Here is a 72,089-nt window from a genome sequence, read left to right as displayed (position 1 = left end):
TACAAATCGTGCAGTACTAATTCAAGAGGGGGCGCATTAGCTTAAAGCATATTTAACATTGGGGGTACACCAGCCTAAACTAGAATGCTTGTCTAGCCTTATCCTCTTGATTGCTTGTACTTGCAACCCATACCATTTCTATAGCATGTCTTCTTCGTATGTGTGTCTTTCTCAAGTTTATACGAACAACTTCATACATAAAGTATGGTGGGGATTTGACACAATCTTTCTTGAAATTTAATAAACACAGGAGAAATTGTCCTACCCTCGTTTCCCAAGTAGTACTTTCAATATCAAAAGTGGATCAAAACACCTTTAGTACTTTCAATATCGAAAGTGGATCAAAACACCTTCAATGTTGAAGGTGGCCATTAGTCTTACATATTGATTCATGATACAAAACTCATTTTCAAATGTGGTAAAGAATTTGTAATTTTCTAATTTGTGAGGTACCTTTGAATCCCCATCGAACATAAGAACAGGTTTTAAGCTCATCGCGATTGTGGATGTCAATCTAGCATTGCTTCTAAGTATGCTTTCAAATTCATGTTCATTCGAGCATTTCAAATATGCTATAGACTACATGAAGTATGCCCACCCAAGCATGCACTCACATAAAACACGGTAAAAGAATTAAAAAAACAATCTTCTTTTGCAAGCTTCAGAGCATGGAGTGCACCTAGTTTTGATGATGTGTGTGTGTGAGAGAGAGAGAGAGAGAGAGAGAGAGAGACATGGCATTTATTCACCAAGACATCTTGTGCATGATGTAGTTGGGAATTCTCAAGCATGGTCATAGAGGAAGTGGAGGTCATGAGAAAAGACTCGGAAAGGATCAACAGTCTGGATGAGGGAGACGAGGAAGTAACCACGGGCTCCTCGAAGGTCATGTTGGAGACCTGGACTTGCCCTGGATCTGAATGGTGTCATTGTAGAGGCCGTCGTCGTCGTGCTCGATGAAGGCCACCTCTAGCCCATGTATCTCTGTAGCAATGTAGCCGGCCACCTCTAGCCCATGTGTCTCAGCCAGGCTTGTGTGCATGCAGCTGGAAAGGAGTGATCAAGCGCATCTAGTCTTGCACTATGTACATTGACGTCATCGTGACGAGCGCAACGGCGTAGTACATCCTAACCTTAGACTTCTACAGCAGGGGGTTTGCCCTTCGTGTGCACTATACTATGTATGCCTTGTCCGAGTGCGTTAACCTCCTCCCCCTCTGCAAGCCTGTCGACGTCTCCTACACCATCATTACCAACAACACCAACCAGCCTCCACCATAACACAACCGCTGGCAGGAAGGATAAGGCCAGCAAGCCACCACCCTCCATAACAACACTGGCCCCGGTTTCCCCTGGCCAGCAGACCAACACCATTGCCCCTAGCTTCACCAACAACACCAGCCCCAGAAAGAGAGAGAACTTCCTCAACAACACCAACCGCCGGCCTCCGCCATAACAAAACCGCTGGCACAAAGGATAAGGCTAGGCTCGGAGGCTGGCCAAGCAACAAGCCACCCCGCCTAAGGCTGGCCAAGCAACACTGGGGCAACACCAACAACATCGTCGCCCCTAGCTTCAGGCCCTAGCAAACGAACACGGTGGTCATCACCACTACTGGCCATTCAAGTACTTGGCATGAGTAGTCAACCATACAAACAATGCAGAAGCTGCGTATAATGCTTTGCATCAATAAGCATAGGGGGTATGGAATTGGTGATGAAGCTCGATTTGACACCGCAGAAGTTGCTCCAAACACGTTTAGCAAGCGTGTGGCGTACATGCACACATGCATCACTTGTACGAGTTACACGCACTGGTGTGAATCTTTGTTTATCTTGTGGCTATACACATGCATCACTCGTACAAATTATAAACCTACACTAACACGAGCACACTATGAGTGGAAAAATGAATTCATGAATATTAATAAGTTTCGATTCGTAACTTTTTAATGTTTGATTTGTAACTTTTTAATGTATGTCAAAGACTCAAAAGTGAAGCTATGATCTGTTGTAGCAAGATTAATGAATTATACTGATCCGTTCAATCGTAGTATTGATTAATCATAGTATTTGACTTGTTGACTTCTTTTTCCAACAGGCTCTATGCAATTTCCAACAGGCTCTATGCAAATGCTATTTCCACATAGAGTAATGATGGTCATATAAAGTTTGAATTTGTGAAGGCTTGTGTGATGATATTGGTCAAAACCCCATCCATGCATAACATGCTAATCAATATTCCAATTTATATGTAGATTTATCAATAAGAATATGGCAAGCAAAGATTCAAAAGATGTAGCAAGCGGAGATTAAATAAGTTTTTCATGTGCACAATAGTGTTTTATTGAGTTTTTTAAATTAGGGAAAGCACTACCCTTGTAGAACTCATTGCTTAGATTCCAACATTCACGAAGAATGTCACATATTTTTTTGATTTAATGAGATTGGAACAATGCATCCTCTCAAGAATTGACTAGTCATAGAAAGAGAGAGAGAGAGCGTCAAGCAAAAAACTCTTATAATCAAGGGGAATTCATTGAAGGCTTATGTCCCTTTATTGGGTGTTGCCTTGCATGTATATGGGCAGAGGAGCGATCTCTTGAATGATCCAATACCTCTCTGCTTGGGAATCTTATGTTTGCTTTGTATGAAGGGCTCCTTCAAGTAGGTCTCCTAATCACAAATCAAAGCATCAAGATGAAGGAAACATCCTGTCAAAAAACAAGCTTAGAGATTCAATAGAGTGAGTTGATAACTTTGGGTAAGCAAAGGGCTGTTGTACTAAATTGAACACTGTTTGATTTGCGTACTCTTAGATGTAGCCTTTGGGATGTAAACTGAATATTGTTGATTTGTGTAGTCAATAAATTCCTTCGTCTCCCTCTTGGTAAGTGAATCTACCTCACTTCTTACCTCAAGAGGGGATTCAAATTAAACATTATTCGATTTGGGTGCTCAAGGATACTCTTTCCTCTCGGATCCAAATAGAACGTTGTTTGATTTGGGTGCTACTAGACCTAGCCTCCCTTGTTTGATTTGGGTGCTAACTAGACCTAGCCTCCCTTGTTAAACATTGTTTGATTTGTGTACTCAAGAATATTGAACATTGGACCTAGCCTTTTGGATCCACATTGTTTTATTTGGGCACTCAGGAATATCAAACATTGGACCTTGCCTTTTGGATCCACACTATTTAATTTGGGCACTCAAGGATACTCTATCCTCTTGGATTCAAATTAAACATTGTTCACTCCTCCTTGATTCAAATCAAACATTGTCTACTCCTAGAACTAGCCTCCTAGATCCAATTTAACATTATTACTTATGCATACTCTATCCTTACGGATTCAAATCAAACATTGTGTACTCCTAGATCCATAGAGAACATTATTACTCATGGATAATCTATCCTCCCGGATTCAAATTAAACATTGTGTAGTCAAATCAAACATTATTACACATAGATACTCTGCATTCTCTCAAGTCTTCCTCTTGAATTAAGTGACTCTACCTCCCTCTTGTCTCAAGAGAGGATTCAAATCAAACATTATTTGATTTGTCTACTCAAGGATACTCTGCATTCTCTCAAGTCTTCCTCTTGAATTAAGTGACTCTACCTCCCCTCTTGTCTCAAGAGAGGATTCAAATCAAACATTTTTTGATTTGTCTACTCAAGGATACTCTATTCTCTTGGATCGAAATCAAACATTGTTCAATTTGGGTGCCTAGCCTTGTGGATCCAAATCAAACATTGTTCATTGTGTACTTAAGGATATTGAACACTGGGCCTAGCCACCCGCATATAAATCAAATCAAACATTGGACCTAGCCACCCGGATACAAATCAAGCATTGTTTGATTTGGGTGCTCAAGAATAATTTATCCTCTCGGTGAATATTTTATGATGGATGTGTGTGTGTGTGTGTGTGTGTGTGAGAGAGAGAGAGAGAGAGAGAGAGAGAGAGAGAGAGAGAGAGAGAGAGAGAGAGAGAGAGAGAGAAGCTCCAAAAGAAGCTTATTAGCTCTAAGAGAAGCTTTTATGATTAAGAGTGGATTTTTTTCAAGGTATAAAATGAATGATGAATATATGGACATACTTATTATGAGGATCAACTTGTTCATGCAATTGAAAGTAGACATTAGATGCTTAATATTCCATTTTTAATTGAATTTATGTCATGTAAACTTCCATAGGTTGCTTTAATCATGAAGGTTGATAATTGTGTAACCATAAAAGAGATTTCTTCTTGTAGTGTGAACTTCCACACGTTTCTTTGACTATCAAGGTCGAGAGTTGTGTAACCATAAAAGATATTTCTTCTTATAAGTTATGTATTTTAGTATCCTTAGGTTGCTTTGGCTCAGGAGTTGATATTTGTGTAGCTAAATTCATTGTTTTAGATCAAGAAGATATATATTTTTAATTAAGTTATATGTATGTATGTATATATATATACATATATATATATATACATATATATATATACATATATATATATATACATATATATATATACATATATATATATATATATATATATATATATATATAGAGAGAGAGAGAGAGAGAGAGAGAGAGAGAGAGAGAGAGAGAGAGAGAGAGAGAGAGAGAGAGAGAGAGAGAGAGAGAGAGAGATTTTAGGTTGCAGTGTAATAGTGAGTTCTTCAACTAAGATACTATAACTAATATGTTAGTTAGAGAAGTCAATTAAGGTGGGCACTCCATGTCATTCAATGGATAGAGGTGTGCTGGACATGTTGGCTAAAGTAGGGGTAATTGAGGATAAAAATAAAATTTTGGATCAAGAGCTAGTAAATTAGCTTTTAAAGAGTGATTGCTTTTTTGAGAGTTAGATATTAAATTTGAGATCTCTAGACTTTTTGCAATGTATAAAATATCGTTAATTATGGTTTTTTACAACTTAAATATTACATAGGTTTTAGTGATTAGATTAATTAGTCATGATTAGATACTTAATAAATAATTAAGATTATTAATCATTATTTTCCCAAATTTCATGGATTGTTCCTAAAATTTTATGATAGTCCCAAAATTTAAGGATTGTTCCTAAAATTCATGGATGGTTTCTCATCTTGTTTATATGCACCTTTTTTACTTGTATAGTTAATTACTAAATTATTAAGATTACTAATCTTCATGGTTTAACATTTGGATAGTCTCAAAATTCATGAACTATCCTGAATTTCCTATTATCCATGAATTCATGGACTGTCTTGAATTTCCTAAAATTGTATTTCTTTCTAGACACATTTTGCAATGAGACTCCAAATCTTTGCGATGTTATATCTTACCTTATCCCCTTTTTCTCTATTTATTGCAATTGGAGACTTGATTGGTTTGAAAATCTTACAAAAGTTGGAACCTATGAATGATGTGTGCAAGTTATCCCATGTCGTGACTTCTGTTAGATCCACATACCAGTCGCTTGCATTACTTGTAAGCACAATAGGAATGCTCTTTGCATAAAATCCCTCCTTTGTGTGACATTGAGAACATTGCTAAATACATTAACTAGGCAATTTCAAAGTGTTGTACATCCTTCAATGCATTGTCTTGAGCCTAGTATACCTTTGCAAATGCTGCTTGGTGATGGCCAAGGGTTTTAGTGATGTTGTGAACTTTTTGAATTTGGCTTTAATGGGACTACTTACTCTTTTTCACCTACTAAGGTTACTCTAAGTCTGCTTTGGGATTACTTGTGGAGCTAGTTGTAGCACCAAATCCCAACTTTGAAACGTTTTTATAAAAAAATTGCTATATCTTACTTGTCCTCCTATTATTTCACATTTTGCATGTTTTATGTTGTGTATGTGAGGATTCTCCTCTAGCTAGAGGATTCTCCTCTAGCTAGTTTCTTTTCCTCCCTTTTATGCTATAACCTAGTATAATGACACACTGATCCATGTCATCAATGGTGCCAAATTTTTATTATACCGATCTCTACGGTGTGGTTGGATAAGGGCTAAGGTGTTCTACTGGGTGCTAAGATGGGTGCTAAGATGGTGATAGTTTCCCGCTCTCTATTTCTAGGTTACGGTTTTGTGACGACACAACACCACGAAGCTACTTACTTTTGCTTCTAATTGTTCACACACATTCTTCATCTTCCTAAACTATCTACTTTGAGAGATTTCAATGCGAAGCTTGAGGGGTCAAGCATAAGAATTTTAGGCTTTCTATAAGTCATAAATACGGTCCAAGGCCATGGCCACATTCCACATCCTTCTGGTGTGATGTAGCTCTGTGGCCTTTCATATCCTCTTGGTTTGGCCTCTTGGTGTGGTGGTGATGTAGCTCCACCCAATGTGTTTCTAAAATTTTCAAGTTAGCTATGATCCCTTCTTCCTTATCTCCCTCTTGGTTTTGCCTCCTCGATAGCTTATCTAGTTTTTCATGTGGGTGCTATATCTCATGTGGAGATGCTAGATTCTAGCAATATAGTCCTACATATTGTTTTGTGCTCCTCTTGCTTGAGGTAATATATCTGTGTAAATGGCTCCATTTGGCTCTATTAGGCAAGAATCCCACCACGAAAGTGGATCTCAAGACCTCATAGTTGGTCTTTTCAAGTAGGTTTAGTGACCTAAACCAATGGCCTTCTTTGTGTTCAAGGGAACATTCATCCCTAGTGGTACAACAAAAGAGATAGGTCCCATTTTCCATAACTACGGTTGTTGGCTTCCTTACTCTGGTCATGGTCTACTTGGGATAAACCCAGCTCAAGATCGACACCAAATGTTTGAAATATTGTGCCATTTAACATGGTTTGACTCTTCTTATGGGAGCGAACCTTAAAGTTCTTGGTTTTGCTCCCGCTCCTTCACTGGAGCTGCGCGCAAAGATAGGGCAATTGAACGTCTTCTTCATAAAATTTAAGTCATTGTTAACAGATCTATTTGGTGAATCCGGACTTCATAGGCCCATGGCAGCTCCTGTTTCTAGGGGTTCCACTATTCCTCCAATTACGTTTGTGTTTTGTTGGCTCATTTCGTCCCAAAGCTCCTCTCGACAAGAGGTGGATTTAAAGGAGTCTAGCCTTCTTAATAGATGAGCACTCTGCTGAGTGCTAGTCGTAGTTGGGATAAAAGGCTTGGTGGGTTTGAGGAGTTGTGGTTTGATGTACTGCAATTGATTGTATTGTCGTTTCCACAACAATTAGTCCAAATCGGGATTGCATCAAAGGTCCTTGGTGTTTCTAGATTAGGTCTAAAAATGATTTCACATATTCTTTTTTTTAAGTTGTTTTTTTTTTACGTGTCCAAGTTTATGCCTCTCATGTCTCCTGGCTTATCTTTGCAGGCTTATGTCTACAGGTTTATGTCTCTTGGCTCATATGCCTAGGTTCACAACTCAAGGTTCATGCCTCTAGACTTAGGTTTCTTTTTTAAATGAATTCAGCTCACATACTTTTCTTATATGAAATAAGCCTACCTGTGATATGAAAATCCAAGAATTGGACCTATAATAGGGTTGGTGTACAATTTTGGATAATAAGTATACTTAATTTTCTAATAATTATGAAGGACAAGAGTTTTCCTTAGAATTTGTAGTTGATATAGATTGTACAATAGGAAAATCTTCCAAGGACATGGGCAGGTGTGTCTTTACGAGTCTTTATGGAAGAATAATTTGTCCGTACTATATTAGGTATACCTACCTCTCAAGGCTCATGCATGTCACGTGTCTAGACTCATGGCTCACATGTCCAGACTTATGTTTGTAGGTTCACATCTTTTTGTGCAGGACTGTGGAGTCACATTCCCTACTTGAGAGCTAATTTAGCATGTTTTTTTCATGGGTTTTGTGATTTTTAAGGCTTGATGGGTGAGATTAAGGATCTTAATCTCATTTAATCGTTATAATATAATTATTTATTGATTTATTGATTATTTTTAGATACTTTCACCTGTGCCTACTCTACCAATTCAATAATGCATGAACAAATAATGAAAAATGCATGAATAAAAATTTATATTTCCATTGTAATTCAATCTAATAGAGCACAATGCTCATGTTTTCAGAGTGGATTCCACTCCTAATCATAGTTATAATCTAATTCTTAGATTAAAGCAATGAAATCTAAGCCTCTTGGGTTCTAATTTCATGCAACTCACCAAAGAACCAATTTGCCCTACCAATATAGAGGAAAGTAGAATGCTTCAAATCAAAATCAAACATACAAACACACACATCCAATGGCTCCAAAACCATGTCTTTTGGAGTGTGACCTCCTAATAGCCAAGTAATATTGGGTGATCCCAATAGCTTGGAATGCATGGAAAAATAGAGCTAAGCCCTAAGCTAGCCCAACAAGTAGTGAACCAAATATGTTCAAGTCAAGAGCTTACCTTAGCCTTACCAAAGCATGCTTCATTGAGTCTTGCCTTTGAGCCGCACACAAATGAAACTTCTGATTATGGGTGCAATAGAGCACAATGCTCATGTTTTCAGAGTGGATTCCACTCCTAATCATAGTTATAATCTAATTCTTAGATTAAAGCAATGAAATCTAAGCCTCTTGGGTTCTAATTTCATGCAACTCACCAAAGAACCAATTTGCCCTACCAATATAGAGGAAAGTAGAATGCTTCAAATCAAAATCAAACATACAAACACACACATCCCATGGCTCCAAAACCATGTCTTTTGGAGTGTGACCTCCTAATAGCCAAGTAATATTGGGTGATCCCAATAGCTTGGAATGCATGGAAAAATAGAGCTAAGCCCTAAGCTAGTCCCAAGTAGTGAACCAAATATGTTCAAGTCAAGAGCTTACCTTAGCCTTACCAAAGCATGCGTCATTGGGTCTTGCCTTTGAGCCGCACACAAATGAAACTTCTGATTATGGGTGCATTAGCTTGTCCATCATGTCCTCACTCTGTTGTCACACGGGAATGCTCCTTATTATTACCAAAGGGGTGAAGGGAGATCTCTCAATGCCTAGATGGAGGCAAGAAGAGATGGTCCTTTGTGATGATTCTCTCTCATAAAAGGCAAGAAAAGAAGAAGCTAATGGAAGACAAAAACCTATAATCACACCTATTCAAATAAGAATCCATCAAGTAAGTAAGAACACAATACATGCAAGCAAGCAAGAAGAGGAAAGAAGAAGAGCTCACAATTTTGTAAGGGAATTATTGTCCATTACTTATTGTCAAAAATGATATATACAAGTGAGAACTTATAAGGAAACTTTTGTAAGGGACTGATTTTCCATTGCTTATTGGCAAAAATGGCTTATATATAAATGACTAGTTTTCACAGTAGGCTAGCCAAACTTAAAAATGTGTTGGATATATCAATGCTTCACCCTTATATTGCATTATCTAGGCACCGTCTAGCTCATGTTTATATAGACCCCATTATGAGGAGTAGCCATGGTTGAGCAGTGTGGGCGCACTTGGCATCCCCATATTCACATAAGAAGGTGGCCTATGAGGCCAAGTGGCTTAGAGATGGCTTGGATTAAATTTGGTACACTACCAAATAATGAGATGTGTCATGGTTCTCGTGGTGCTGCTCACAATGAGCACAAAATTGTTGTTGTCTATTGCTTTGTGGAAACACTGATCAAAGATGTAGTGTTTAGACCTGTAGAGATGGTCATGAAGCCTCTTTCTCTTAAGACCAATCATGGATCAAGAGTAGCTCTGCTCAATATGTTTCTACAATTTTCAAGTTAGCTATGATCCCTTCTTCCTTCTCCCCCTCTTGTGGTGATTGTGTTTCCTTGCATCTACACTTCTCTAAGTTTTTCAAGGTTTACACAATGAGACTCCCATCGGTCTCACATTGATTCTTTCCCTTACTTTCTTCTCTCACCTCTTCCAAATAACTCAATTCTCACATTGATTCTTTCCCTTACTTTCTTCTCTCACCTCTTCCAAATAACTCAATTCTCACTCGTAGTTTACCCTCCCATACTCTTACTCCATGCTATAACCACGTTGTTGGTTAATATGGTTTTCACTTGCCAACCTAAAGTAGTTGGTGCTTTGCCATCTTACTCATGCAAACGGGCACCTCACTATAAGACAATGTTGGAACATATAAAGCAATCTTACCGTGTGCTTAAAGTCACTTTTATAAGACAATGTTGGAACATATAAAGACAATGAGAAAGTCTACGAACTTAGTGTATATAGTTGCTTAAGACCAGTAATAGTAGAGGCCAGATAATTTTGTAAGAGAATATAACGACCACCCATATCCGCACATACCTTTCAACTGATGCATAATCTACTATCCATTCATCAGAACCCTGTATCAAGAGGTATGTACACCACCGCCAATACCATACCCACCACCAGTGTTACCACCCCAAATGGTCCTCTTGTACAATGGTACTTGGTGACTTTGCCAGTAGACTCTGAGAATCCTGAATAGGAGAGCTATGAGTCATATGAGCAATATGACTCATATGGATATCCAGAGTAACCTCCAACCATTGTGACTATACCTTTGTGTTCTAATTCAAGTCCGTCCTTGGAATTGGCAAGAAGACTTAGCGGTACTAGAGGGAGTATGTGCTGATAAAATCGTATATGTGATTTGGGGTACTAGGGGGAGTATGTGTAGACAAAATCATATGTGATTTAGTGGTAGTAGAGAGGTATGTGTGGACTTAGCGGGTAATGGAGGAAGTATGTGCAGACAAAATCGTACCATGATTTGGGGTACTGAGGGATTGATGAAACACCTTGTAGCTCATCTAGAATGTAGTCTTCATCATGTCTTCAAAGGTTTAGAGATGCAAGGCGAGCATCCACTAGATGTACTTGTTATAGCCAAAAAGTTGCTTGAGAGTGGGGTCTTTATTGAGGTTGAAGGCAAGGCCTTGAGTGCCTTCATGGTAATGGTGCCACTGGGGAAACTCCGCCAAAAGGGTGATGATGAGGTTAAATAAGCAGATGGTGGGATCCAACACCTGATCATATTTGCCTATGAAAGCATCATTTGGGCCAGCATGTGTTCCTCAATGCATGGGTTCCGCGACGTAGGAGGGGTGAACCATGGGAAGTTGAATGGGAGCTTAGGGTTCTCTTTCTGTTCGGTGCAGAACACGTCCTAGGCCCAACAATAGTGGGGCAGATGGGGAGGTAAGTCAGGTTGATGTGGAGATTTTGAGGGGCATTGCAGTACTTAGCCTAGATGTGTGACTTAAGTAGGAAGGGTCACCGCCAAACTGGCTGCTCGCCCATAAATCGAACATGAGGGGCCAAGCATTGGAGTGGGGCTAGATATAGCCGTTGCATTATTGGTGCGAGTGCTCGCACTTCCACATATCGTGGTTGGCATCGATGTAGAGCTGGAGGACATGAATGTCCATGTGGTCTATTATCTTGGCGAGTGGCGCCTATTGGAGTTGTCGGCTTAGCAGGATGCATATTACCTGATCAAATTCAGTTTAGTCAATTGCGCAGTTGAGGGGATTGATGGGGGATCCACGTTCTTGTGCTTCTATGGGGGTCAGGGGTTGGATTTCGCCCTCCTCTAGAGGGGTGGGTGAAGGGAGGTTGGTGGGTTGGGGTTGTGGGGGCGGAGTAGTTTTGGAGGTAGAGGGGGTGGTTCTAAGTGAGGCATTAAGGAGAGGAGATGGGCGTGACACTGTAGAAGGGACATCTGTTGGGAGAAGGGGTGGGCCCAATCCAAGATGGAGGGAGAAAGGGGGTGATGGTAGGGGGTGGAGAGGGAACATGAGGAGGGGTTGTATGAGGTGAGGGAAAGAGGGATAGGGTGGCAGGTGAAGAGGATGGAGAAGGGAAGCTAATGCCTATGATGAGGAGCTTGGCGTGGACAGTGGGGGTGCGAGGGAATGTTGTGGGCACCAGCGTGGGGTGGGTTAGGTGGTGGTTAAGAACTAGGGGTTGGATAGGAGTGGGAGTGTGGGGTGAGGTGGAGGGTGATGTGGGGGAGATTGGGAGGTAGGGGAATCTCCTTAGGCGAGGGGATCATTGCCTTCATCACCATCGTTCATCATCGATGGGGTCTCGCATCGGGTGTTTGGAAAAGAAGAAGGCTTTTTCCTTGTGCGTGTCGTCTCGATGGTGATGTCATGGGGGAAGGCGATATGGGAGTCATCGAACTGGATAATGACGGTGGCGAGATGATGACTTCGAGTTGGCGACGATAGACGTGGTGGTAGAGGACGAGGAGGCCATAGGGGGAGTAAGGGGGGAGTGCTCGGCAGTGGAGGGCTTTGTAAGCATAGTATATGGTGGTCCAGCTGAGCCGCTATATAGGAAGGCGAGGGCAGCAAGGGATCTCGACGAGTCGTATGGGTATGGGCAGAGGCCATTGGGGACTGAAAGCTCAATGGAGGTGTTGGTGGCCTGCTCGTATTCTAGGAGGGTTGCCCAATTGATGAGGTTGATGGCTAGAGGGTGAACGAGAAGGGTGAAGTGGCTGGTGGGGTTGTCAAAAGAAATATAGTTTTGGAAAAAGAGGGCGACGAGGAGGTTAATGCATGTGCAAGGGATTTTGGTGATGAGGTAGGAGAGGGTGGATGCGGTAAGGGGTATATCGAGAAAAAGGTTATGTTGGAGAAGGTTGAGCTGGAGAGCAAAGTAGTGGAGTTAAAGAAAGTGGGCAAGGTTTTGGGGTGGGATGGAGAGTCTCAGCAGCTCAATGGCATCATCCATCAAGGCGTCGACTTTGTGCTTAGTGGTGTTGAACGTTTGCCCCGGAGTTGCTTGTTGCGCCTAGAGGGTGCACTCCTCAGCTGCCCGTAGTAGCTGGACATCCTTTTGCTACAGGGTTTGTGCTCAGTAATGTGTTTGTAGGAATCGAAGGAGGCACGTATCCTATTGTAGCCATCCTTAGCAGTATGGGCTCGGTGGTGCATCTCTTAGGCTTTCCTCTACGCTAGGGAGTGGGCATTGTTGGCAGTTTGGGTGTTCTCCTAGGCCGCATGGAGCTATTTAGTTGGAGTTGGGTGACGGCTGCTAGGACGTCAGTGAGGGTGCACTCCTAGTCCTCCAGAGATTCTTGTAGTAGTTGGGTGAGGAGGGATGCGTGGAGGTCCTATTGGGTTTGAAGTCGATCGGCGTGGGCCAGGAGCATGGCAAATTGGCTAGTGATGACATGCTCATGCTGCCTCTGCATATAGTCTGTCATGGACATGAGGAGCTCCCTAGTAAGGTTAGAGAAACCTTCTTTGAACTTGGGGAGGACATCATGGAAGGCCTTGATCCCTTCAAATTAGGCATGTTGGGATCGAAAACATCTGCTGGCATGTACCCAGTGGAGGGTATCCATGGTGTGGCACTGTGAGGTAGAGGGTGATGCCGATGGCCCTTCGTCAGGGTGAGTGAGTGATAGCAAAGGGACGGATTGGCCCTCGGGGCTAGGTGTGTGGAGGAGGGTCTCTTCGAGGAACTGAGATGTTTGACGAAGCTTCTCTTCTTCTACTACTTTGCGGCATGCCTCCTCATTCACATGGGGATCAAGATGGTTGTGCTTGGAGGGGGGAGTGGTTGGTGAAGGATGTGGTTCAGGGATATTGCGGGATGGTGGTGTTGCCTTGGAGGTGCACAGGTTGGGGAAGTTCCTTCTAGCCAACTACATGATGGTAAAGCACCTTAGTGAGGAGTGATGAGGTAGCCAACTTACCTTGCGGGTTGGAGCAGACGGCGTGGAGGTCATTGTGGAGATACTCTGCCCAGTTGGACGATTACTCCTTGATGGATGCGGGTGAGGGTCGAAAGATTGCATTAGTTGAAGTAGTCAGCCTAGTGTGTCGTTGAGGAGAAAGGAAAGGGTGCGGGCGGGCATGACCAATTCTTATCGTGTGATTTTATGCCACTCCACACTGTCTTTAGTTATCAAGCCATAAAAGGCATCATGCACATGGCGCATGACATTGCTATGGCACACGTACGACTACTCAACTTTGGGGAGGTGGAGCGCATCTCGGACTAGGTCGAGATTGAGGTGGACTTTATGGGGAGCGCCTTTGTTATCCAACACCTATCCTAAGCTTGGCTAGCATTGTATGTCTCAATGAAGTAGAGGCGATTGAGGAGGTCGGGTACATAGGGCTACATGGTGGGCAACCCGCCGAACCCAATCTGCTCCTAGCAAATGATGTCAACGAGGTCGGCAATGGCCCGATAGTAGGGCTCAATGTAATACAATAGCTTATGCTCGACCTTATGTGTGTTCTTCATCAAACTATGAATGGCCTGATAGTAGGGCTCAATGTAATACAATAGATGCTCGACCTTATGTGTGTTCTTCATCAAACTATGAATGGCCCGATAGTAGGGCTCAATGTAATACAATAGATGCTCGACCTTATGTGTGTTCTTCATCAAACTATGAATGGCATGGCCATCAACCTACTTCATTAGGGCTTTACCCAAATGAGAGACCTGGGTGGGGTGCTTGCCGTACTTCTCAAACCGGTGGCCGGCATGCCGTGTCTTCTTTTGAGGGGTGTGAGCGACTATTTCGAAGGACGAGTCAGAGTGTTCGAGTTCAGTCATGTGAGCGGCGGGTTGCCAAGCAGGCAGGAAGCTATGAAAATTTTACTGAAAAAGCTACAAGAGTTTGGCTAGGGGGCAAGAAGAAAATTAATAGCGGTGGGCCTTTATATAGATTTCCATGGGATATATGGCCGTGGGTTCATAGAAGAACGAGCGTGGCTCCACGGGGGAATGGTCATGGCTTAAGGAGTGAACGACCATGGATTGAATCGTGAACGGTTGTGGCTAGGGGAAAGCAAACAACTGTGTCCCACAAAGAGTGAACAACCATGTCTTGGAAAGAGTGAATGATCATTGATTCGAGGAAGTGAATGATTGTGGCTTTATAGATGAACGGCCATGAAATTATGGAGCAAGAGTGAACAGCCGTGGCTTAGCATGAGTGAATGGTTGTGGCTTCATGTGTGAACATCTATTCTTTTTCCCTTGAGAGAGTTTTTTTTTGGCACCCTGTGAATAGGTTTTGTACCCTTGGGCTATGCGGTCAGCACCCCTTGTGGGTTTTGTACTAACTCCTTGCCCAATTGGCAATGGCAAGAAGGCAGGTCCAATTAGGTTTGGGCAAGGTTGGCAGCTCATCTTGAAGCCTTGTAGCCTCACGGGAGGGAGCTGATTAACAGTGAGGGGGTGGAGAGGCAAGAGGTTGAGTAGCGCTGTATCAGGGGAGTCGTATGATAAGGGCAAGTGGGGTAGCTGAGGTGAAAGGGTCAATTGGGGAGATAGTGAGTAGGGGTAGCATGGCCTTGGATTTATCCTGGATCTTTCCTTTTCCCTTATCCTATAGAGTGCTAGTGGTGGCAACAGCTGGGGCTAGCTTTGACCTCCATAGGAAGTGGTGTGGTGGAGTGAATTTAGGGACCCGGACATTGAGCATTGGGGCTAAGAAATGGCACGTCGAGGGTTGAGGTAGCCAGATTTGCTGATTACCTTCATAGAACCTTTAGGCTTTGAGAAGAGTTTTGGGTACCCACCTATAAGTAGTTGTGGTGTGAGGATGTAGTGGGTCATGTTGACGGTTTTGCTATGGTGAGGGGCCTTGCCGGATGTTCTCCTTGACCTTGTGGGCTTCTGTTTGCCTTGGCAGAGGTTGACGTGAGGTTTAGGTAGTATGTCGAGGTGTCAGAGCTTTTGGGGTTGTCGAGGTTTAAGGGGAAAGGTTGGATCTTGAGGGGATCGACAGGGTGGTAGCACCCTCATAATAACCTTGGGAAATGAGGATCTTCTTGGGAACCCAATAGTGAGTATCAATCGTTTGGATGGAATGGTGCGAGCTTGTATATGCGGGCAATTAGTGTGTTAGTAGTGTTAGCAGGTTCCATTGGCGAGGTTTAATGTGTTGTGGAGCTTGTCACAGGGATGAGGCTTTATTGGATGGGGGATCTTGGTAAAGGAGAGGCCTCTTTTTGGGTGGCACAGTTCTATGTTTGTCCATAATTAGGGGGGTTGTGGTTGGTGAAAAGGATTGGTCACCTTGTGGAGGTGAGGTTGGCGACTCTGGCTCTTCACCTCTCATAAGGACAATAACTTGCCCTGAGGCTAGTTGTAGTGTTGCCGTCCTTGCGTCCCAATCAATATGACACCAGTTGTGTCCCATTCATCCCCTTTCGAGCAGGATCTCTTCTTGCATTGTCCCTGTAGGCATGACATAGAACTTGCCTCACGAGGGGTTATTTCTAATGTGAAATAAAATTATAATAGCACCTAAGAACTTAACAAAATGTGAAGCAACGGTAGTGACGGTGGCCGAGGTGTGGAGTAAGGTTGGCCTTTTGAGAGGAGAGAGTTCCATGTGTCATAGGACATCAAATTATGGTTGGCACCTGTATCAACAAGGGCTAACTTTTGGGTGAAACTTGTCAGAGTGGTCATTCCTAACCACAAATGGGTAGGTTTCACTTCCCAGTCCTCTTCCTCATGGTTGACTACCTGAGCCATGTTTACTTTTTTTTTTCTCCTCCTTTTTGAGGCGAATTGCCTTTAAGGTGTCTTGCGTGAGCGGTCCATAGTAGCATAGTAGTTTGCTACCATTGAAATAACTGCAGCCATCTTGACACCGTCAAGAGTTTCAATGCGCAATGTGCCTTGTGGAGTTATTTCGGTTGATAGAAAAGGTCCTAGTCCTATATATTTGAGTTTTTTCTTGTAATTTTTAGTGCTATAGAGGAGGACCATATCCCCCTTGTTCATCTCCTCGTCCTTAAGCTAGTTATCAAACCATTACTTGTACCTTAGTTTTTTGATAGCCCTTAGATGCATTTTGTCGAGTTTCTCAAGCTCAAAGAGCTGATTGCTTAGGACATTACCGGTGTGTCTTTCATGTACGACTACCCTTAAGTTGGGCACTAAGAATTCCATAGGCATAAAACCGCTTCAGTTCCATATGTTAAGGTGAAGAGTGTCGTGTTAATGGCCGCTTTATATACAGTGCGATAAGCCCATAGTGCAGCCAGCAACTTCTGTTCCCATTTTGCGACTCGTTTCTATAGTCTTGGTCAAGATGGCACATAGGGTTTTGTTCCTACTTTCTACTTGGCAATTGGCTTAGGGGTAATAGGGTGAAGATTTAAAGTGCGTGACCATGAATTCTTGTGGCAAGAATTATATTACCTCATTGATGAAGTGGGTGCCATTGTCACTGACAAGCTCAAGGGGACACCCAAAACAAGTGATCATGCACTCGTAAGGAATTTAGCTGTGGACCTTGCATCAGATTTTCTTGTAGCTCGAGCTTCAACTCATTTTGTGTAGCAGTCCATGGCCGCTACTATAATGTACCGAGCTTGGGTGTGTCGGGCAGTCGGACTAATGGGGCCCACAAAACTGATGCCCCATTTCTCAAATGGTTTTAAGGACACGATGGAGTAAAGGGGTATCCTGTCCTTATTGTATGGGATCACCAGTCATTGGAATTTATCGCCATCATGTGACATATTCAGCTACATCTCCAAATAAGGTAGGCCACCATAAGCCTGTTAGAAGGATCTTCTTTTGAGCAATGGTATCTGCTCTGCAAAGTGTCCGCCTGTGACTCCAGAGTGGGCTTGTTCCAAAATAGAGACATATTCATCCTCATCATCACGTCTCATTATTTTGTCCTTCCCTTGTTTGTAAAGTTTCCCTCCTGTAAATCAATTGATATAGGGGGTGGCTTTTTTATGAGGCGTCTTACCTAATCCTTGTTGATCGATGCTTCGGTGAGTAGGTCATTAGCTAGGAACTATGCAACTTCCTCTCCTCATTCAAGAATTAGACATAGTTGGAATAGGGGGGCATCTAGCAAGTCATCATCAACATAGTTGGATCAGGGGGGCATCTGGCAAGTCGTCATCAACACCCGGGTGGCTCTTTGTTTAGGAATGTGCGACATATGATTCGGGCAAAACATGTTGGGAGTCTTTATGTACCGTGATGATGGTAAAATAAAATTCTAGCAAAATTAAAAGCCATCTGGTGTTTCTGCTTGTGGTGCAAGGTTGATCCACCAGATAAAGAAGAACTTAATGGTCTATGAAGAAAACAAATTTGGTCGCCACCAAAAGATAATGACAAAACTTTTTAATTGTATAGACCGTTTCTAACCCTTATCTTTTCGTGGTGGTATAGTTTTGATTTGCTTCGTTTAATTGGCGATTGGCAAAGCTAACAGGGAAATCCCTATTGTGTTCTCTAGGTTGAGCCAGCACACAACCAATTGCGAAAGGATAGGCATCTATGTGGACGTGGAAAATGATTTCCCAATTAGGGGATCTCAAAATGGGAGCATTTACCAATGCTTTTTTGAGAGTATCATATGCTTATTGGCACTCCTCTGTCCATTCAAAAATCATCATGAGTCCGTAAAGAGGACGAGCTATGTCAGCATATATAAAGATGAAATGTTGGTAATAACCTACATGCCCCATGAATCGATGGACTCCCTTGAAGTTGGTAGGGGGTGGTAGCTCAAGAATGAGTTGCACCTTGTTGTCATCTGTGGAGATACCATGTTTTGAGACAATGTGTCCCAGGATTATTCCATGCCGAACCCAAAATTGATGTCTCAGAGAGTTAAGAGAGATCCTGTAGAGCTGACATCTCTCTAGAACTTTTCTTAGACACCACAAATTTGCTTTCCATGTAGAATTGACACAAAGGTCATCCATGAAGACTTTAAGGAATTTCCATAGATACTTCTTGTTGTAGGCTATGCACATCAGGCGTTGGAAGGTGCCTGGGGCATTGGTCAGCCCAAATGGCATGACTTGATATGCATACGTGTCCCATTCAATGGGGCAAAAGCCGTTTTATGCTAATCTTTTTGGTCGATCAGCACTTGGTTGTAGCCAAGAAACCCATCAAAGAAGCTATAAGCTTCCTTTCCTGTGACCCTCTCGACGAGTACATGCATTATGAAGGGCAATGGATGGTGATCTCATATTGTGGCGGCATTGGCGTTTTTAAGGTCCACACACACTCTGACTTTTTTGTGATGGTCATGTCACTAGTCAAATGGTGTGGGCTTTCTACCAACCACTTGATGATTTTGAAGGGCCCAAGCAATGTCCATACAGGATAGAAGAAGGTCTTGCATGAAGAACTTCTACTTTGCATCTCTCTTTCATGCTGCCTTTACAAGCTACCTACCACCCGGGCTACCCAATGATTATCACCAACATGCCCTGCATCTGGCTATGTATCACTCCTAAATCTATCACTTAACCTTGTACAATAGCATATCATGGACCATCTACACCTCTCCGACCGTTATAGTAGCCAGCTTCATCACTGACCTGGTTATGCAAAGACATAGTCAGATCACCATTAAGAAGGGGCTATGTTAACCACTTTGTAGATTAACCTAGTTTCACTTGCTCGACCTCTACCATAAGGTGCTTTGCCGTCCTACTTGCTCGAACGTGCACCTATCTTATGTAAGATGGCATTGGAACATATAAAGTAGCCTTATCACAAGCTTAATTTCAAATAGGGAAAGCTTAAGGACTTGGTGTACATACTTGCTTAAGACTACTAGCAATAGTGACCGAATCATTTTTAAGTTTGGTCGGCCTCGTGTGAAAACGAGTCACTTGTATATAAGGCCATTTTGATACTAAGCAATACACATTCATTCCCTTGCAATACTTTTGAGCTCTTCTCTACTCTACTCTTGCTTTCTCGTGGTTTATTGGATTCTTGCATGCTTGTTTGGATAGGTTTGGTTAAAGGTTTTCCTCTTTCATTAGCTTCCTCCTTAACCTGCGAGAGCGAAACACTAGGAAGAAGGACATTCTCCTTTGCTTCCATCTAGGCATAGAGAGATCTACCTTCACTCCCTTAGTAAAGGAGCATTCCGATGTGATAACATAGTGAGGACGTGATGGATGAGCTAGCACACCCACATCGGTGGGGAGTTGCATTGTGGCTCGAAAGCAAGACCTAATCTTGACTTGAATAGATGCCTTCTTTGTTTATGTCAGAAGTGTGCTCAAGATAAATCATCAACTAAAGCAAGAACCAAAGTTTATGAGGACATACCATTCTTAGGACCATTGGGGTGACATTTTGTGGAGCAAGTTGGCTACATGCACATGGAGACTATGGAGATGTCTAACTTCTTTGTTCTCTTATTTTGAAGTAGCAAAGGAATAAAAAGCCTATCCACCAATCGGGTAAACAACATGGGTGGTTATTTTTGAGATAATAGAGAAACAATCAAGACAAGATGGAAAAACTTGTTTTGTTTATAATGGAGTTTTTGAGCATGACATGGAGAACATCAATCCTCAAAGGAAGCAAGGGGAGATATTAAGAGCCCACCATGTGGGCTTACGGGTGAGGCCATGTTACTCTATGGATCATGGCTACATAGCATACTTGTGCTTAGAGAAAAAGGACAATAAGCCAGTCATTTGTGAATACAAGGGCTAAATAACTTAGAAAAGATCTTGGAAAATTGAGTGTAAAAAGGCCAAATGTAGCTTATGTCATTTATGCAAAAAGGAGAATGAGTTTTGAGAGGAGACTTCATTAAGTCTTATGCAATCCTTTAAATGATAGAGTCATTACTAAAACCCTTTACAAACCAAGAGGGAGTTGATTACCTTGTGTTTTGCTTTGGATTGGGATGTGTGTTCACTTGTCGATTGCAAGCACACTTTTAGACAACGTAGGTAGACAACCCAAGCCACATAAAAACATTGACATGGGTTCCTCGGCTAAAGACCACTCGCATTTTGTATTGCAAAGAATGGGACATCATTGTCTTGGTATAGTTGCACACAAAGCAGAGTCCTTACTTTTCTGGAGCACAGGGGCACAAGAAGGAAGCCTCTTATGAAAGGTGTAAGGTGACTAGTTGGCAAAAAAGAAAGGTTGACTAGTTGTAAGGTAAAAACACGTATATTCTTATATCACATTAAAAAACCTTCCAAAAGTTCATTCCTTTTTCTCTCACATCCCCATTCTTGAGTTTTTTCGACCCTAAATACTAGATGAAGGATGTGTGTGTGAGTGTGTGTGTGTGTGTGTGTGTCATGCATGCATGCATGCACTCACGCACGCACGTGCGCATGCTTTTACCACACCCTCCACATGCATACACAAGAAAACAAAATTGAAGGAATGCCTATGGTGAATCTGCAATCGGACCCTTTAATTTTCTTGAAGGGAATAATAAAAAACTCATAAAATTTATCAAATATCAAAACAAGTACTTGAATTAAATTGAAAATTAAAGCATATAACAAAACATAAGATAAGAGAAAGAAATACATCACCATCAATACAAGGCAACACAAGACTGGGTGCAATCTTCCCCCCCAGCGTGAGTGGCTTCTTCTCGCGTGGGTATTTGTGATATATTCCAAAAGTAGGCTTTCAGCCAAAAATAAAGTACACATCCATATTTGGACTTTGCCATTTAATTAGCCTTTGTCCTCAATTAACCTTTGTCCTCAAACCTTCTAAGGTTTGCACAATTCTTCTAATACAATAATCTAACTTGTGCACATATGCACATTACAAAATAAATCAACTAGTGCTCGTACGCTGTACAATAAATTGACGCATGCGCACACACACATCACACTGATGTTAAAATAATATCAAATGCCATAGTACAGCCACAAAATATTGTGAATAAAATAATGAGATCTGTCCACACGCCACGACTCAATCCACCATCCGTGCGACACCTAAATCAGTACCCTCGCACTGTGTAACACCTAAATCGGTACCCTTGCACACCTCATCACCTAAACTCATAAACATAAACCACGTCAGTAGTAACAATCAATTGACATCACATCAATCAATCCTAACATGTTCATGAGAAATAGGCATCATAAAAAATGTAAATCAAATATTAAATGACCATGATTATCATTCGTCAAATAACATGGGTCATAACAGAATCCTCCACTTTGTTGTGAATATTTCATTTTGGACACATGTTTTTCATGTGTAGGGACAATTCAATGGATTAGCAAGATAAATTCTCTTAAAAAAAGGCAAAATTCATAAGTTCAAGGATTCTAAGGGAAAATGTTTAGTCACAATACCGGTCCAAAATGCGCCTTGGGGCCTTTAGAGACAGATTGCTTGCACATCCACCACTTCTTGAACAACCAATGGGAGTGAAAAATCATGCATGGCAGGTGTTATCCCCTTTACGAACAACATAGGATAGTTGCCACTCACTTTTTGAGTTGGATGCTCGTAAATAAAAAAAGCATGGGCAGCCATTTTCTCATGGACATGGATGGAACAATTTTTGAGAGCCGAGGTGCTTTACACGTTCAGTGGAAAATAAGGAAGAAAGGCAAGTTCTCCCCCCGCCCATTATCATAGCCTTCCTTGTCCATCTCCCCGCCCATCCGAAAAAGGAGGGGCAGTCTTGTGGCGTGCTACATATGAGGAGTTTTTCAAAGTTAACAAACTAGAGCTCTCATCATCATCATCATCATCATCATCCTCATCATCATCGAGATGGGTGGCGCTATCGTCTTCCTCATTACAACCCTCGCCTTTGCAGCTGTGGGCTTCCTCGGCTCTCTGGGAGTTCGGGTCACGTACAACAAAGGTCCGGCCACCAATCGGTGAGTTTCTTCCTCAAAAGAAGAAAAAAAACAATACAAAGACCAATTCTTGGGTTGATCCTCTGCTTTTTTTCTTCTAGATAGATTCCTTTCCTCAAAATTACAATGTTCCTACGTCACTTTGTATTCATTATAGCCTCTCAAATATTGTTGCAAGCAACAAGTTTTTATGTCTTAGATGCATCATCTGATTGTGTTTGGTAGACAGCTATGATTCTCATGAGTTTATGGGGATAATTTTCAATTGCGAAATCATTTGGATCCATCAATCCAGGGTTTTTGTAAATTACGTGTTTGTGTGTGTGTGCGCGCACACGCACGTGTGTGCTAGGGTTTTATGGAATGTGTGTGTGTGTGAGAGAGAGAGAGAGAGAGAGAGAGAGAGAGAGAGAGAGAGAGATGCTTTACCTTATTGTAGAGATAATAACTCCTCTTCTTTTTCCCTCTTCTCTCACCTTTCTTCTAAAGCACCCTTTTTTACACAAATTTTCCCAATATCTCCCCCAATTTAACCCAATTGCCCCCATCTCCCCAATATTTTCTATATCCTCCAATTTGCCCAAATTTCTCTAATTCCCCACCCAAAATCTTTCTATTTTGATGTGTCTCCGATGCTTTAGGAAGTGCACCACCCAACTAACTTGAGATTGCAAGTGTGAATCTTCCATTCATGGTCTCTTAATTTTTGAGATTCATAGGCCACGAATCTCCCATAGTGAGAAAGCACACATCTTATATTTGATTCCCACTTGCATCGCATGTGACAACAAATTTGGGGAATCTCCCGGATCGGCTGACTTGTCTTCGATAGCCTGGAAGCTTCTTGATAGTCGTCATCCGAAACAAATTTTATTTCATGTTTGGTCAATGGGTAGCTATTTTTTGAGAAGTCTCTGATGTGCCTTCTTTCATATTCTGCGAAGACTAGAAATCTTCGTACGTCTCTAATGCACTTGGGAGTCGGCCATTCAAGGTGGCCTAGAATAATATTCACTGATCCAAAGGTGCCACGTTGAACATGCGGCGTTCAGAAAACTCTCCACAAGCCATTGGGCCAGCTTGCAAGGCTTCTGCAACCTGAAACTGGTTCAATTTCTTCCACTTGCCTCACATGGCGGTGGCTAGCACTATGCCACTAATGTTAACCATGGTAGGCAACTTCAACCGCTCAACCACACGGTCTCTAATGATGTCCTCCAAAAACTTAAGCCTATGTGCTAGGGTTTTCCAAAGATAGAAAGAACTGCGTGGTGCAATCACACATACATCACACACTCTACATACGGTCTTCCTCATCCTTGGGTTGAGCAGTCATATTGCTTGTTCTCAAGCATTGTACAACAATTCTCCAAATACTCCTGCTTGCGACGAGGGGGGAGGGTGGGCTTAGTGGGTAGTAATATGGACCCAATACTGTGTCGTCTACTTCTCTTCTCTTTCTCTACTCTGTGAATTGGATGCTAAAGATCTCACCACATAAAGGTATTAAGAAGGCCTTGTTGTGCGTTACCACGATCAACCTTAGTCCATGTAACATTAGTATCCGAGCATCAGGTTGGTGACCTGTCTCGGCTAAAGAAGTGAGAGAATCCGATGGATGGTAAGATTGCGGTCTGGAAAAAATACCCAAGCCTCCAGCATGTCGAGAGAGACATCGCATGAAGAAGATTCTGCTCTTTTATGGTGCCCATTTGGTCCCTTTTGCATGGCCCTTGCTTGTGGGCTGGCCACCCCTTTTTCTAGTATTTTTTTGGGATTTTTCCCAGCTTTTCTGGCATTTTCTAGTCGGCCTGTCCAGTAGCTCCAGTTGGCTTGTTTTGCAGCTCCAGTCGGCCAGCTTACATCTACTATATATAGTGGGTACTGGCCTCTCATTGTTTATTCAGTCTTGTACATATTTTGCTCCCTCACTTATGAGACTTGTAGTGTCTCTTGCTTGGGACTGTTTTGCTTCAGTATATTCAGCATAGTTTTCTCCATATCTCTCTCTTCTTGCACTCTCTGTTCAGCACATTCTAGTGCCACTTTGCTTCTGCTCTGTGCACTCTTTCATGGTATCATTGCTCCTGGTTTAGCAACCTCTTTGTTGCAGCTTCCTTTGCTACGTTTTCTGGACTGATCTTGGTCACTTTGCCTCTGCGTTTTTTCTCTCAGATCTGCAGCTTCCTTTGCCGCGTTTTCTGGACTGAACCTGCTGGTTGCTGCGCCCTTCAGTTTGGCTTCATCAACATAGCCTTTTGGTACTGTTTGACTAATTTTCTTCTTTTCCATGTGGAGTTTGGGACATAGGCGGCCTGTCTTCTCTTCAGGACAGCAGCTTCCTTTGTTGTGTTTTTCCTCTCCCGTGGGTTTGCTCCTTTGCAGAGGGGGTCTTTGGTGTTGTAGGCTTTGGTGGCACTCTTGGTACCTGTGGAGGACACTTCTTCTTTAGAGATTGTGCGTTTTCTTGAGAAGAGCCCAAGCTACTGTCCTTATTGTTGCCTTTCCCTCTTGCACCCTCTTACAACATATTCCCAAGCCTTGTGTGGCTGCCTTTCCTTTCTATATTAAATTTTTTGCTTCCTTCTTCTGGTGACCTCAAGGTTGGAGGTACAGTCGACAGAAGCTTCTGCGTTTTTTGCCACAGGAGGATTTTCGGGTGTTGTCCAGCCTCTTAGGGCTGCGTTTTGGTGGGAGGAAAGACCCTATATGAGTGTTTTCTAATTTGGACAGTTTTATCTTATGAGGGTTGGTCGTGTTGATTGGATCAATGATGACAACTTTAGATTTGGCTCCTGTACCACTCTCTTGTTATTTTCTTGATGAGGTAGACAAGTTGGATGGTGGTAACTTTCAATCATGGAAGTTGCAGGTTACTTCTATTCTCAGGGAGTATGGTTTGATGGAGTTTCTCTCGTACAAGAATCGGTGCTTGCCGGATCTTGCCTCTGCGGAGGATGTGTGTCGGTGGAGGAAGACTGACGGACAGATCTATGGCTTTCTCCTTCTGAATTGTCAGGATTCGGTTCTTCGACACTTCATCTATGCTCCTGATGATGCTTCTACTTTCTATGGGTGGCAGTTGCTTTGTGACCTGTATGGTGATGCCAGTGATCGATAGATGGTTTCTACTTCTGGGTGCTATGCAGCCAATGATCTTATGGATATTTCCTTTGGAGATGTTCCTGCAGTAGAGAAGGATAGTGGGCCAGTTTTGCTCATTGCATCTGAGGAGTTTGTTTCTCCTGTTGCCTTGCCTTCAGTTTCTGCGCATACTTTTCCCTGCCAGGATGATATATTTGGTAATGTTTTTGAGGATGACAGTGGGCTGTCTTTGCTCACAGCTTCTAAGGGGGATTATTCTCCTATTGCTTCGCCTCCAATTCTTTCTTCGACAACCAGTGACCAGGATGTGTTGCTGGTCTCTTTGCCTTCTATGGAGGAGCCTGCTTCTACGTTGTGTGCTAACATTCATCCCCAGATTCTGCTCTTTTATGGTGTCCATTTGGTCCCTCCTTTTGCATGGTCCTTGCTTGTGGGCTGGCCACCCCTTTTTCTAGTATTTTTCTGGATTTTTCCCAGCTTTTTTGGCATTTTCCAGTCGGCCTGTCCAGTAGCTCCAGTTGGCCTGTTTTGCAACTCCAGTCGGCCAGCTTACATCTACTATATATAGTGGGTGCTGGCCTCTCATTGTTTATTCAGTCTTGCACATATTTTGCTCCCTCACTTTTGAGACTTGTAGTGTCTCTTGCTTGGGACTGTTTTGCTTTAGTATATTCAGCATAGTTTTCTCCATATCTCTCTCTCTTGCACTCTCTGTTCAGCACATTCTAGTGTCACTCTGCTTCCGCTCTGTGCACTCTTTTAGGAGTATGCTTGGCATATACCCACAAAGGATCTGATGTCATATGTGTCTGAGGTACTTCCCAATTAACAATCTCGGCCACTTTATCCGGATCAAGTCGAATGCCTTCTGTACTAATCATGTATCCTAGATAATGCACCTGGAACAAATAAAATTCCGACTTCTTTTCATTGACGTAGAGCTCATTGTTTTCCAGCAACTTAAGGACTTTCTCCACATCAATGTCATGCTCAACCATAGCTGAAAATACCAGTATGTTGGCCAGAAATATGAACATACACTTTCCAATCAAATCTTGAAAGACACGCATCATCATGCGGTTAAATGTAGTTGGGGCGTTCGTCAAGCCAAATGGCATGACCACAAATTCATAGTGGGTCCGCTCCGTACAGAAGGCTGTCTTGGGGATGTCCCCCTCCACAATCCTCACCTGGTGGTACCCCCTCCTTCGCTCCATTCAGCCTCCCGAGAATATAATCTATTCGAGGCATCGGGAATCTACTCTTGATAGTTAGCTTATTGAGTGCACGATAATCAACACACAACCGAGAAGACCCATCTTTCTTCTTGACAAATAAGATCGGTGCTGCAAATGGCGACATACTGGGGCGAATGAAGCCAGATTGTAACAATTCTTGGAGTTGGCGGTCCAACTCCGATTCCATTACCTTGGAAAGGCGATACGGAAACTTGCTCGGGGGTTCCGAGCCTGGGAGGAGGTCAGTCTTGTGGTCCTTCGGTCTGGACGGGGGGAGCTGGGGAGGGAGACTGTTCCGAAGAAAAACCTTATGGAACTTTTCATGGAGAGCCAAGTACTTCTCGGAAGCACTGGCCACCGTCTGGGCTGTCTGGATGTATATCATTGCACAATGTGCGCCTTTCTTGACTGCTCGCTTATCCTGCAAGTGGCTTATGAGCGGAAAGTTCGGAATTCTTGGCTCACACTTGATGGTCACTGGGGTGTTTGACACATTCCGATTGATCTAGAACGTGTGCTTGTCCCATTGGACATTAGGCTGAAACTTGTGAAACCACTGAATGTCCAAGATTATGTCTGCCCCTCCTACAAGAGGGGCAACCATAAAATCACGCACAAATTCTATGCCGTGAATAACTAATTTAGCACCTAGAGCTTCATACTTGACGCTCGTTGTCATGCCGGTGCTAAAACCCTCAACTTGTTTGTCAATCGAAGTCGAGACGAAATGGGCACTCCGAGCGGCCTGTTCTGTGACCATGTTCTCCGTGCTGCTGTTGTCAAATAAGACGACGACTCTCTAGCCACCTATGTAGCTAAAGGACTTGAGCAATTCGTTGCGCTCATACTCGTGATCATGGACGCCCTTTTGCTCATCTTCGAGCTCCCGGCTAATAATTGAGCTGGGCTCACCACGGAAGCTATGGAGGCAGCGACGAAGGTCTTTGGAGCGGTAGTCTTCTGAGGACACTCTCGAGAAGTATGTCGTTTTGTATGACAAAAGAAACACCTACCCTCCTTCTTGTACTGAGAAATCTCCTTAGCACTCAACTTGCCACCTGTCTTGCTTGCCTCCACTTTCTAGTCTGGAGTAAGCTTGGATGCATTGTTCGAGTTCTTGGAGCCAGAGGCTCCCGTGCTCTGTCCTGGGGAAGACCCCGTTTGGTTTTGGCCTTTTCCCCCCTGAGGCGGTAGCCTTAGGAGTAGCCGGTTGGGAAGTCTTGGGCTTGCCACCATTATGCTTCATTTCTGCACTCTGCGCAAGCGAGAGTGCGTCTTTGAAGGTGGCTGGCCTAAACATATGCACCTCCCACTGGATTTACGTGTCAAGACCATACAAAAACTGCCCTTTCTTGTCCGAATCAGATAAGCCTAATTGCAAACATAAAGTCGAAATTCTATCGGCAAACTGAAGGACTGGTTGTGCGTTCTGACGCGCTCCCTTGAACTCGTCTTTGAGTCGCTCAAGGTAGTGGGGCGGTAGAAACCGCTGCTTAAGGTCGTGGACAAACTTGTCCCACACACACACAAGCGGCCATACCTAATCTGGTGTGGGCATGAGCCCACTGAGTCCACCAAGGAATGGCCTCACCTTTCAAGTACCAACTGGCTAAGATCACTCTGTTAGTATCTGTCTTTCTAACTGCGGCAAAGTGAGCTTCAAACTGATGCAACCATGAATAAAGAGTTGTGGGGTCGAGTTTATCATTATACTTACTGAAGTTCATTTTCTCGGGAAAATGATTCGAGGGCGCCGCTGGTGTCAATCTGGCGTCCAAAGCTTTAAGGTAACGCTCATGTTCCACGCATCGCATGGCTTCGTCGTCACGTTGTCGGATCTCCAATGCACGCATCTGCAACTCAAGTAAAGAGCTCGGTTGCGGTCGTGACCCCGCGAGAGGCTCCCTGTGTTGAGGATTTGGAATCTGGGATACAGAAGGAGAGGGAGGAGGAGATGGAAAACGCGACGTTGGAGAACGGGTACGCTCTTCTAGAGCCTGGATCTGTGCCTTTTGCTCTTCCAACTTGGTCGTCTGGTCTGCGATTGCTTGCATCATCTGCTGGAACATCTTTGTAACACTCAAGCTTGGAGCCCTAACTGGGTTGCCCGGTGCACTCTAGTCCCAAGGTTCTTGGTCTTTCTCGTCGTTGAAGCTCGCCATAGCACGAAAACGCACTTCCTTTCCGGAGCGCAATCTGACCATCCACTATGTGTGTGGGAGACTTCCGGAGGTTGAAAACCAACCGTCCTTCGAGGGACAGGAGTCACTCCGAAAGGGGAAGTCCACCAGCGTTTGAAAACCAACCGCATGAGCGAGAAAAAATTCTGGTTTCTTTGTTGAATCTTTGCACTTGAAGTAGGCTTTGATACCACTGTAACATGCGGAAGCTTCGGGGAAGATCGGTAACTTCAATGCTCAGAAAACAGCACACTTGTTGCGACGAAAATAACGCACAAAACTGAATGTAGATGTGCAGAAAAATAGAGAGAGAGAGAGGGAGAAGAGGACACAGTATTGGGTCCCGAATACCCTCTGTAGGGCCCCCACCACGTATGGTGTATTTGCTTTATTAGAATGATGCAAATCTGAAAATAAATACAGAAAACTTGACCTTTCTTGGCCGAGATAACTTTGCCCTTGACCTGCAAATCCTTCACCCCTTCTGCATTAGCCTGTTCTGGGCTGTCCTGGCCCTTGGTTTAGCTTGATGAGATATCTGGACTGAACTGAGGCCTTGGTATTTATACTACCCATGATGACCAGTCGGCCAGTTCTACTACAGTCGGTTGTCATAAAATCAGCCCACGACTGAGTAAAACAGCATAAAATGCTATTAATTGCTGCGCATGCTTTCATACCTGGCTGGGCACTAGGCGGATGGTTCTAAGAGGGCTGGGCACTGATTACCTGCTGTTCTGGAGGCTGGGCAGCCTGTATGGGCTGCCCCATACCTGCCCCACACTTGTCCCATAGCCATCACAAGACTGGATAACCTGTCGGCTACCCCTTGCATGCCCCTAGGCTGTCCTACAGTTCTCCATGGCCTACCCATGGCTGGTGGGTACAGCCAGGGCCTTCTTGGCCCTTATGGGGGTGGTTTTACACTGTCCCCATGCCCACACAAGTACTTGGGGTAGCCCTATGGCCTGGCCCCTTTGCTATATGCAAACCCTAACAGTCTACACAGTGATGTGGCATCCAATACCATACTAGATACACAGAATCACTGACATCATTCCAGAGGGAGACTCACAGCACGGACTGTTTCATGTGCAGGACAATGCACACCTGACCTTGGACTCATGTGCAGGACAATGCACACCTGACCTCGGACGACTAGGATGGAACCCTGGCTGACTTGTCCCGGACTGGGCTCACATGGGACCAGTTTACCATCCCAGGTCCTGCACCTTCTGTACAGATATGTCTATGTGGCATCTAAGTGCGGGATGGACGTGACAATATCCATCGGCTCGATTTCCAAGTTCTCTGACTTGGTCTTCGAATCTTCTGACTCACATGTAGTCTCATCGTCCTCTTCATAGAATTTGGAAAGACTGGCTAGAAACTCCTGAGAAAATGTCAAGCTGACCTTATCCTCCTCCACATAGGATTTGGAAAGATCTACCTGCCCTAGAACTTGCTCTTCGGTTTCAAGTTCGGGTTCTGGCTCTGGTTTCGGTTCTGGCTCTGGCATGTGCATCTCGGGTAATAGCACCTCCTTGGAAACACCTCTTTGTGTGATTAGGTCTCACGAGAATTCTTGTCTTAGAAGCTCTCTTTTCATTGCATCAATGCTCTCAGTCTTGGGTTGCTTCACAACCCAAGGTGATTCCTGCTTGGACTTTGTGGATGCTGCCATGAACTGTCCCCGTGTTTCCTTGAGCTGTGCCCAACTTTGCTTGTACACAAGCTAGGCTTGACGTGCCTCTTCTTGAAGATTTACTTGATGTGCTTCTTTCTCGCGTTGCCGACAGTCCTCTTTGATGAGTTGCTGTCTATACTCGGTGATGATTTGTTTGTTCGTATTGGGCTTGGCGTTCTTGTTCCCTTTTGTTTGTTGTTCATCTTCTCGTCTCCAATGAGACTGCATAGTCTCATACTCACGCTGTGACTCTTCTCTCAAGCATCATTACTCTCCATTGAGGTGAGGTTTTGGTGGAGGGAGTAGTTCCTACATCAACGCTCTTAGTCTTGGGTTGCTTCACAACCCAAGGTGATTCCTCCTTGGTCTTTGTTGTGCTGCCATGAATTGTGCCCATGTTTTCTCGAGCTGTGCCCAACTTTGCTCGTACAGAAGCTGGGCTTGAGGTGCCTCTTCTTGAAGCTTTACTTGATGTGCTTCTTTCTCACGCCGTTGATGGTCCTCTTCTATGCCTAAACTCGGCAATGATTTGTTTGTATTGGGCTTGGCATTCTTGTTTCCTTTTGTATCGTTCTTCATCTTCGCGTCTCCAAGTCTCATACTAACGTTGTAACTCTTCTTTCCAAGCATCATTGCTCTCCATCGAGGTGAGGTTTTGGTGGAGGGAGTAGCAAAAAGAAGTCTTTTCCTACCTAGGTTAGACCTAGGCTAAGTCGTGTGCAGATTCCACCCTACATGTAACCTATACTAAATGCAAAAATGGGTTGAAACCCTAAAAACCGAAACCCTAATTTGGTTTTTCCACTTTCTGCATTGAATCTAGGACTCAAAACAGTATTGCTAGGGTTGAACTCATGCAAAATATGAAATTGGCCTGCAAACCCTGTTGGAAAATATATCATCTCTAGAGGGTCTACTGCATCATTTTTTCATGCTTGTACTGGCCATTTATGAGGCCCTGCATATGCATATTTATTTAGGCATTTTCCCCCAGCTTTTATGCCTTTTATAGCATTTTTATGCTATTAGGGTGCTGTTGGCCTTCTACAGCTGGCCGACCATCTCTTATGAGGGGTATATAAGGGTTGTCCCTCTTTTCCCTCGTTCCATCTCATTATTCTGCATGCACTTGAGGTCATTAGCAGCTGCTTTTGCTTCTTATCATTGTACAGCACCTATGGGCTTCCCTCCTGCTTGGTTTTCAGCAATAAACATCAGTTTCTAGCATTTATAGGTCTTGTACCTGGGCTTACACCCGTGTTTTCTATTTGCTTCACTTTCTTTCATGGTATCAGAGAAAAATGCTGACATGTGAACAGAAGAGAGCTGCGTTTTCTGTTATGGAGCAGAGGCTTCGACAATTTTCTATGTTTTCTGCAGATTTCAGTGTGGAGGGTGCTGCGTTTTCTTCCTGGAGCAGAGGCTTCCTCAAGATTGCTGCATTTGCTTCATCTGACACTTGGGACTGTTGTATTTTTGATTTTTCAGCAAAGATTGCTGATTTCTGCTGATTGGATTGCTAAAGCCCTCTTCTAGGTGGTGAGGATAGGGATCTACAACTTGGAGAGTCTTCCTTCTTACTCTCCTTTTAGTTTCCCACCCTCCCTCCCTCTTCTTCTGGCAGTGCACAGCTTGAGAGGAGGATTTGCTGATTTATTTTATTTAGCCCCTTTCTTAAGAGAAGGTTTCTTGTCAGAGGACATGGCTTCACAAGATTTCTCTACTACTGCTGCTGCTTCTCCTGGTGATACTCCAGCACCATTATAGGCTGGATCCCCTGCTCCCGCTCCACAGGTGGTTCCTATTCCCAATCTTTCCTCTCTGAGTTTTTCTCATCCAGGTCTTGCTCCCACCCCTACCCATATACCATCCTACAATCCTCCTCAAGTCAATGACTCCATGAAGCTTACAGCAACCAACTATCATACTTGGTCTTTCTACTCTGAGTTGTTGCTGGAAGGAGCCGGTGTGTGGATGGCTATCTCCACACCTCACTTGGTGGACCCTGCTTTGAGAAGCATATTGGTTGCTCGGGCTCGTCTTATCATCATCCATTCCATGACTCCATCTATACAGGCACAATTTGTCTCTACCCGGAGTAATGCTCATCAGATGTGGACAAAGATCGAGGTATGGGAGAGTTTCGACAATGAAGATTGCCAAATTGGAGTCAGATCTGATGAAGCTTACAATCCATGAGTCAGATAACTTGATTGAGAAGATTGGAGAGTTCACCCGTATCAAGCTGCAGTTTGAGGAGTACGGAAGCACCACCAACAATCCCATCCATAAACTTCTTGGTAAATAAATTGCCAGCTTCCTTTGATTCTTTCAGAGGGATAATATTTATTTCCGTGATCCTCTCCCCCCTTTTGAGGAAGTTGTGAGTTATCTCCACGACAAGTGCATGCTTCGCGGAAAAGGCAAGTCGGAGTTTGTTTTTTTTGGCTCTGACAAGGGCAAAGGCAAAGGCGGAAAAGGGAACTCCAACAACAACACTCTTCTTTAGTTCGTATCGGCGACAACTCTTCGCTTGCTGTCAGCGGTGTTGGTAATGTTTCTTTGGGTTCCTTTGCCACCTTACATGATGTTCTACATGTACCATAGATTTCCAAAAATCTGTTTTCAGTATACAAAGCTTCTCAGAAGGGACTTGGTGTGTACTTTGATAATGTCATCGAAGTAATCGACAGGAAGACTCTCTTGGTTGTTGTCAATGGAGTCCATGATGTGGGTCTTTACAAGCTCACCAATTTTTCTTCCTAGATTCCTCACAGACTCCCATATTCATTAGCTTTTCTCCCCCTTGAAGGCTCTGGTTTCTGAGGCAGATACTTCTCTCTGGCATTCTCGCTTCGGTCATGTATCCATTGTTTCCTTACAGAAGTTCCATTCTAAGTAGGTTGTCAGCGGGCTACCTCAGCTCAGATCTCTCACACATTTGCTCATCCTGCATGATGGGCAAGCATCATTGAGATGCATTTCCAGGGGAGGCCACTCATCGAGCAAACCGAACACTGGAGCTTATACATGCAGATCTTGTAGGACCTATGGAGGTTGAGTCTCTTGGAGGGGCTCAATATTTTTTACTTGTGGATGATTTCACTCGCAAAGTCTAGGTATGTTTTCTGGTTCGCAAGTCAGATGCTTTTGCCAGTTTCAGGAGTTGGATCGCGATGGTGGAAAATCAGTCTGGGGGGGGGGGTAGAGTTTCATTCCTCCGAACTGATAATGGTGGCAAGTTTGTACCATTTGATGACTTCCTTGCTTCGAAGGGCATTCACCGACAGACTACAGTTCCTTACACTCAGCAGAATGGAGTTGTGGAATGGAAGAACCGGACCGTCAAATATTTGTGTCATTGTTTTGTATGTTGATGACCTCATCCTTTCTGGCTCTGATACTGGGTTGGTCACACAGGTTTAGTCCAAGCTTTCAGAGACACTTACTTCAACGTGTTGGTATTGGACCACCCCTCTAACGCTGAAGAGGAGGGGTTGAATTATATATCATCTCTAGGGGTCTACCTCATTAGTTTGTCACGCTTGTACTGGCCATTTATGAGGCCTTGCATATGCATATTTATTTAGGCATTTTTCCCAACTTTTTATGCCTTTTATAGCCCGAAGTTTGGGCCCTTGGGTCCCGAGCACAACTTAGTGGGCGGACCAAACTTTAATGAAGTCTGAACGCCTAAAGGTTATAAAACCATTGGATAATAATTAAAGGGTTAAACGAGATACTTACCACCTATTCACATGTCACAAATCATGCCATAATACAAAGCATTCGCACAGTTCACGGGGTGGGCGTGCCCTGCCCAATGCCCATGAACTGGACAGGCATAGTAGGCAGTAACATGAAAACAAGTCACTCGAAATCAGTTTGAAGCAAGTAGGGATGCGTGCACATGCATTATGCAATTGATATATCTTCTGTTCCTGGAACCTGTAAATAGTAGGTCTTCCCGAGCACGGAACTGGCTCAGTGGGAAGCTTAAAACTGGGATCCCTGATAGTGGGTTCCATGTCTTGGCCACACTACGGGTGTCATGAGGCTTGGCCTCCCATAAGTGACCGGCACGAAGCTCCTTTGCCTCCCGTACCTTGGCACCAAATAGGTGAGAGCCACTTGGCGGCCAGATGGTGGAGGAGTACTATAGGCCCTTGTCAGAGGTGGGAGATCATCAGCAGTATAGCAGCACGACACATTTGGCGTGTTCGCCTGCAGCAAGGCCATAGAGGGCACTACATGCCAACCACTGAGTCCATCCAAAGCATATGGACGGACATCATACACACCATCTTTGGCAAGTGGGAGAAGTTGAGAGGCGGCCCGGAGCGTATGTGGAAGTGCCAAGAGGCTTTCTGCGGATTTGGAGCAACGGTTCTTTCCTCAAGGTCAGAGACAGCGAGATTACTTGCATTACAGGACACCTATTGGCTGTTCCCTCCCCCCTCTTCCCCTTTCTTTGTATGAGATAACCTTCCTTTGAGAGCAGCCAGGCAACGAGGAAGAGCCCCTATCTGTCCCCAACTGTTTTTTTGTCTCTCCCTTGATTGAGATTGGGTCTTGTACTTAGCCACTGCGAGCTTTGTCGGTTGGGGTAGACAGTGGCTGCCATAGAGTGGGAAAAGGAAAAAAGGTGTTTGGGGGGGAGGGGTTTTTGGTGCCTTGGGGGGGGGGGGGGGGGGGGGGGGGGGGCGGGTCGGTCTCGCACCTGGTGCAAGGGCAGGAGAAGGAGAAGGTGGAGGGGGGGGGGCGGGAAGGAGAGCATGCAGGAGGGCGTGAAAGGAAGGGGGGCTGCAGGACGTGCGGCAGTGAAGAGAGAGGGGAGGGGGGGGTGGGGCGCAGGGCTGGGGGGCAGGTGGAGAAGGCACAGAGGGAGGTGAGGCTGGGCAAAAAGGTCGAAGGGGCAACAGGCACAGTGAGCTCTCTCTCTCTCTCTCTCTCTCTCTCTCTCTCGCTATGGAGTCCTTGCAGGTGATGATGTTTTCCTGCATAATCCCCGCAGTGGGGGGTGCACCGGTTTCAGTTGTGTGCAGGGTTGGGGGGCAGGTGGAGAAGGCGCAGAGGGAGGGGGGCTGGGCAAAGGGCGAAGGGGCAGCAGGCGCAGCTCTCTCTCTCTCTCTCTCTCTCTCTCTCTCTCTCGTCTTTTTCTATTTTATTTTCCATTCCATGATGAGATATGCCATGGACATCATTGTATCACTTTGGTCTCATAGGCCCATTGGGTCTTTAGTAGACGCTTAATATATCTTTCTTTCTCTCTTTCTCTCTCTCTCTCTCTCTCGTCCTTGCAGGTGATGACGTTTTCCCGCGTAATCAGAAGTAAACCCTCAACGCCTCATGCCAACATTCTTGCAGGGTTTGGAGAAATTCCCTCGGCAGTGGATGTACTTTTCCAGACAATGACATTTTTGTATTGCATCTACACCTTGGACAGGCATCGAAAGGATTGCATTGGAGTTGTCTACGCAACTAGCATCTTTTGGGCAGGTCCAGAGGTCGCATAGGCATCAAGCAGAAAGGGCAATGGTTGGTAGTTGGCATGTAAAATTTCTTTGCATAGGGTTTTGTAGAAGATCCAAGCATTAGTTTTGCATGTACCAGGCTTGAATGCAGTTTGATAGAGTCTAGGATTGAAAGCAACTTGGAAGCGAAACTTGAATTACAAAGCAAGTTTGAATATTCTGTCTAGATAGGATTATTTTTAGAGCCCAGTAATGATCGCTGCTGGTGGCTGCTTGCAGGTTGCATTTGTTGTTGGTGATAACAGCAGTGGTCTGTGCTTGGATGATGTAAGTTGTGTATCCTTGTGTTTTCTGGCTTAATTTGTGTGTGCTGCCAGCATAATCTTTTGTACTTTTTAAATCCTTAAAACAGGTGGGCAATCGTCTACTTGTCGCAGTGGAAACCCCTGGTGAATCCCATACTCAGCGAATCTTAAGACTTTTCAAAAGTGGACTGCTTCATTTCCTTCTTCGGAAATTGTAATTTGACCTTATGAAATTAAGGCTATTGTATAAAGTTGTCAGGTGAGGCTTCTAGTTGGAACATTTTTGGAGATCCCGTTGTTTATTCAATGGGTTCTTATTCAACCTTCAATTGATACTAAGGTCTGCTAGAAGCATCTTGTATGCACTTGAAACTAAATAAGGTGCATTTGGTAATCAGGGTGTTGCATAATGGTAAAAATCGTTTGCAATCTTGTTATTTTTGTAACGTGGACTGTACAGCCATCCCCCGCACACCATCCGGGATGGCTAGGTGTTTGGGCAGGGGAGATCCCGTCCACAAGCAATGGGGGGGTGGTGGAGATTTAACTCCTTTTTCACAGGCGCCCACGAGTGCTTGGCATGTGAGGTTTGCATCTGTAAGGCTTATTTGGAAAAAAGCAATTGAAGTAACCCTTGATTGGCACAGCTTGTTTCATAAGACTGCTGAAGCCACAAATTGGGCTTGTTAAAAATTGACTTGGGAAATAAATATACGCAGTCAAATAGGAGGCCAAGTACGACACCGGGAGCCTCTATGAGTCTATCAAAATGGATCATTGCTTTTGCAATCCACCAGTTGTCAATGAGTTACGCACATTGGCAGGTGTCCAGTTTTCATGAGGTAAAACTAGCCAAGGCATGAAGAAGATGAGATATGAAGTGACCCTAAAATCGTTAGGATGCGGCTGATCCCTATGTTAGTACTCTTTTTCTCCATTGCATTTTTAAAGTCGTTAGGTTTTAGCCCTGCTTACTTTGCAGGGAGTAATTAAGATCTTATCATCTTGTTTGCTTGAGGGTGGTTTGGACTCTTGCTACCATCAACGATTGTCCATACTATGTATCATTGTCTATTGTTTACTTGAGGGATGGTTTGGACTTGGTGTCATCAATTATTCATTGCTTGAGGATGATTTGGTCTTGAAATCATCCACTAGTGCTTGCTCTGAAGCTTTTAGGACAGTGAGGTGAAATTACACATTCAGATGCCATGATTCTCTAAGGGATTACATGATTTTAACATTAGGTAACAATCATACTTCACAAGGTAGAGAGCTTCCTTCTAAGGGAAATAAGTTGAGAGCTTCAAAGAGAGAATTGTTTTCTTTCACCTTTTGAATCCTTATGGAAGACTAAATGAGTACAAGGAGTGGTGATGCAGTTTTCCACATTGCTATTGTGCACATGACCGTTATTAACTCAAAGCTGGGTGTATGTTCCGATACAGTCGGGACTTAAGGTTCAAAATTGATATTTATGAAAGACATTTTAATCTTCTCATTTTCGAGTTTGGTTCCCCTCATCAGGAAGCAAAATTTGATTATAGATGTATGTATCCATTATTAAGGAGAAGAAGCTATTATTATGTTATGTTTTTTAATAACAAGATGAATAAAATATCTGCTTCTCATACATATAATTTTTTTTTTGAAAGAGCTGTAAATATATTAAAAGAAAAAGGAAAATCAAAATCAGACCATACAATCTAATCTATGCTTACATCGAAGCTTTTATAAAGAAGCATAACTTCATAGATTTATGCTAGCCCGTTTCTAACTGCTGTTAGGTTGAGGATATGCTTTTGCAATTCTGAGCCCTTGATCAAGAGGTTCAATTCATCTGCCACCAGGTCATCTTGAAACCTTCGCTCTTCGAATTTCCTAGATTTTCTCTTGGAAGTCCTCTTTGGCCTTGTTCATCGCATCTCTTCCATGGCATTCTTGGTATACTGTGCTTCACACGCTTTCATGTTGGCTTTACGTAGTGTCTTCGTCTGCACATGTAGTTCAGCTCTCAGCCTATGCATCAAATTGATGTATGCATTCTTAAACAAAGTCATTTCTATTAATCCAAATAGTCCACAGAAATTCAGCATGTATGACATTCAAAATATCACTAAAGCATTTAATTTGTTGTCCAAGAAGGATTTCTTGCATAGTCAAATCCCAGTTCTGTATAGGGTATACACATTGGTTCAAAAACTTAATAGCTTTTGTGTTATGGTCACACCCTATAAACATATGTTCAATTGTTTTCGGTGTTCTGCTACACCTTGGGCATAAACCACTTCCATACCCCAAGCTTTTAGCTCGAGAATTAGTCCATAGGGCTTTGTGAGCAATCAGACATAACACACAAGATTTTGTTGGTGAGCTGAAAGGTGACCAGATTGAGAAGGTATTGGTAATAGATTACGTTTGGACTTCCAAGAGAATTCTTTATGATAGTAGATGCTAACAATATTATGCTAGTATGTGGTGTAAAAGCAGTGTGGGTTGTGCTAGGTCTACTCAGCATCAAAATTCATCGTTATTTTTATGGCAAGAAAAGAAAATGACTACAACAGTGTAATGCAAACTTTTGTACAAGTTGTCTTCAAGTTTGTAGTATTAGAGACTGAGAATCTTTTTAAAATTTTTAATTTTTTGGCTTGACATAGCTTTCGACAATCATAGGTGGGACATCAACCCCTTTCCTTTGGAGGTTGTTGATGGTGTGGGGCTCCTGGCCTAGTTTAAGGTGGACCCAAAAACTCGAGCGTAATCCCACCTCGCATCTCGTCACTCACAAGAGATCCTAGGTTGTCGTTCCCTATTGGTAGACCCTCGAACAATTTTAGGCCTCGGAAGTTTACCCTCTTCCTATGCTTGCTTGCTCGCCATAGCCGTGTAGTGGGCATGGCCATCCAACTTCATGCATGACTTGTGGCACCCTCATTGGGTTTGGTGGAGGATTCTTTGTTTGTTCAATTTGAACCCTAAACGTTTCACTTTGTAGTATGTGATGTGATTTCTTAGGCCATAGAGGTGGAGGTGGCTCTACTTTATGATGTTCCAACCTTCACCTTACACACTTTCGGATCTCGGCCATCCGTGCCTCCGCAATACTAGTGGACTATGGGAGCTCATCAGTAGCATTGTTGCATGGCATATTTGGTGTGTTCTCAGGCCATTGATAGATATGTCACACCATCGGTTGAGACTTTGCTTCTTTGGATGGATATCATTCACACCCTTTATGTTTAATGGGAGCACCTCATTGGTGACTCAGATTGGATACAATAATGTTTTGCATTGTTCTGGTGCGCTTGGGGCCCAGCGCTCTCCTTCACGAGCCTACCGAGGGGGGTGGGGGTTGTGTTGGGGGGGCCATGTGTGTTTGGGGGCTTTAACTTGTTTGATAGTATCAATCTCCCTTGTGTGGCTCTATTCCCCCCTCCCCCTCGCTCGAAGAGGGAGTGAGGGGGGAGACTTGGAGAGGGACCTACTTTTGTATTTAGTCCTCTCTTGTGTGGCTCTATTCCCTTCGCCCCCTCACTTGAAGAGGGGGCGAGGGGGAAGACACCGAGAGGGACCTCCCCCCTCTTTTTGTATTTAGTCCTCGTATGAAAAATTTTTCGTGCTGTGTTGCCCCTATTGAGGGTTGTAATCTTACTTCATTCATATGTTTTTTAAATCACGTAGAAGGATGTTTATATTGGAAAAGAAAGAAACAACTTTCAAGTATTCTCTTTAATACATCTGAAGTTGAATAGGGTTATTTAAGTTGCCGTTTTCTTTTGACTTAATGAAATAATCTTTTCCTGGAAAAGCTTCTCAAGGGTTATTTTTAATTCATCCCAAATTAAGCACCTCTATTGTAGATGTGAATGAAGGAATTTCTTGAAGATGGAAGGTGGAGGTCTTTGTCTTTTTTGCTTGTGTCCTATACACAAGAATATTGCTATCTGTTGGCATTGTCTCTACCAACCTTGACTCATTCTCTCTACCAACCGTGACTGGCATGTGCCTATTGTCTTGCTCTATTATTATTCCTTAGGAGGAATGCTAGGGCCGATATCAACCCACTCTTTTTGAAGGGGACATAGATTTTTTTAGTTCACAATGCACATCCTTTCACATCTAGATTTTTTTCCAAGTGTTACGGTAAAGTGTTCCTTAGGAAAGACTCGCGTAAGAAGTGTAAGAGAAGTGATGTAAGAATACTAGATTGAAATCCACTAGTAGCAACAAGTCCTTCTAATGTCTGCGGCCACTTTGAGTTGCCCACTACTACACATGACAAGATGGGTTTTGGGCCCGTTTTTGAATAGTTTGATCGTACAAAATTTTAAAATGCCTATAACAAAATTACACTAAGCTATTTTTTTATGGGCTATATTTCACCAAACCGAGAAAGGCAAGGGGGGTGGTTAAGTGTAGATTCTTTTTCTAGTGGAGAAATAATAGAACGGGTAGGTGGAGTCGAGAAGACGACACACACACACACATATATATATATATATATTATAGCATACACTGGCTGAGGCTTGAGCGTCGGCAACGCTTAATTACACAGGAAGTTCTTCTCTCAAGTATGATGGAATGGCGCTGTCGTTGCAGCCGCTCTTATTATCATCAAAACGCAGGGGTAGGGACAAGGGCATGTACGTGTGGTGGTGGTGGTGTGTCGGCGGAGCCTTCCCCTGCGTGGCCTCTTGTACTCCTTTGCGTGACTTCTACGCTCCTTCTGGCGCCTGTTTTGCTGGCTCCGCTCAAAGAGACGCCTTGCACTGTTGGGCGCGTGGGCGTGGACGTGGGCGTGGGCGTGGGCGTGGGCGTCATCGTGGTGGCCGCCCTCCTCCTCCTCCTCCTCCTCCTCCACGCCTTCGACCAAGTGCCCCCTTCTTCACCCCCGGCCACATGCAATTATTATGGTTATGATTATTCCTACAAATACTGTAATAACAGATAGCACACCTCCACACCACCAGCAAACACCTCTTCGTTCGTTCTATTCCTCCTGTTGCTCCGCTCTTAATTTTCTTTTTCTTTTCTTATTAAGGTGCTTCAAGCATTGGAAAAACAGCACACAATTCGCCAACTATTGTCCATTGCATTTTCTCTGTCGTCAGGTTTTTAGCCATGCTTCTTACTTTGCAGGGAGTACTTACGTTTTTCCATGACAATTTGTTAAGATTATGAAATTGCTATCATAGGTTAGATTGCGTAAAGAATTGATTCCCTTACGTTTTTCCATGACAATTTGTTAAATACCATATTACATGGGAGTATAGAATAAGGAATTCGAAGTAATATACAAGCTGCTGTGAATAGCATGAAAGTTAACCCAATTAAAAACCCAACTGTTCGATGATAAAAAAACAAGGTGGAGAAATTTTACAGTATGGAAAAAGGACATCTTCTTCCTCTCTCTATTATTAGACATGTCCCTTGACCTTTAGGATTGAATTATTGGACATGTCTCTTGACCTTTAGGATTCGATTAATGTGGTGTAAATTTTTTGAAATTTATCATAGCGTAGGCAACCAATGTTATGCTAGTTGAGCTTCAAATTATGTGGAATAAAAGAGTTGTGGGTTGCACTAAGTCAATCGAGCATCAAATTCATAGTTATCTTAACGGCAAGAAATGAAAACGAGAAGTATAATGCAAAGAGCACGTATCTGTTGTAGCTGTGAATCGTGATTGAATTGTAAAAGTTGTGTCATAGTATTACTGACTGAGAATTGCCCAAAAAAAAGGGAGGGTTTCTTGGCTTGACACAGATTTTGACATTTCTAATCTAGCTTACAAAGGTAAATGCTGCGTCAAAGAAAATCTACTTTAAAAAAAAGTCATCTTTTATACATAAGGATATTACTATTTGTTGTTGGCATTCTCTCTACCAACCTTGACTGGCAGGTGCCTATTGTTTTGCTTTATTGGCATATGCTTATGGTCTTGCTTTATTATTTTTCCTTAGGAGTCTCTACCAACCTTGACTGACATGTGCCTATGGTCTTGCTTTATTATTTTTTCTTAAGAGTTTCTACCAACCTTGATGACTCGCATGTGCCTATGGTCTTGCTTTATTATTATTCCTTAGGAAAAATAATAAAGCACTGTTTTTTTGAAGGTGACATAGATTTTTTTTTTGGGAGGTTCACAATGCACATCCTTACATGTGTAGAATTTTTTTGGGGGTTCACAATGCACATCCTTACACATGTAGAATTTTTTCTGAGTGTTACGGTAAAGTGTTCCTCAGGAGTGAGTAGTGTAAGAAGGGTAGTCTTTTAGCCTCTTTTTCTAGTCGAGCAAGCAGCCTCTTTTTCTAGTCAAGAAATAATAGAACGGGAGAAGGCGACATATATATATATATATATATACATATACATATATATATATATACATATACATATATATATATATATATATACATATATATATATATATATGGTAGGAGAAGGCGATATATATATATATATATACAGGAAGTTCTTCTTAAGTACAGGAAGTTCTTAAGTACAATGGTGTGCTGTCGGTGCAGCCGCTCTTATTATCATCATAACGCAGGGGTAGGGATAAGGGCATGTACGTGTGCAGGTGGTGATGGTGGTGGTGGTGTGGCGGCCGGAGCCTTGCCCTGCTTGGCCTTTTGTATTTCTTTGCTTGACTTCTACGCTCTTGCTGGCGCCTGGTTTGCTCGGCGTGGGCGTGGGCGTCAGCGTCATCGTCATGGCCGCCCTCCTCCTCCTCCTCCAAGCCTTCCACCAAGCTCCCCCTTCTTCACCCTCGGCCATATGGTTTATGTCTGCAAATATAAATTGTAATAACAGATCGCAAGCACCCTGCCCCAGCAAACACCTCTTCGTTTGTTTTACTCCTCCTCTTGCTCCCCTGGACCCGCTCCTAATTTTCTTCTTCTTTTTTTTTTTTGGTTATTTCATATGCAATCTATCTAATGAGAGTCATGGTATCTGAATGTGTGATTTCACCTCACTGTCCTAAAAGGTTCATAGCAAGTCCAAATCTTTGCCAAGAAGCAGAAAATAATTAATGACAGCCAGCAGTCCAAAGCATCCTCTAGTAAACTAGATACGAGACATGATATCAAGTCCCTCATTAAATCCCAAAAGCTTCGTAGTATGGAAAATAGTTGATGGGTACCATACCATCGTCAAGCAAACAAGATGATGTAGGTCTTTATGTACTCCCTGCAAAGTAAGAAGCATGGCTAAAAACCTAACGACTTAAAAAAATGGCAATAGAGGGTAATAGAGTTGATGGTGGTTCTAAAAACAAGATTTTTAAATCAGGGAGGACCAATCATACTTCACAAGCTAGAGATCTCCCAACTAAGGGAAACAAGTCGAGAGCTTCAAAGAGATGCTTGATTTCTGAATCCTTCTAAAAGATAACTTGAGGAGTGGTGCTTCGCGTAACCCTTTCACATTCTTTTAACTAGAAGCTAGCTGTGGCTGTATATTTCAATACACTGTCAGTAGGAACTTACAGTTCAAAATTGATATATATATATATATATATATATATACATATATATATATATATATATATATATATATATATATATATATGTATGTATATATATATACATATGTATACATATATATATATATGTATATATATATACATATGTATACATATATATATATGTATATATATATACATATGTATACATATATATATATACATATATATATATATACATATATATATATATACATATATATATATATATATATACGGAGGAGATGTTCTATCTTCTCATTTTTAAGTTTGGGTCCCCTCAGGAAGCAAATCTGATTGTAGATGTATCCATTATTTATTATGAAGAAAAAGCCGTGTGTTAAGTTATTTATCTTATTATCTTCATCTTTAAAAAAGAGCTGAATAAACTATTTATTTTTTCAAATCTAAAGGTACCGTTATGGATCTCTTTTGTGTTTGATTATGTATGATGGATTTATTATTATTTTAAGTGTGTGTGTGTATGTGTGTGTGTGTGTGTGTGTGTGTATAACTCCAGTAAAGCACAAACTTCTGACAGTTCAACCCCTTAAATATACAAGCTATGAATAACAGGAAAGTTAACCCAAAAAATAAGGTTTTTTTTTTGTGGATAAATGTTACGGTATGGAAGGATATCTTCTTACTTTTCAAGATTTTCTTCCTTTCTGTGGTAGCCTTTGACCTTTAGGATTGAATTATTGGACATGTCCCTTTACCTTTAGGATTTAATTTATTATGTGGTGTAAATTTCTCGAAATATATGATAGCATATGCAACCAATGTTATTCTAGTTGAGCATCAAATTATGTGGTGCAAAAGAAATGTGGGTTTCACTAAGTCAATCGTGCATCAAATTCATAGTTATCTTTACGGTAGGAAATGAAAACGAGAAGTATAATGCAAAAAACAAGTAGTAGTAGTTGTGAATCGTGATTGAATTTTTTTATTTTTTTATTTTTTTAAGGAGCCTCAGGTTCCAACGAACTTTAAGACAGGCGCTTGGGAGAGAATTTACCTCTCTAGCTCAGAGAGTACTTTTTTATGACTTTTACATTCTCTTTATTTTAATATTTCAAGATTTTTTCTAGAGAGAGAAAATAAGAATCGATTATTTTTTTACAAGGCCCTACGAATGACCTCCAAAATATCCTAATGAATATTGCTATCGGTTGGCATTGTCTCTACCAACCTTGACTCATTCTCTCTACCAACCGTGACTAGCATGTGCCTATTGTCTTGCTTTATTATTATTCTTTAGGAGGCATGTGAGGGCGGATAGAAACCCACTCTTTTTGAAGGTGACATAGAAACCCACTCTTTTTAAGGTGACAGAGATTTGTTTGGTTCACAATGCACATCCTTTCACATCTAGATTTTTTTCCAAGTGTTGCGGTAAAGTGTTCCTCACGAAAGACTGCCGTAAGAAGTGTAAGAGAAGTGATGTAAGAATACTAGATTCAAATCCACTACGTGGGGATTTCACAAGCAGTAGCAACAAGTCCTTCCAATGTCTCTGCGGCCACTTTGAGCTGCCTGCGGGACCCCACTACTATACATGACAAGATGGGTTTTGGGCCCGCTTCGAGAAATAATAGAACGGGTAGGTGGAGTCGAGAAGACGACACCGGACACATACATACACTGGCTTTGAGGCTTGAGCGTCAGCAACGCTTAATTACACAGGAAGTTCTTCTCTCAAGTATGATGGAATGGCGCTGTCGTTGCAGCCGCTCTTATTATCATCAAAACGCAGGGGTAGGGACAAGGGCATGTACGTGTGGTGGTGGTGGTGTGTCGGCGGAGCCTTCCCCTGCGTGGCCTCTTGTACTCCTTTGCGTGACTTCTACGCTCCTTCTGGCGCCTGTTTTGCTGGCTCCGCTCAAAGAGACGCCTTGCACCGTTGGGCGCGTGGGCGTGGGCGTGGGCGTCATCGTGGTGGCCGCCCTCCTCCTCCTCCTCCACGCCTTCTACCAAGTGCCCCCTTCTTCACCCCCCCGGCCACATGCAATTATTATGGTTATGATTATTCCTACAAATACTGTAATAACAGATAGCACACCTCCACACCACCAGCAAACACCTCTTCGTTCGTTCTATTCCTCCTGTTGCTCCCCTTCCTCTTTTTTTTTTTGTATTAAGGTGCTTCAAGCATTGGGAAAATATCACACAATTCGCCAACTAAGGATGGTATGGTACCATCAAGCAAACCCTTGGCTACAAGGAATCATGAGCTAGAGCAAAATTAGGTCAAAAAATAGGGATAGCAGGGTTAAAGATAATCGAACTCAACAAGTATTTCTATGAGTAAATAGAAGAGGATTGGTGTAAGATTCATATGAAGTAATGTGCATGATGAATAGAGCTATGCTACAAGACGATACTAAGATTGTGAAATTGCTATCATAGGTTAGATTGCATAAAGGATTGATTCCCTTACGTTTTTCCATGACAATTTGTTAAGTACCATATTACATGGGGGTATAGAATAAGGAATTCGAAGGTTCATAGCATATGAGAGGTATATAAATGCATGAACTTAGGATAATAAGACCAATTAACTTTAGAATAATAGACCTTAAGCTTTTGGAACAATGAGGGCTTGATATCATGTTTTATATCTTGTTTACTAGAGGAATCATTAGCTTCTGTCTACTACGATGAACCTTTTAGAAGGAGTACTATCATGCACGTAACCATTTCACATTCTTTTAACTAGAAGCTAGTGGTTGTATGTTTCAACAAAGTAGGAACTTACAGTTCAAAATTTATTTATACAGAGGAATTGCTCTATCTTCTCATTTTTAAGTTTGGGTCGCCTCAAGAAGCAGAATTTGATTGTCGATGTATCCATGAAAAAGCCGGGTGTTAAGTTATTTATCTTATTATCTTCGTGTTAAAAAAAAAGACAAGTTGAATAAACTATTTATTTTATTGAATCTAAAGGTACCGTTATGGATCTCTTTTGTGTTAGATTATGCATGATGGTTTATATATATATATATATATATATATATATATATATATATATATATATATATATATATAACTGAGTACACGACAAACTCCTAGCAGTTCAACCCCTTAAATATACAAGTGGTGAATAGCATGAAAGTTAACCCAATGGCACTTCAACCCCTTAAATATACAAGCTGTGAATAGCATGAAAGTTAACCCAATGGCACTTCAACCCCTTAAATATGAAATGGTACTTCAACCCCTTAAATATACAAGCTGTGAATAGCATGAAAGTTAACCCAATGGCACTTCAACCCCTTAAATATGAAATGGTACTTCAACCCCTTAAATATACAAGCTGCTGTGAATAGCATGAAAGTTAACCCAATTAAAAACTTTTCGATGATAAAAAAACAAGGTGGAGAAATTCTGCAGTATGGAAAAAGGACATCTTCTTCCTTTCTCTATTATTAGACATGTCCCTTTCTGTGTTAGTAGACATGTCCCTTGACCTTTAGGATTGAATTATTGGACATGTACCTTGACCTTTAGGATTGGATTTATTAGATGAAAGAATGTGGTGTAAATTTTTTGAAATTTATGATAGCGTAGGCAACCATTGTTATGCTAGTTGAGCTTCAAATTATGTGGAATAAAAGAGTTGTGGGTTGCACTGAGTCAATCGATTATCAAATTCATAGTTATCTTTACGGGGCAAGAAATGAAAACGAGAAGTATAATGCAAAGTAAGAGAAGTGATGTAAAAATATTAGATTCGAATCCACGACCTGGGATTTCACAAGCAAGTAGCCTCTTTTTCTAGTCAAGCAAGCAGCCTCTTTTTCTAGTCAAGGAATAATAGAACGGGAGAAGGCTATATATATATATATATATATATATACAGGAAGTTCTTCTCAAGTATGATGGTGTGCTGTATGTGCAGCCGCTCTTATTATCATCATAACGCAGGGGTAGAGATAAGGGCATGTACGTGTGCAGGTGGTGGTGGTGTGGCGGCGGAGCCTTGCTCTGCTTGGCCTTTTGTATTCCTTTGCTCGACTTCTACGCTCTTGCTTGTGCCTGGTTTGCTCGGCGTGGGCATCATCGTCATCGTCATCATCATCGTCATGGCCGCCCTCCTCCTCCTTCTCCAAGCCTTCCACCAAGCGCCCCCTTCTTCACCCCCGGCCACATGCGGTTATGCTTATGTCTGCAAATATAAATTGTAATAACAGATAGCACCATGCCCCAGAAAACACCTCTTCGTTCGTTTTACTCCTCCTCTTGCTCCCCTGGACCCGCTCCTAATTTTCTTCTTCTTCCTTTTTATTTTGGGGTATATTATTAAGGTGCTTCAAGCATTGGGAAAACAGCACACAATTCGCCTTCTTGGTCTCCCATCAACTCTATTGCCCATTTTTTTTTAAGTCGTTAGGGTTTTAGCCATGCTTGTTACTTTGCAGGGAGTACATAAATACCTACATCATCTTGTTTGCTTGACGATGGTATGGTACCCATCAACTATTTTCCATACTACGAAGCTTTTGGGAGTTAATAAGAGACTTGATATCATGTCTCGTATCTACTTTACTAGAGGATGCTTTGGACTGGCTGTCATCAATTATTCTCTGCTTCTTGTCAAAGATTTGGACTGGCTATGAACCTTTTAGGACAGTGAGGTGAAATCACACATTCAGATACCATGACTCTCATTAAATAGATTGCATATGAAATGGTTCCAAAAACAAGATTTTTAATTAATCAGGGACCAATCATTGTTTGCCTCCCTACTAGGTCCCGCCTCAGCCTCTACAGTCTGCTTCTCGTCTTTTTTCTCTTCAGGCTTCGGCTCTGTCTCTTCAGCTTGCTCTACCTTATCAGCCTTGGGATGTTCAATGTTAACCTCCACATTGGACCTTGGCTCTGCCTCTATGTGCTCAGAGGACTTTGCCTTGTCCCTACAGCTTGAAGGAGCACCTCGACGTCTGCAGGATCAGGGAATTTCGGCTGGTTCTCCTCAGACATCTCTGTGCTATTCTTTAGTATTAATCATATCATGGTCACTCTATACCGCTCCACATAGTTACTATCATAATTCTATAATGCGGTTTGAAAAAACAAAATTCACAATGTCAAACCGTAAATCTAGCTAAATCAATGTCCACCCAATGATTCTTTCACTTACCTTGGACATGAAGGGATTCATGGAGAAGAGACTCTGGAGAATATATTCTGCATGTATCATCGATCTCCATCCATAGGAGTGTGAGTCTCCTTGCTTGGGCACTTGAACAGGCTTGACCTCTGATTTGTACAGTTCATTGTCTCTATATATAGGGAACCAAGAACATGAAGAAGCCTTTTTATACACCTGCATAATAAATAAGCTTTCATAATAAGATACATTGTCAACTTCAAGGAGCCATAAATACTAGAGAAATGTGCTTTGAATGTTTACTTACAAGCCTAACTCAGGATGTGATCTTGGTACTGAATTAAGAGTCCACACGATTCTCTTATCCAATTCTATAACGGCAGGGCTCCAATGGTTCTTGCAAAAGCAGAAATATCTAAATCTAAGGCATCCAGGCTATCTATTAGATGTATATAACTAACAAGATATTTCATATCTTTAAAACAAGTTACTACGCACAAGGCCATAATTGGCTTGTAATAATTGATGTTGATCGAGATAGAACTTTTTAAGGTAAGATCTTCCATATAACTTCTCATTGTCTCTCTGCAAAAGCTTAGGAGGAGCACAAAATATTTGATCATATATTGGGGTATCCAAAGTGCTACAAGGCATGCTAAGAGGACTCATGTAAAGAGGTTCACTCTCTTTAGAAGTAATTCTATCATTGGAGATGCTTGATACTCTACTCGTATCTCTTAATTGATGAAGCCTTTTTATTGCTTCTTTAGGAGTTTGTGTCATCATTTGTTGAAGATATGAGGCAATCTCAACACCTCTCAAAGATTCCATCACCAAATATCCCTAATGAAACAAAATGTCATAAAACATGTAAGGTCAAATACCATATGTATACTCATTATCCTTATACCCTTATACATAATGTACAAGAACCATAAATTAACTTCATCAACTTTATACATAGCACTATATGTAAGGGCACTCTTACTTATACACAAAATCTAACGTGTAAAGACCAGTATGCTTTTATATATAGGTATATGCATAAAGCTATTAATAGCATGAACTTATTAAAGGCATAAAGGAGTACTTTATCTAAATAGAATAAGTATTTAAAATTTATCTTGAGTGAAATACGACAGAAATCCATAAGGAACAAAGACATACTTTCATGAGTATAAAATTATCCAAGTAAAATAAGTATACAAAATTTTGCATAAGTGAGACGACACAAGATAAATCCATTAGGCACAAAGATGTACTTTCATGGTGGATACAAATTATAGGGTGGAATGCAGTTAAATAATTATCCAAAAAATCAGTATATAGTTTTTTCCTTAAGTGAAACATAATAAAATTCATAAGATACAAAGACATACTTTTAAGAATGAAAATAAGAGGATGGAGTGTAGTTAAATAATTATCCAAAAATAAGTTTACATAATATTTCCTAAGTGAAATACAAGACAAATCCATAAGGTATAATTTTTTCTAAGTGAAACATAAGACAAATCATAAGGCATAATTTTTCCTAAGTGAAAAAGAAGACAAATCCATAAGGCACAAAGACGTACTTCCACAAGTGCAAATTAAAGAATTGGTGTAGTTAAAATAATTATCCAAAAAATATACAAAATTTTTCTTAAGTGAGACACAAAAGGAATCCATAAGGTACAAAGATGTACTTTCTTGAGTGCAAATCAAAGAAGTGGAAAGCTTTGCATAAGTGAAACACAAGAAAAGTATAAAAAGTAAAAATATATACTTTTGCAAATGCAAATTTAAAGGTGTAAATAATTATCCAAAAAAACTTTTCTACCTAATGAAACACAAGAGAAGTCCATAAGACACAATGACAAACTTTCACAAGTGTAAATTTTATGGTGAAACACAAGAAAATCTACAAGGCAAAAAGACATACTTTCGCAAGTGCAAATTTAAGGGTGTAATGTAGTTGAATAATTATCCAAAAAAAAGTATTTTGCCTAAGCAAAAGACAAGAGAAGTCCATAAGGAACAATGACAAACTTTCCCAAGTGCAAATTAAAGAATGGAGTGTAGTTAAATAATTATCCCAAAAAATATGAATATTTATTTTTTGTTGTTAAAGTGAAACATAATAAAAATGCATAAGGCACGAAGATGTACTTTCATGGATACAAATTAAAGGGTGGAATGTAGTTGAATAATTATCCAAAAAAAGTATTTTACCTAAGTGAAACACAAGAGAAGTCCATAATTTAGTTAAAGCGATACAAATTAAAGGGTGGAATGTAGTTGAATAATTATAAAAAAAAAGTATTTTGCCTAAGAGAAACACAAGAGAAGGGTGTAATGTAGTTGAATAATTATCCAAAAAAAGGTATTTTGCCTAAGCGAAACACAAGAGAAGTCCATAAGGAACAATGACAAACTTTCCCAAGTGCAAATTAAAGAATGGAGTGTAGTTAAATAATTATCCCAAAAAATATGAATATTTATTTTTTGTTGTTAAAGTGAAACATAATAAAAATGCATAAGGCACGAAGATGTACTTTCATGGATACAAATTAAAGGGTGGAGTGAAATTAAATAATTTTCCAAAAAAAATCAGTATATAAATGTTTTCTTAAGTAAAACATAAGAAAATTCTATAAGCCACAAAGACATAATTTCTAGAGTGTAAATAAGAGGATGAAGTGTAGTTAAATAATTATCCAAAAACAATTTTACATAATTTTTCCTAAGTGAAATAGAAGACAAATCAATAAGGTATAATTTTTTCTAAGTGAAACGTAAGACAAATCCATAAGGCATAATTTTTCCTGAGTGAAGGCACAAAGATGCACTTTCACGAGTGAAAATTAAAGAATTGATGTAGTTAAAATAATTATCCAAAAAAGTATACAAATTTTTTCTTAAGTGAAACACAAGAGGAATCCATAAGGTACAAAGGTGAACTTTCTTGTCTGCAAATCAAAGAAGTGGAAAGTTTTGCATAAGTGAAACACAAGAAAAGTCTACAAGGTAAAAATACATACTTTCGCAAGTGCAAATTTAAAGGTGTAAGGTAGTTGAATAATTATTCAAAAAAAGTATTTTTCCTAAGTGAAACACAAGAGAAGTCCATAAGGAACAATGACAAACTTTCCTAAGTGCAAATTAAAGAATAAAGTGTAGTTAAATAATTATCCCAAAAAATAGGAATACATTTTTTTTTGTTAAAGTGAAACATAATAAAAATCTATAAGGCACACAGAGTACTTTCACGAGTGTAAATTAAAGAAAATCAGAAATATAGTAATGCGAAAAACATCTACAATAATTTTCTCTAAGCAATGAAATAAACTTAAAACACTATAGTAGTTGAGAAAATAGTTTTATTATGATTTATGGAGTATGAAAATACTTGTTTACATGGTTTCTCTCTTGTAGCATACTCTACAAACAGGAGATAATAGAAATCCATATGCATATGAAGATAAATTTCTTCTACAATATTTGCTCTTTGTAGGGTCATGCTTAGGATCTTGGCAATGTTTGTTGTTGCCATGTGGCTTCTTTCCAAATGTGGTTATAGGCTTGGGTCTCAATGTCTTTCCTGGCTTGCATCCTCTCTTACTACTAATAAGTACCACAACATTGGGTCTCAATGTCTTTCGTTTTCCTGGCTTGGGTCTCAATGTCTTTCCTGGCTTGCATCCTCTCTTACTACTAATAAGTACCACAACATTGTGTGTTTGGTTATTATCTTTTGTTAATCAATCATCTAAGAATGCATTACAAACTAAAAACTCAAAGTCAAGATTTAATGAGGAGAAGCCATGTAAACGTCCAAGAGTGCCCTTTATATCCTCAAACAAAGGTACTTTGTCTTGAGGATACAAATCCACCAACGTATTCCTTCGATTAGAGATTTGATGAAGACTCTCATAAGTGAGCATGGATCCACCAATCCCTAAGCATTTCTCAATTGTATAAACAACATGTGGCCATCCTAGAGGAATGAAAACAAGTGAACCAGCCTCAGCTATAAAGCTGAATTGTGCGGGAGGGGTAATGTATGCTTGCCTTCTTGCATACATTTTTTCCATAAATCTTGGATTACAATTATCTAAGGTAGCTTTAGCTTCCCTTCGACAAAAATGATTGCCCTCCATCTTTGAAAAGACCAAGTTTACATTGTACTGGGTGATCCCCAGTAACCATCATAACCATAGCTCTTATCTTACATTCCCTTTTTTCCTCATGTGGATGCTCAAAAATTATTTCAAGGGGATAATTATACACCACATCAATACAATCAATGAATAAGCTTTCAAGTTCTTCTACTAATGGCTTCAAAAATGCACCAAAAACATCACCTGAATTACGAAAGATTTTTTTGTACAGCTAAAAGGTATAAATAAAATGGGTAAAACTCCTAAGCTTGAACCATATGTAGCATTTAAAATCTTCATTTCAACAGCTCCACAATCTTTTTGAGTTGTCCTAGATGCTTGAAAACCATCCCAATGTAACAATAAGGTAAAATTTTTAGGATCTCCCTTGCATGTTTTCTTTGAAGTTTAAATTGGTAGACGACATTGCTTAGCTACAAAATTATACTCTTGGCGATCCTCCATCCATGATGTTGGTAATATATTTGAAATATTCTTTTGAGGAAAGGTGGTGTATTTCTTTTTGCAACATGGATTTGCACAAACAACAGGCTTCCAAAAGGTTTGAACATCTCAACATTTAGATCCATCCCAAAAATCATGAATGCTTTCTAATTGTTCGCATGAGTCTTTGCCTAACCATCTTTGTTTCATGCGCCACATACTCATAAAGTCATGTGACAAAAGCTTCTACTCTTGACTAGCAATTTGATTTGTTCATCATGAATAGGAATGTAATTGCGCGAGCATTTCTTTTCTTGGAGCACCACAAACTTTACACTTCTCACAACAAGTTCCACAATCGCGCTTGAGTTTCTTTTTATTGCCTTCTCAACTACAATTATAATACACATGATTTCCAATATAATTATCCTCATTACTCGGATAAAGTAGCTCAGGCTTATGAATATTTCCATCTACTCCCATGCATATCTTGTATCGTTGTACAGACACCGTTTCAAGACCTTTAAACAATGAATTTAGTTGGTCCCAACAAGAAGGAACTTGGATACCATCATCAAGATCTCCATCCCAAGATGATGGTAGTTGCACTAACAGTTTACTAAGAGACTCTTTTTTGTAAATGAAGCAAATGAAGCATCTTATTTTGTAAATCAATTGAGACTTGATGATCATCCCCAAAGGGATTGAAGGTCTACAATTCTTTCTATTATCTTGTCCTCCAAGCGAATACCTTGTGGCTCCTCCAAACTAGGTTCATGTTCTAGGTTTATATTTGAAGGGATCTCTTCTTCATCAATGCTCTCAAAACATGTATTCGCATGCATTGAAGCTACATTCATTTCAATCTACATTCATTTCAATATCTCTTTGGTCAGGTATATCTCTAGGAGGAGATAATTCTAGGTTACCTTTAAGTCCAATAAATCTATTCTTTAACTTTTGGTGTCTTGAAAATGTAGATGGAGGAACATTGTGTCCTCCATGACAATACAAATTGCAATCACACCAAATATTTCTTTGCCTCCTTTGAGGCCTTGAAAGAGAGTTTCTTTGCCTCGTTTGAGGCCTTATAGAAGAGTTTAGATTTCTTTGATTGATTTCTTCTCTTTCAATATTTTCAACTGGTAAAACACTTGGCTGTGCTTCTTCAGACAGCCGCCCTTGGAACATCTTGATAAACATTTCCAATTAAATCATGATGACAATGCTCATAAAAAGTACTTTTACTAACAAGCTGCCATCCTTGATTTGTTCGTCTACATTTGTAATTACAAGCACATCTAATCCTTGAGGTTGCATGAGACACGAGCTCCATCTGTACTAAGTTAATAAGTTTATAAATGTTTACAAAAACACAAAATATATATCAATAGTATGATCAAAATATTCACATATAACCAGAGTATGTAATCTTTACAAAAACAAAGGTATACATATGTAAATAAGAATATATATATATATATATATATATATATATATATATGTACACATATACAAGTATATACATAGATATACATATATATGTGTATATATATATATATATATATCTTTGGTAGTTTGGTCGCTGTGAGATTGGGTGCTTAAAACTCAAATGTTTTATGTGGATCAGCCTTGAGTGGGTGTACTATTAATGGGATCTTTCTTGCGCAAGAACTTGTGAAAGAGAATACAACCCAATTTGAAGATGAAAAAAATGTTTGAGTTCATCTTCCATAGCCTTGTTCAACAATGGCATACATCCTTTTGTTTATTTAATATTAAGTAGTTCTTTCAAGGCTTTTCATTTAAAAAATAAGAACATAGGCTTTAGGAAAGCTTTGGAGTTAAAGGATTGAAAGGCAAGGATTTCAAAATACAAAGACTTTTCCAAGTATTAAAATTAAAAGCACAACCATTGGTATAGTACTAACCTGGATGTTATATATATAGGCACTGATTAGGTCACAGGCGTAAACTCTCAGATCCCCGCACTCTAGGTCAGCACTATCTCTCGCACTCTCTCTGGAGCTTGGATGCAATCACAGGTACTCTGGTCGACAGACAAGCTCGCAGGTAATTTCCAACGATGTTGATGCAGCTATGAGTACAAGCAGGTTTGTCAACATGGTGGCAACTATGGCACATGAGTTGCAGGTCGCTATAATGCAATCATCATTTGCAGAGGCATAAGGTGTGGCTAAACACAATATTGAGTAGCGCTGGCAGAATTACTGTGGCACAACTGTAGCGTTGGCCGTGGGGCTAGCGACAAAAGAGAACTGTGCCAGAACTGTAGTGCTGGCCGTGACTAGCGATGGAAGAGCTAGCTAGATGTATAAGGTAGTGGCACGTCTATGCAAGACGTATTACTGAAGATGAGTGCTATCGTACGTCTGTACTGCAAGATGCTATTGCTGAACGCGAAGATGAGCTAGCCTGTAGTGCAAGACGCTATTGCTGAACACGAAGATGAGCCAGCCTGTAGTGCAAGACGCTATTGCTGTGAACACAAAGATGAGCCAGCGCTGTGGGGCAGCTAGCGAAAGATGAGATAGCGAAGATCGATGAGCCAGCCTGTACGTAGTGCAAGACGCTATTTGCTAAACAGTGGCGTGAAGCTATGGTAGACAGCTCGCAAAGATGAGCCTGTACTGCAAGACGCTATTGCACCTGAATGCGAAGATGAGCCACCCGTAGTGCAAGACGCGGCTATTGTTGCTGAACGCGAAGATGAGCCAGCGCTCTGGCAGCTAGCGAAAGATGAGCCAGCCTGTAATGCAAGACGTACGCTATTGCTGAACATTGGCGGAACGCTGTGGGGCAGCTACAAGCGAAAGACGCGAAACAGGAGTAGAAGCTAGGCACAGGTGTAGTAGGTAGATGTTATGGCAGTGGCAATCTAGAACTCGGCAGCAACGGGTGGAAAGAATCGAAGACAGGCTGGCAAAATTTAATTTTCCATTCGCCAATTTTCGGCACTATTTATTTTTCTCCATTTTTTAAATTATCATTTTCACCAAATTTGATTCTCAAATTTTCAGCGTAATATATATATATATATATATATATATACACACATTATATATATATATACATGTACATAATGTTGGAATTAGGGTTGGAGGAAAGCACACAAAGCTTAGAGAAGAAGAAGCAAGAATGCACACAACATACAGTGTATTAGATTATGTCAATGTACAAAGATAAGTTAGCCCTAGAAGGATGGGCGTATATACAAGCCGAGAGAAAAAACTTTCTAAGGAGGAAAAAAGTGCCCCGGTGGTCCTAAGTGTGTTCATACACATCACTGCCTATATATGTGGCAACAAATCCCCCCTGGGAGTGATGGTGTGAACGAGAGCTGGCACTCATGTATAGGGAAGTGCCATGTCCGAAGTAGATCAGTCCACAAAGGGAAGCAAGCCCAAAGCTTTGCGGAAAGCTTCAAACTTCTTACGAGGAAGCGCCTTTGTGAAAAGATCGGCGAGGTTGTCCTGTGTTGGCACATATGCCAAGCTGATCTCTCCTGCTGAGAGTCTCTCCCTGACATAGTGATAATGCACCTCAATGTGCTTTGTGCGAGCATGAAAAACTGGGTTTCTCACAACTGCCAATGCACTTTGACTGTCAGTGTAGATAGAGGTTGCAGACTCCTGTCCAACACCCAAGTCAGCCACCATAAGCCATCTGAGCCACACACGCTCAACCGTAGCTGTGAAAGCTGCCTTGTACTCAGCTTCACAACTAGAAGTGGCCACAGTAGGTTGCTTCTTGCTCAACCAAGATATGCATGAGCTACCGAGCATGAAATAAAAATCACTTGTGGACACTCTTGTGTGATAGCAACTAGCCCAATCTGAGTTCGAAAAAGCATGTAAATCTGGCGGCAACGATCCCCCCTTGGGATGAAACAACCCAAGATATATGGTGCCACTCAAGTAGCGAAAGATGCGTTTAACTGCCTTCCAATGCTGAGACCCTGGGCTATACATAAACCTGCCACCTGCTGTGAGACTGTAAACTGAATGTCCGATCTCGTAATGCATACATAAATGAGGCAACCAATAGCTATCTGATAGAGTGTGACATCAAAGTGATCTCCAGTATCATGAAGACTCAACTTCAAACCTGTCTCCATTGGAGTAGCAATAGGCTTGCAGTCTTCAAGGCCAAATCTCCGTAATGTCCGGCCTCGTAATGCATACATAAATGAGGCAACCAACAGCTATCTGATAGAGTGTGACATCAAAGAGATCTCCAGTATCATGAAGACTCAACTTCAAACCTGTCTCCATTGGAGTAGCAATAGGCTTGTAGTCTTCAAGGCCAAATCTCTGCAACAATGTCTCAATATACTTTGTCTGACACAAAGCAATACCTCCATCACATTGCTTAAATTGTATCCCCAAATAATGATGTAAATGCCCCAAATTTGACATCTCAAAAGAGGCATTCAAATCAGCCTTAAAATCAGCAATATGACTCTCATTTCATCGACATAGAGAGCAATGATTAGATGTACATCATCCACACGTTTAACATACAAATAGCTTTCTGTTGGACTATTCTGAAAACCATGTGCAGTCAAATATGCATGTATCTTTTCATACCAAGATCGTGGAGCTTGCTTTAAACTATACAAAGCCTTTTTCAACCTACACACTTTGTTTTTCTGCCCTCTTTGTGAACAAAACCACGGGGCTGCGATACATACACCTCCTCATGCAAATCTCCATTCAAGAACGCAGTCTTTATGTCCAACTGATGTACATTCCAACCATTATGAGCTACCAATGCACAAATGCTACGAATGGTAGTCATACGACAAGTGGGAGCAAAGCTCTCATCAAAATCAATGCCCTTTTCTTGAGCATAACCCTTTGCAGCAAGTCTAGCCTTATAACGATCAACACTGCCATCTGGCTTTCGTTTCAACTTAAAAATCCACTTACATCCAATGACCTTTTTACCAATAGGCAAATCACACAAAGACCATGTACCATTCTTTATTATAGCATGATATATTCACTTTGCATTGCAGCCAATCAATTTTCTAATTTTTGTGCCTCATCAAATGAAAGAGGTTCTTCCTCTTCACACATACTAGACACAGCCAAAGCATAACAATCTGATGCATAAGAGGCATGCTGAAAACCTGAACGAGTACGACTAGAAATAGGTGCATCAATTTTACTCTATCACGCAAGGTTTGCACTAGCCATTTAGACTTACCTCTAGCTTGCTCATTTTCAGCCCTATCTTCATAAATTACATCCTGTAAATCTGTATCAGAAATAGGCTGATCTATGATGTCGTTTGAAATCTGCATAGGCTGAATATTTGCCTCATTAGGACTTACATTTGAATTCCCACCTGTAAACAGAGGCGACAACGTATCAAATACATCCCGTGAGCTCACACCTGTCTCTTTGGTACATGATAACAAAGGCTGCACAGCATCTTCCACAAAAACAACATCTCGACTAATCAAGATACGCTTTGATTGTGGATGATACAATCTATAACCCTTGCTCTCAGCACTGTAACCAACAAAAATGCATTTGACAGCCTTATCATCCAATTTTCTACGTTGTTTGCACAGGCACTAAAGCATAGGCCAAGCAACTAAAGACACGCAAGTGACCAATAGAAGGCTTTGTGCCATGCCAAGCTTCGTATGGAGTAACAGACTGCGAGGCCTTAGTGGGACACCTATTGAGTACATATGCACACAGCACACATGACAGCCTCAAGCCAAAACGCATGTGGCAAAGCTTGGCTCTTGACCATACATCGTGCCATCTCCATAAGTGACCTGTTTTTCCTCTCAGCAACACCATTTTGCTAAGGGGTATACGGCACTGTACATTGGTGTTTTATCCCATGACTAGCCAGAAATGCATCAAACTCTTTAGACATGTACTCCCCCCCTCGATCAGAACGGAGAGTGCCCACAGTACAATTGGATACATTTTCAACTATAAGCAAAAATTGTTTGAAGCACAAAAACACTTCGGACTTTGTCTTCAGTGGATATACCCATGCATGCCTTGAGTAATCATCAATGAAAGTCACGAAGTACGAGTGTTTACCAAATGACGGAGTTTGCATAGGTCCACATACATCACTATGTACAAGTTGCAATTTGCGAGTGGCCCGCACAGAACCATCCTTTGGAAACGCAGAATGCTGCATTTTGCCCAAAATACAGCCTTCACCACAAACATGTTTTAATGGTGCCTCAAGAGGGGGCAATGAAGCAACCATATCAAATTTTTACAAACGCAGCAAACTAGCAAAGTTCAGATGACCAAAACGGGCATGCCATAGTTTTGCATCTGAAACTGTCTTTTCATCAGAAATTGGATTTGCTGAATCTTCCACACACTTGTCATAAGAATTGAGCCTATATAACCCACGAAACAAGGTGCCAGATGCAATAATGGTATCACCAGAAGTCAAATCATGAACAGTACATCTGTCATCCACAAATTTGACTACAAGTCCAAGTTTAGCAAGCGCAGAGAGACAGACAATAGATTCTTCTTTATCGCTAGCACATACAAAGCATCTGAAAGTGTGAAAGCGCTGTCATTTGCAGTAGTAAGCATAATTTTACTTACGCCCTTCACTAGGTAAGAAGCATTATTGGCACATGTGACAGTATTCCCATTAGGGACAGCCTCAAGACAAGTGAACATATCACGATGCGAGGTAATGTGCTTTGTAGGACTACTCTTGAAATACCATACATCAGAGTCAACAGAAACTGCCAAACATGCATCATGTACAGATGGGTCAAACTGGTAATACACGCTAAACGCCCATTCTGTATCCTGCACAATATTTGCAGAATCTGCATTTGTAGAAGCATCCGCTATTGTGGCTGCATTTGACTCTTTCTTCTTTGCCTCTTTAGCCTTTAGCTTAGGGCAATTCTTAATGACATGATCAGTTGCCTTACAATAGTTGCACCTGTTTTTTTTTTCCTTTATCAAGAGTCTTCTCAGACCTATTGTTGCTACCTGTGGAAGGAGAAGAAGTTACAGACCTACTAATAGGAGAAGAAACAGTGGAAGGGGCTGCCTTACCACTTCTTCTCTGCTGGGCAACAAATACCTGATCAACTGCACGCTGCCTAGCCCTGTTTTGCCTGGACTGTGCTTCTTGCAAGAGCTTGTTGACTAAAGTATCATACTTGACAACATCAGGTCTGTCCTTTAGTAACAAGTCTCCACGTGGAAGCAAAAGTCTGATATGACTCAGGTAAAGCATCAAGAACAGTCTGCACAAGAGAATGATCAGGAATAATCTCACCTGCAAAAATCAACTGTTCCTTGAGATCTTTAATCTCAACAAGAAAAACATTCATGTCATCATCTTCCTGCATAATCTTCGATTCTAGCTCTTTACACAGGTAAGAGATTTTTGCCTCGTTACGACCTGCATACAAACCAACTAGAATATCCCAAGCCTGTTTTTCTATTTTAGCTGAACGAATATGTGGAGTGATGTTACATTTGACAGAAAGTGCAATCAAGGCATGAGCCTGCGCATCTTTACCATCCCAACGAGCTTGTTCAGCAGTGGGTAAAACAGCAGCAACACTAAAGATGCTAGAACCTGCAACATCCTCAACAGATCCTACATCCACGGAACCTGCACGTACATCCACAGAACCTGGACGTACATCCATACCCTGCACAATGTTCCACACTCCTTTTGCAATGAAAACATGCTGCATCATGTATGCCCAAAGTGGGTAGTTGCTGTCTCCATCCAATTTGTCATCAGCAGACAACATGCGAAATACATCATTGCTGTTATCAGCCATGGCCACCATGACTCAAACTGATGCAAAAGCTACCTGTAATGAAGCAAAGACTGAACAGAAAACAACTTGTGGTCCACAATAGAATATGTATGCTTGTTTTGTAGAAAACCACACTGTCAAAATTTCTGTACAAAATGACGAAAACACCTGTACAGAACTGGCAATGCAAAAACAGAGCCCAAAAGGACCTCATATGCAATTTCTGAGAACGCAAAACCCTACGGGCCTATCTGCAAAGTATAGGGACCTGCAAGCACTCGTGAAAGCTCACCTCAATCGGAGAACGTGAGTCGGAGGGTGCTAGCGACATAGCCCTGGGAGTCGATGCCTGATCTGATACCAATTGTTAGAGTTAGGGTTGCAGGAAAGCACAGAAAGCTTAGAGAAGAATAAGCAAGAATGCACATAACACACAATGTATTAGATTGTATCAATGTACAAAGATAAGTTAGCCCTAGAAGGATGGGCGTATATACAAGCCGGGGGAAAAAATCTCCTAAGGAGGGAAAAGGTGCCCCGGCGGTCCTAAGTGTGTTCACACACATCACTGCCTATATATATGGCAACACATAATATATATACATGTACATGTATATATGCATGTACATGTATATATGCATGTACATGTATATATGCATGTACATGTATATATATATATATATATATATATATATATATATATATATATATATATATACATAATAGCTTAAAGAAGCTTTAAGGAAGCATAATCATATGTGGAACCAATCTCTTAGCAAGATTATTAAGGGTGCCAAAGCTCTTAGGGCTTCCAGTTGGAAGCCCTAAGATCAAGTTTAGGGAAAGATCTAAATGGGGTTTAAGAGAGAAAACCCTATTGAGATTCCATGATCATTTGGTTTCTCAACTCATAAGCCTAAGGAAGCTTTGAGAAAGCAGAATAATATACGGAACCAATCTCTCAACAACATTATTAAGGGTACCAAAGCACTTCGAGCTTAAGAGCTCTAAGCTCCTATGAGTGGGACACATAAGCTCAACATCACTAGTCTTAAGGAAAGCTCAAAGGACAATTTACAAGAGCTATAAGAAAGGCTTAACCAGGCTTTTCTCTCAAAAGAGCTTTTGAGGAGAATCTTCTAAGAAAAGTTTAAGAGGACTTGAGAGAGGTTAATGACCCATAGCTTAGCCCTAAGAAGGGCTTAAAGAAAGCCTAGCCATCAAGCTTAGAAGCAAGCCTGTACCAAAGCTCCAAGAAGAGGTGACTCGAGCCGTGACATGAGCTTATGAAAAGGGCTAAATCATAACTTCCACATGTATCATAGAAAAGAAGATTAAGAAAAAAGTTTAATCAAAAGCTTAAACAAAGCTTCTCATAATCAAAACCCTAACCTTAAGGCTGATAAGATAAATCCAAGCCCTAATCCTAAGAGAAGATTAAGAAAACCCATAATTTTGAGCTTAAGATCAAGAAAGATCTTAATCCAAGCTCTAATCCTAAAAGAAATATTAATGAAATCCTTAAATCTTGAGAAAGAGATTAAGCCAAGCTATAATATTCACAAGGAGATCAAGAGAAGAAGTTTATTCAAGCTCTAAGCTTGATAAGCTTAGTCAAAATCCTAATTTAGAGAAGAAGATTACTTGAAACCCTAATTTGGAGAAAAAAATTATCAAATCCCACATCATTGACCGTGACCTTCTCACCCCCACTCAGTCATAAACACAACCTATACATAATATCACATCTCTATGCATCCGTGTAAGTTCTCTTATCAATCCCTTAAAGGATTTCCAATAATCAAATCCCATATCGCCCATGACCCTTCTCACCCCCACACATCAGCATTCATCGATACAACATATACACATATCACATCTCTTAAGCATCTATGTAAGTCCCCTTACCAACACCTTTAAAGGACTTACAACGTGACATTGACATTAAGCCATGGAAATATGGTCAGTGCTCACATAACCTAGTTTGTAGTGTAATTTTTCTGGTTGAAATTTAGAATTCTCGATTGGAATTTGACGTTGCCTTTAATTTTAAGGTATAAAATTTGTACATTTTAGTTTATAAATCCCAAAATTTATATGATTTCTAGTGATTTTCAAGTCTAAATCTCAATTTAGCCTAAGCATTACCTTTAATTTTAAGTTCAAAAAAACATTTTTTAAGAGCATTAGCAATACCCCCTCTTGATCTCAAATAGAAACGTTAAAATCAAGGCAACATGTTTATCGTTTACAGCAACCCTCAAGTTCTACACGTACATATGAGAGATCACCACTACAACAAGCCTAGATTTGAGCCACGAGAATAGCCTTTACTTTGGATATTCAAGAGCCTTTATTGAAGCAGACCATATATGAATGATCTCTTAGTCTTATAAGGTGCGACCTTAGAAGATAATTACATCAAAAATTGAAGAGTAGAATTGACAAAAATTAATGAAGATGAGAGAATGGCTGGCTTGATCGTCGGGGGCCTCTGTGATCTGCTGCCGGTTTGTGTGTATCCTAGGGGGGGCCTGTTGAGGGGGTTAATGGCTTCCCCTTTGCTGTTGGGTTGGCCACCCGTCTATGTGAACCCAAATAAATTTTAATTAAAAAATAATAATTTTCACTCTCTAATACTATGACCACAATTCAATCACGTAAACTTCTTTACACCACATAATTTGATGTACAATAGACTAGCATAATATTGCTAGCATCTTCTATTATATATTTCAAAATTTATACACCACATTCTTTCATATAATAAATCCATCATGTATAATTGAACACAAAATTATACAAGTACCTTTAGACTCAATAATTATATGTATAAGAAATAAAACAATTTATTTGACTTTCTAAAACTAGAGTTGACATGGGTAGTGTGCGTGTGTGTGTGTTGCAAGGAACATGAGGAAACAAATTTGTGCCTAGACCATGATTGTGTCTAACAAATCACCAGTTCTTTCTGGATCAAATCGTTGATGTACCTTACAATAAAAACACATAACATAGTCGTGGTAGGAAATATTCTTAAGTTTTGATATATTCTTAAGTTTTGATATATGAATGCCAAGCTCCGTCCCAAGCTTCGAGCAATAAAACATTTCCCGATGAAGATTGTGAGTTTGCTCTTCTTCTTGCACATGTGGAATTTGAGGTTGAATGTTTCCTTTGTACTACATCTTAGGCACATTTCGATGCGATTCTCTTTGTCTCTATTATTCCACAAAAGCCCAAGAAGAAACACAAGGTTTCAACATATTCTTCTTGCTTTTGCAAGAGCCACTCTCTCTTGTCATGGGTTAATCAGTTCTTGTACAAGATTGCATTGTTCCAAGATTTAGAATTCATAAGTTTATTTATTATTCTTTGAGAAAAGTATAATGACACGAACAACTAAATATTTCTCTTAGGGTAGTGGTTGTCTTGGTTAAGAGAGATTTACAATAGTATCGTGCAAAAGAGTGTGCATTCGTCGGTTAGTGCAGTGCATGTTACATTTTAAAAACAAGATATGGTTTTGGAGATGTGCCTCAAAGTGGATAATACTACTTGTTTTGTGAAGAGTCCTCCCCACAAGAAATGTTTGTATTGCTTAAATTGTAAGATAACATATATTGTTATCGAGCAACCCTTACATGAGAAAAAGATAGATATATCAATAAAGTATTCAAATCATATAAAACTTTTTTAACTATATATTTTTTTGTAATGTGTGTGGAAAAGAAATTAAAGAGTCATAGGAAGTGTATGGCAAAGTGGTGGCACAATTCTCTCTAAAATTTATAATTATACGGGAACATGCCTTTCCCCCATTTCTCTCTCTCTCTCTCTCTCTCTCTCTCTCTCTCTCTCTCTCTCTCTCTCTCTCTCAAAAGAAGAAAAAACTTTAATAAATGGTTTTACTTACACGCGTCATGATGCCATCTTCTTCAATTTACTCGTCTCATGCACAACCTCCTTCCCGCAAAAAATGACTGGAAGGTGTCGATGTCTCAACCAATAGCTCTTGGATAATGACAAGCACCTCCTTCTACCTAGTGATTAGTCTTTGCTGCAAAGAGTTAATCATATCTCAAATGTGCTCTGTAGTGGCATTGGCCATAGAGGCCATAGCATCCTCCAAAACCTCTCCTATGAATCCTCCATCTATGAGGATGTACCAAAGAAAAATAAATAAAAATGGCTTGCTAGGATCCATGGGAAAGGGCAAATACAGATGTGTGTAATGCTTGAGGCTAGTATGCAATGTTCGAGGCTAGAGACAAGATGCAAAGTAGGCTCCAGAGAGAACTGAAAAAAAGGGGGAGACAAGAGAGAAATGAGTTTTGAAGTACACATGCTAAAGTATAACTCTCATTATTTAATGAGATTCTTGTCGATAATAGTGTGATTAGCAACACACTTCTAGCGATACACTCCTAAAAGTGTGCTTAGCGACACACTTCTAGTGACACTCATAAAGCGACATAAAAAATGTCACTAAACGACACATGCAAGATGTTTTATTAGTTTGAACTTTGGTAGTATAATGCTAAAAGTGTAACTAAGAGTGTCATTTTGCAAGTCCCATAAATTTTGTTGCTAGAGCCTTGTATACCTTAGTGCTAAGAGCTTAATAGCTTACTATAGGCTTAAAACCAACCCTAAGACTCAAGAGGAAGCCCTAGATCAGGTTTAGAGAAAGCCCTAAGTCGGGTTCAAGAGAGGAAAACCTAATGAGATTCCATGATCATTTAGTTGCTCAAGCCCTAGATCAGGTTTAGAGAAAGCTCTAAGTGGGGTTTAAGAGAGCAAAACCTAATGTCCATGATCATTTAGTTGCTCAAATCATAAGATTAAAGAAGCTTTGAGGAATCATAATAATATATGAAACTTTGAGGAATCATAAGATTAAAGAAGCTTTGAGGAATCATAATAATATATGAAACTGTTATGGGCTATACAACACCTCTCAAGAGAGGGAACTCCATACAACCACAATCGAGAGAAGAAATAGACGCAATGGTCGTTGGGTACTTACCAATGTTCCGAGCTCATGTCCCTTGAGGCTCCCCAAGCTCGATCTTGGAAGCTCCACTCCTGTGAACTCCACTTCCACGCTGTCACTGTAGAGTCGCTCGCACCATGAATGCAAGGCAATCGACCTCTCACACACATGCATGCATGAAAGAGGAACATGTACTAGAGCACTCTCTCACTCACTCACTCACTCTCTCTCTCTCTCTCTCTCTCTCTCTCGCAAGACAAAGCACAAGAGCTCTCATAGCACAAAGGGGGATTGTATTTTTTCATTATGAGAAATTGCCTTTTATACATATGGCCCTTATTCACACTTAGGCGCGCAAAACTTACTAACTAAAGCTTGGGTGGTTAGTATCTCATAATGTACAACGTTTATAGTGTCTTTACATAACACTTATTAATGTCCTCAAATGGAGGAGCATCTTTGTTAATCCAAAATGGGATTAACATCCCCCCTACTTGATGTCGGTTTTGTCCTCATAACCTTTTACCAAGGTCAGAAGACCTAGTCACCGAACTCATGTCTGTAGAAGTTCTGGGGAGATTGAAGCTTTTTCAGGGTTCTTTGGAATGCTGAGTGGGAAGTCCAGAACCTAGTGTTGACCATGTCTTCAAATGTGACATGCATATAGCCTGGAAGACACCTGATCCATGATAATACAACATCATACTTTGTTCATGTCAAAGCGAAGCTACTCAGCCTCAAATCCATCATACCTTTCCCTTGGTTGATCGATAAGGACTACAATCAGCTTCACGAATCTCATAGCAGCCACGATGTCGGGATCAAGAATTCTTTGCCATGCTCGGATCCATGTGAGCATTTGCTGTTGTGGCTTGTGATATCTTCGAAGGTAGAGGGAGAGAATTGTAGAAAGTTGTAGCAGATATGAGAATCTTAGCACTTTTCTTCATGGAACTAGAGTGGAGTGAGCCTTTGCTTGATGGGCATATGTAGAGTGGATCCACTCGTTGGGTTGGCGGGGAGCATTGGTATACTGCTGAGTATATTCTGGGATCGTTAGATACTCCTTTTGCCAATCTGTTTGTATACCAAAATCCTTGATGCAGGGATTGGTATCATCTATGGTGATTGCTATATAACCTTCCCTTGTTATGAATTGGGTGTGCCTTGCGCCACCTGTGGTGGCGGAAACAATAGCTAATCATGAAAGTGACAATCCAGATTTCCAGCGGGTCAGCCAAGTTTGTGTGCTTAGCCATGTTCTCCCACAATCTTCCCTCTCCCCGGATTGGTAATAGCTCTTCTAAATTTGGCATTGGTTTGTGGAGAGGGTAAGGCACATAAGGCTACCTTCGTGATTCCATTGTAGAATAAGCATCGTGCAGGATTCTTCTGGAGGGTTCAAACGGTGTGATTTACATCAACACCTTGAACATGAGTTTTGGCTTTAAAAGTGGGTTTCCTGCTCTAATGAACCCCTCATATTCTACAGCTGTTAAGGACTCAAGGACATTTATGTTAGTAAAAGTTTCAATGTCATCCTAAGGTTGAAGATTACGTACCTCATCAAGCAGCCGTGGTGGAGATAGATTGGGTGTCGGCATCTCCTCGGGGTCGAGAGGGTTAGTGGGAAGATCAAGAGGGATAGAAGGAAAGTGAGAGAATGTGCCATCTGCCTCAATTTTGTTAGTAGGATCTACACTCAGAAAGGGATTTGGTAATTTACTTGAGATGAAAGAGAACACGGGATAAGTTGTTGAAGGATGAGCCTTGTGTCTCTTCCTGACCCTCACCTGCACTTGGGGGTGGGTGGGTTGGCTTGTTAGTTTTCATGAATTCTTGGAGCTCAGTTATATCTTCTGTGGTTATATTAGGATATTCAATATGTTCTTTATCAAAATTATAAACCACAGTAGTGAGCATAGATTCCAAATTCTTATGGATATTTCGATAAAGTTTTATAATACCAAAAGGATGATATAAGGTGGATTCTAAAAAACTTATATGCTGATGTGTATTATAAACCTCTATCCACCCATATGGCTAATGACCCATTGATAGCTTCTTGCAACAACCTCGTAGTTGGCGAGTGTTATTGGGATGTCATCTGACATAAATAGGTCAAGTTTATCGACAGTGTCATCCAAGATGTTTGATTGTTGTAGCACCTGACACCAACTATGAAGGTTGAGCACTATGGGGATATAAGGGGTAGAAAAAGATATTAGCTAGGTCAGTTAACACTGTATCCTCCCTAAGGATTCCCATTATGATGGTGGGATCGGCATCTCTTTCTGTATTTTCACGAATGAGTGTGAGATCCCTAGACTAAGGTCTTCTGTGAGGTTAATCTCATATTGAAGGAGAGAGAGGGTTAGTGTAGAAAAAAAAATGTTATGTTTGAGGAGTGGCCCAAGGAGTTATTGGCAACAAACCTCTCTCCGAGTGGCATATTCGATGAGGAGTCATAATTTGGTTCCGTTCTTTGAGTCCTTTGTTGGATGGTAGGCTGGTATTCCAGTTCCTGTATCCTTGAGTCTTTGGTGGGGAAAGGAAGTTGAAGATGGTAACCTCACGCACCTCTCTAGCTGCGGCCAGTTCCTCATATCTTCTTGTGCCCTTCTTGCAATGGTGGCCCCTGCAGTAGCCTCTTCAATCTGCTTCAATCACTCCTCTGCCAAGATCTGGCTACTACTTAGCTGCTAATTTACATATTCAAGCACTTGTTAGTGACTCCATTTCCACAGTTCTTGTAGCAGTGATCACCTCATTCAAGGCTTCGATCTTCTCAGCATGGGCTTTGTTCAGTTGCTCCCTTTGGGTTTGAAGGTTGATCACTCTTTGTTTGATTGCAGCAACGACTTCAATAAGTGTAGTGATGTGCTTTGTAAATCCTTCTTCCTTGGCATGGAACGTGGCATGGGCGTCCTTAAGTTGTTGAGTATGTTGTGCTTCTTTTTCTCTTGCATGTGCCACTTCCTTCTAAAGCTTCTCCTTGGCTTGATCTAGTTGTGCTTTGAGATCCATGTTTTCTTTGATCCTTTGAACTACTGTTTTGTTGAGCAGTTTGTTGGGCCCCTCTAACGTTTGGAACCTGGCCTCTTGCTGTTCAACTACCTTTAAGCTCTTGAGTATCACCTCTCTGTGTGTTGCATCTGCTACATCCATTTTCTCTTTAAGCGCTTGCATTTGGTCAGTAGTTTCTTGGACCTATTTTGATAGTATGGCATTTCTGTCATGGAGCATGTGGGCAATAAGTAAATGACCTCACCATACCCTTTTCTCTTGTTCCCAAATAGTGGCACTTTTGGAGGCCGAGCCCTCTATTTTGTGGAATTGCAATTGCAACATGCTATCGAGGCCTTCCATGGTTTCCTGCAGGAATCGATCAGCCTCTAAGTTGTGCAAAAGGGAATGTTCTCTTATTGCGCCCTCATCGTCTATTCGCCTCTTCTTGCTAGGGCTTGTAGGATCTTCTGCTCTCTTTGTCTTTTTAGGTTTGTGGCCTTCCTATGTGGCCTTTGGTTGTGTTGATGTAGCTTCTTCATACTTACAAAACCTTTACCTCCGAATCTGAGAAATTATTAATAAGGATTTTTTTAAAATTTGAAGGTTTTTGTTCTATAACCTCTCAAAATTTACAGGTGTTGATACCCTTAAATTTTTCTTTTGAAGGAACTTGAAGGTGCAATTACACTGTACCAGGGTTTTTTTCTCGCACTGGGTCGAAGGCTGACTATTGCCCTCACCTCAGCCATAGATATGTTTTTTTTTCCTTGTCTTAATTCCTAATGCCTAGTCTAAAAGCCTACTTTTTTTTATTATTCCTAATATTGTTTTCATGCACTATAAAATCTTACTTCTCATGTGTAATTTTGCATCCAACTAGTCACGGAGTGGTGAGAGGTTTGTGAATACCATCTGGGCACAGGGCATAAGGGTGGTGTGTGAAGTGGCAACTCAGGAGTTGCGCTTGCTAGTACGCTTATCTTTCCAATTCCATGTGCTTCTTGTTGCTCCAGTACCTACTTCAATGAAGCTATCTCCTATGCTACTTGTGTGTCTAAGCGTTGGGATTCAGCTTCAACCTGTTGGAGGATCCCCCTCATCTTTTTGTCCTTCTTGGTTCTCTTACCCTTCTTCTGCTCTTACAGTAGCCTTAATGTCTTTTAAGAGGGCTTGTCCCTGTTGCAGTTCTTTGGGAATGATAGTAGATGGTTCCAAGAATCCTTTAGCTTGGGGAACCTGTGATTCCTAAGTTCCTTCTAGAACTGGAAGGTTAGCTGCATGGCTGAGCACTTTAGTAAGGCGATAGGGGTTACACACCTTTGATTGGTATGACTTAAGGTAATTCTCCATTTCTCTATGTATGTACCATGTCGAGTAGTCTTCCTCCTTTTCTTCATGAACCTTAGCTATACGGTTTAGGGGTACCGTGTTATATCTATCCATGGGTTTTACCTGCATTAGCATGGACATGCCTTTGCAGGCTTTCTCATCAACTTCATTCCTTATATTTTCATACTTTGGTCCATTGGAGTTATAGGAAATCCTCTTTAGCATGTCTTCCATAGGCATCTACTCGAAATTGTGGACATGTGTCAGGATGGGTGGGGGAAATTGCAGAGCATCGCATATCAACTCCTCTATGATGAGGACTTGCTCACTGGTGCCATTTGAATTTGTTACTATTACCTCTCTTGGTGGTTTTGTCATAAGATTTCAAATACTCCGCACATAAGTTTGTGTTGATAGAGTAGGGGAGGATCTCTACCATTCATCCAAGGCCCACCTTCTCTAGCTTGTTCTTAACCTTTGTATCCTCCAATGTCTGTAAATACTATGGGTTGTGGTACTGGAGCATAATCTTTCCATGAGCTATCTGTATGTCCTTGTTGATCACGGAGCCCTAGAACTTCTGTGCATATGGCCCAAGATAGCTAAGCTTGGTGCCACGTGGTGCTCGCTTCTCTCTTTCCACTGGTGACCCTATGGTACTGGCCTGAGATACCGCCAGATTCCCTTCAACTTCTGGGTCTGATTCTGGGTCTAATATAGCGAAGGAGGCCATTTGTAACATTGAAAAGAGTGTTAGTCATAATGACTGGTAGGAGCTTGTAGTCCTCCTCTTTTTTTTTGGTGCGTGAGTGTGTGTGTGTGTGTGTGTGTGTGTGTGTTGATGCTTGATGGGAAGGGTGTTAGTGGGGTGAGCAATGAAGGTGTGCATTAGTTTTTATCGGGAAGCAGTTCTAAGTCGTGAAGTTGCAGGTGTGAAAGTCTAAGCCGTGAAGTGTCAAACCGTGAAGGGCTGAACACATGAAAGGTTTAAGCCGTGAAAGGCTTGGCCCGTGAAGTGTTAGTACATGAAGTGTTAAGCCATGAAGGGCTTAACGCGTGAAAGGCTTAGCCCGGGAAGGCTTAAGCCACGACTTAACGCGTGAAAGGCTTAGCCCATGAAGTGTTAGCACATGAAACACTAGCACATGAAGTAGTAGTGCTTTATTTCGTGAAACAACGG

General features: G+C 41.3%; 1 protein-coding gene across 1 annotated transcript; it reads left to right on the top strand.

Annotated features, from left to right (window-relative positions):
- The first annotated feature begins 22,251 nt into the window (after positions 1–22,251).
- LOC147625922 (V-type proton ATPase subunit e2-like) lies at positions 22,252–36,804 on the top strand. The gene is made up of 3 exons (XM_086817875.1): positions 22,252–22,585; positions 36,528–36,575; positions 36,661–36,804. Exons 1-3 carry the CDS (start codon positions 22,476–22,478, stop codon positions 36,722–36,724), a joined length of 222 nt encoding a protein of 73 aa, XP_086674001.1. The 5' UTR covers positions 22,252–22,475; the 3' UTR covers positions 36,725–36,804.
- Positions 36,805–72,089: the final 35,285 nt, after the last annotated feature.

The sequence above is a fragment of the Cibotium barometz genome, chromosome 23, assembly GCF_041138505.1.
Source record: "Cibotium barometz isolate CiBa-2024 chromosome 23, ASM4113850v1, whole genome shotgun sequence".
Taxonomy (NCBI): Eukaryota; Viridiplantae; Streptophyta; class Polypodiopsida; order Cyatheales; family Cibotiaceae; genus Cibotium; species Cibotium barometz.
The sequence above is the reverse complement of the archived record's forward strand: the minus strand, read 5'-3'. Positions and strand labels throughout refer to the sequence as shown.

Coding starts and splice junctions, on each gene's coding strand:
- LOC147625922 (XM_086817875.1), top strand. CDS start 22,476: ATGGGTGGCGCTATCGTCTTCCTCATTACAACCCTCGCCTTTGCAGCT. Junction 22,586..36,527: donor AAAGGTCCGGCCACCAATCG/GTGAGTTTCTTC, acceptor GGCTGCTTGCAG/GTTGCATTTGTTGTTGGTGA. Junction 36,576..36,660: donor GTGGTCTGTGCTTGGATGAT/GTAAGTTGTGTA, acceptor TCCTTAAAACAG/GTGGGCAATCGTCTACTTGT.